At 39.5% G+C, this 72,089-nt stretch overlaps 4 protein-coding genes across 4 annotated transcripts; all 4 read right to left on the bottom strand.

The window, feature by feature from the left end:
* Window positions 1-4,504: 4,504 nt before the first annotated feature.
* Window positions 4,505-5,512, bottom strand: LOC132403402 (hydroxycarboxylic acid receptor 2-like). The gene has a single exon (XM_059986811.1). The coding sequence runs from the start codon at window positions 5,510-5,512 to the stop codon at window positions 4,505-4,507; it is 1,008 nt and encodes a 335-aa protein (XP_059842794.1).
* A 9,531-nt stretch (window positions 5,513-15,043) lies between these two features.
* On the bottom strand, window positions 15,044-15,919 carry LOC132403401 (hydroxycarboxylic acid receptor 2-like). The gene has a single exon (XM_059986810.1). The coding sequence runs from the start codon at window positions 15,917-15,919 to the stop codon at window positions 15,044-15,046; it is 876 nt and encodes a 291-aa protein (XP_059842793.1).
* Window positions 15,920-36,778: 20,859 nt separating this feature from the next.
* On the bottom strand, window positions 36,779-37,786 carry LOC132403400 (hydroxycarboxylic acid receptor 2-like). Its single transcript, XM_059986808.1, has one exon. The coding sequence runs from the start codon at window positions 37,784-37,786 to the stop codon at window positions 36,779-36,781; it is 1,008 nt and encodes a 335-aa protein (XP_059842791.1).
* A 9,544-nt stretch (window positions 37,787-47,330) lies between these two features.
* Window positions 47,331-48,338, bottom strand: LOC132403399 (hydroxycarboxylic acid receptor 2-like). The gene has a single exon (XM_059986807.1). It carries the CDS (start codon window positions 48,336-48,338, stop codon window positions 47,331-47,333), a length of 1,008 nt encoding a protein of 335 aa, XP_059842790.1.
* Between the last annotated feature and the right edge of the window lie 23,751 nt (window positions 48,339-72,089).

The raw sequence follows: 72,089 nt of genomic DNA, 5'->3' as shown, positions 1-72,089 counted from the left end.
TTCCATAAATATCGATAAAATAGAAGGAATAGATTTCTTAGGATTTGAAATGTAAACTAATAAATCATTCGTGTATCAGGAGACTTTATGTAATTTGCCCCCTCTCCTAATACCCTGCACAGAATTAGAATCCCTAAGAGCAATAGCAAGTGGTTCGAAAGCCAAATTAAATAATAGAGGGCTAAGGGGACTGCCCTGACGGGTACCTATATATAATCTAAAGCAAGGATACTTTTGGTTATTAGTGAGAACCACAGCTACCGGGGCATGATAAATCAATTTAATCCAGGAGATAAATCCTGGACCAAAATTGAACCTCTTCAAAACCTGAAATAGATAAGGCCACTCCACCCTATCAAAGGCTTTCTCTGCATCCAAAGATACAATACATTCAGATTCTTTGGTTGAAGGGGAATAAATGATATTTAATAATCTTCGAATATTAAAATGTCAGTACCTATTTTTAATAAATCCTGTTTGATCGTTTGTGATAACATTAGGCAAGATACTCTCAAGCCCATTTACTAGAATCTTACAAAGGATTTTAAAATCTACATTCGGTAAAGAAATATGTCTATAGGATACTCATTCCAGTGGGTCATTCCCTTTTTATGGAATCAATGAAATTAGTGCTTCATAAAAAGTTTTAGGAAGGTTCCCAGAAGATGTAGAATCAGTGAACGTTTGATGAACATGTGGTATCAGCGTTTCGTGGAAGGACTTATAAAATTCTACCGTATAACCTTCAGGTCCCGGAGCTTTACCTAATTGCATAGAGGATATAGCCTTGGCTATCTCCTTCTGTTTAATAGGTGAATCTAATATATCAGCATCTTGAATCGAAATTTGAGGTATGTTTAACCTTTGCAAAAATCCATTCATAGTGATATTACTATCAGAGAATTCAGATTTATAAAGATTAGAATAAAAGTCCATAAATATCTTATTAATTTCATAAGGATCTAACGTTTCTTTTCTATCTGGTCGGCGAATTTTTAAAATCTGTCTTCTGATCATCCCAGCCTTTAACTGACCCGCTAAAAGTTTAGCAGATTTTTCCCCATGTATATAAAATAAACTTTTAGATTTAAAAAATTTGCTGTTCAATGGGAAAGGTCAGAAGTAAATCAAACTGTGATTGAAGTTCGACCCTTTCTTTACATAGGTCTTCAGTAGGTTTAACTGAATACGCTTTATCTATCTGTTTAATTTTATTAATAAGCACTGACAATTCCGCTTTCGTTTTCTTTCTCAAGGCTGCTGAATATGAGATTATCTGTCCCCTCAAAAAGATTTCAAGCTGTCCCATATAAACAGATTTGACATTCCTTCCGTTGTATAAAATTCAAAAAATATAGATATTTGCTCCTTAATAAAATTAACAAAATTAATAAAACGTGGAATAATAAAACGGGGTTCAATCTCCACTGTGAGATTTTCAAAAATCTATCCGGGAGCTTAAAGGTTAACTTTAAAAGCGCGTGATCTGAAAGCTCAATGATGTCATACGCACATTCAACAACGGAGTTCAACAGACGTGTATCTAAAAAAAAGTAATCAGTTCGAGAATATTTGTGATGGACGTGTGAAAAGAAGGAGAAAGCTTTTTCATTCGGGTGTTTATATCTCCAAATATCGACAAGGCCATATTCTAATAAAAAAGAGTTAATATAAGCTGCCTCTTTATTAGGACGCGACGGATTGGTTGATGACCTGTCAATCTCAGGATTTAAGCAACAGTTAAAGTCACCACCCATAATCAGTTTATATTCATTGAGATTCGGGAACTCTGAAAAAAGTTTCTTTAAAAAATCAGAATTATCTACATTAGGTGCCTATACACACACCAGAGTTACGTTTTGCTCGCATAATAAATATCTTCCAATCAAATCAGTAATAGCATTAAGGTGTGTAAAAGGGGTTTTGGGACTAAGAAATATAGAAACGCCTCTTGTTTTACTATCCGACAGTGAGTGAAAAAGAGAACCTTTCGAAAAGCGAAAAAAATCTATCCCCATCCTGTTTTCGTAGATGATTTTCTTGCGCAAAAATAGTATCAGCATTAAGTGTTTTTAATTTCTTAAAAATCTTTTTAAGCTTAATGGGATGATTGACACTGTTCCAATTCCAAGATATAATATTAATTTTATTAACATCCATGTTTAAAATTGAGTTTAATATTATATAAAAGAAATGTTACTTAAGTACAGATTAAACCAAAAGGCGCGGGTACAAACGGAAGGGGTGACACATTTACGATAGAGAAATCCATCAAAAGAACTGCCCAATCAAGAAAAACACCGACTGTAATAGACCCCGGCCCCCTCCCCCCGCCCAATAGATAGAAAGGAAGAAGCCAATAGGCTGCTCACATGCTAACTAATCACCTTTGACCCTGTTCTCCAACTTGCAGCTCCATATATAAAAAAAACAGAAATCCCACGGAAAATAGCTATAATAAAAGGCACAAACAGAATTCAACTACTATAATGTTGTGTCTAACATTAATAAAAACATAATCAACCACGGCCATCTTAGAATCAGCTAAAGTAGCTTAAACACATATTCAAAAGAAAGAATAAATCCGAGTAAATAATGTTACAACGTATATTCTTTCTCTCGAAAAAGAAAAATAAATGAATATATGTACATAACAGACCTAAAACTATAAGTATTGAAACAAATAAAAAAATAACAAGATTAATACACAACAGGTTCTACACGGATCACTAAAGTACAATACTATAAAGGTTCCCTACAAAACAGTTATATATGTATTAATTATTAATAAGGTAAAAAACAAAATTAAATCTACCACCAGAGAGACTACCAGAGAGTGAAAAGGTATAACATGTACTTAACTCAAAAGCTCCATAAACAACTCATACAACAGATACTTCAAAATTGGCTATTGAATAATCGTTGTATCTTTAATATTTTATTCAGTAGGCTTAACTTTAAACTTTTTAATATACTCTCATCCCTCGTGGGGAGAGTAGATTCTCAATGGTTGAGATTTTTCACGCAAAATTATCAGCTTTGCTGGAAAGCGAAGGGAGGGATTTAAATCTAATTTATACATTTCACTCATAACTTCTCGATATTTCTTTCTTTCAGCAAAAATTTCGGGGGGATAATCTTCAACTATACGAATGTGTGTTGAATTAAAGAGTAATTTCCGTTTCTCTCTGGCTAATTTCACTAATTTCTAATTTCTCTCGACAACTGCTCGAGGACGTAATTCGGCTGAAAGGCGAGAGAATTGAATCCTGAGGGCTGTGTCGATTCAGGGGCTAGTTTCCAGGGTCCCATTGAAAAGTGAATACAGCATATCTGAAAAGAATTTTAACAGATCGCCAACTTCAGTATTTACAGGCAGTCCCAGAATACGCAGATTCCACCGACGCCCTCTACAGTCATCCGTGGCAAAGAATTCCGTTTGCTTGGTTTGTTCCGTTTGCTCCATTTCGGGAAAACTCTTGCCGCTTCTTAATTCCATACCAGAACGACTTTTTTCGGCCATTGTAATTAAGTCGTAAAATCCTTCAGTAGAAATAATAAATCTTTCAGTAGAAATAGTAAGGCATTAGAACTAAAAGGGATCTGTTAGTGGGATATAAAATATATTAAAAGGGAGAGAGCCGCTGAAAACGCGACCTACTCCACATGCTGCAAAGATGGAGAATCTCACCGCCACAGTCATCCGAGGCAAAGAATTCCACAGATTCGCCACCCTCTGGTTAAAGAAGTTCATAATCATCTCTGTTGCAAATCCTGATCATCCTTCTTCAAGACTGACATCCCTTCTTCATTCCAAATTTCAATTTTATCTACTGAAAATAAATACTCTAATTTCGAACCAGCACTTCGGTTCCTGTCTCCTGTTCACTAGAATAGGCTTTTTTCTAGAATCCGGTTCCAGTACCATCACGATATGGGTGCATGCAGCTTGGCACCATCCCAGCAACTCCTAACATCACTTCCCTTCTGACTGCAAGTCCATAGGTAGGGTTGTTCTTGGATGAATAGATTACTGCAGATACTGATGGGCAGTCAGTCAACCTGAGATTGGCCCTCTATAACGGGTAGAAGCTAGCTACAATGGAGACACGCAGGTTGAATTCATCTGAGGAAGCATTTGCTTCTAAGGAAAGAGGAAATCCTAAGTACCTGTACATAACATACAACCCTTCCCTATAAACGAGGAAATCCAACCTGTGGTCCACCGACCTCTCAGGTAATTGTAAGGCCAAAAGGCATAAGAAAAATTGGGGAAGCTGCTTTAAAGACAGGAAGAATTTCTTAACGAACAAGCTGTGAAATAAACTTAGTTTTGTAGATACGATGTCATCTCTTCTCTACATAAAGGGAAGTGTATTACGGAACTTGTTCGTTCAGATCAACTTATCCCTCACAAAAATATTACCATTTGATCATTTTCTGCTTTCGGGCGCATGAATCTGCATTGCTTTGAGGGCATCTAGTTCACGCGGACCCTGAGCGATCAGAAAGCTGTTACAGAGCTCGTTTGCTGACCCACAGTCTGCTCCTCCCTGGATGTTCCGGGTTCAGTGGCTGATCTGGAAGAGTTTAAATTAAGATCATGTAGAGCCTTCTCTAAAGCATGTTGAAACTGCGAAGTAGAAAAATAGTAAACAATGGGATCGACCACACTGTTCAGATACGTTATAAACAACGTATTGTAAAAGATATTCACTGCTGTGTGATACGACTTGCAGTCGAAGGGTTTTCTTAGCTTAGTGACCAAAACCGCGACTACAGCAACACTGGTGGGCAAGAAGCAAATGACAAAAACTGCAGCCACGGCTATCACAAGTTTCACAGTTCGCTTGTATTTAGCCCGCATTCCAGTTTCCATCTGCCGTAAGCTCCAGATGATGGAGGACGTAGAGAAGAGGATTACTGAAACTGGCAAAAGAAACTGAAAGAATATAAAAATAAAGTCAGTCCAAAATGCTGTGGGACTCAGAGCCTTGTTAATGCTGAAAGGCTCACAGTTTCTCACGTTGTGCTGTTTGAAGTCACGTTGGTCTATTAGCAAGTGCAAACAAATAGCCGCCGCTACAATCCACAGACCGCCGGCTATCATCACCGCACACCTTGTAGTGATCTTGTTTACTTTGTGGAGTGGATGGACCACCTTAAAGTAACGATCGATCGCAATAACCATGAGGAAAAAGACGCTGCCAATCCGGTTTAGGGAAATCATGTAAATGTTCAGACGACACAGTCCATCACCAAAAATCCAGTCCTTCCCTCGGAGAAAATAATCAGCTCGGAAGGGTAGACAGCACATTAACAGAGTGTCCGCAATCATCAGATTCAGTGAATACACAATACTCGGTTTCCGGGACTTCACATGAGCACAAAAGATCAACAAAGCAACCGTATTTCCAACAATCCCGAGGATGAATGTGACGATAATTACGGGCGGGTTGTAGGACGAGTTAACATCTTCACCAGGAGCACATTCCGGGGTCGAGTTCGCCATTGTACAAAAAAGCGGCCGCACAGTCAAGATGTTTCAGAGGGGAGCGAACTCATTCGATGTTGAACAAGCTGGACTTCGTCGAATGAGTTTGTTTGAAGTTGTTAGTTGCCATAAACCACACTGAACGTGCACTTTGTCACACAAATGGAACTGTGGCAAGCCTCACTATAAAGTACTGAGCTTCTTTCATCGTCAGCTCTTTGACCATATTAGGAGCAATTCCTCATTCCATTTCTTCACTCAGACTGACTCCCTCCCTTCCCTTCCAGGGCATGTGGTGTTAAACTAAAAGCAATCCCAAATGGTCAGAGTGGAAGTGTGCCCGTCCGTTCTCAGTAAGGCCCCGATTTCAGGTGCCCTGTTAGCTGCCAGATCCAGAATGAGCGTTTGCATCATTCACGTTCCCACTCACGAATAATAGCCTAGAAACAGCTACTCCACACACGTAAAGGATTTGATCACAGGTTACAATACACTCAGTGGCCACTTTATTAGGTAAACCCTCGACCTAATAAAGAGGCGACTGACTGTATGTTCGTTGTCCTCTGCAGCTGTAGCCAATCTATTTCAAGGCTCAGCATTCAGAGATGCTCATTTGCACCACGCTGTTGTAACACATGGTTATTGGAGTTCCTGTCAGCAAGAACCAATCTGGCCATTCTCCTCTGACCTCTCTCATTAACAAAACGTTTTCACCAACAGAGCTGCTTCTCACTGGATGTTTTTTTGGCTTCTTAGTCCATTCTCCAGACTGTTGCGAGTGAAAGTCCCAAAGATCAGCAGTTCCTGATATACTCAGTCCACCCCATCTGGAACCAACAATCATTCTATGGCCAAAGTCATTTAGATCACATTTCCTCCCATCTCTAATGTTTGGTTCAAACAACAATTGCACTGAGTTTCTGCAAGTTCAACAACAGTTGCTACCCCCAACCATCAAGCTCGGGAACAAAAACAAAACTCATTCTGTTTCAGCTGTTCCCACAACCAATGATCACACTTTATGAACACATAAACTTACTTGTTCATTGTTACTTCATGTTCATCTCATTTATTGCTATTGATTTATATTTGCATTTACGCAATAGTTCCCATGATTTTAGATGAAATTATAATACCTACAAAGAGTTGTTTTTCTGATTAGACTGAGGATAATTGTGGTACAATTACTGATGGGCTATGAGCAGAATTGACAGCCTCACTGGAGACCCATTCCTGGGATGATTTTTCCATTGCCCATAGCACAACAGTAGCACAGTCACAACACTTCACAGACAAATAAACTTGTTTAGAATATTCATATCTGACGTTCTGCATACAGCAAAATTCAAAGCATTGATCAATTGTATTCAAAGTTTGTTAACTTTGCTCGCAGAAAGAATAAGATTCAATGCAATACATGCAGAAAGACAATATTGCAACAGTCTTGGGGGAATTCAATAAGCAGGTAGATTGGGAAAATCAAGTTGGCGCTGGATTACTGGAGAGGGGGATTTCCAGAGTGCTTATGAGAGGACTTTCTGGAGCAGCTGCTGGTTGAGCCCAGTACAAGGCCAGCTATTCTGGATTAGGTGTTGTGCGATAAACCAGAATTGATTAGAGACCTTAAGGTAAAAGAAAACTCAGGGACAAGTGATAATAATTTGATTGAATTCACCCTGAAATCTGAGGAGAGCTAAAGTCAGATGTATCAGTATTACAGTGGAGTAAAGGGAATTACAGAAGCATGACAGAGGATTTGACCAGAATTATTGGAAACGAACACTGACAGGGCTGACAGTAGAGCAGCAATGGCTGGAATTTCTTGAAGCCATTCAGAAAACTGAGGATATATACATCCCAGAGAGGATGAAGCACTTTAAAGGAAAGATGACAAACCATGGCTATCAAGACACAGCCAACATAAAAGCCAAAGAGATGGCATATAATAGAGTGAAAATTAGTGGCAAGTTAGAGGATTGGGGAGCTTTTAAAAACAACAGAAGGCAATAAGAATGTCACTAGGAAGGTCAGGATGCAATACAGAAGTAAGCTAAGCAATAATATTAAAGAGTTTAATACCAACAGTTTCCTCAGATACATAAAATGTAAAACAGAAGTGAGAGTGGATATTGGACCATTGCAAAATCACGCTGGACTGGTAGTGATGGGAGGCTATGAAATAGCAAAGAAACAGACCAATCATTTGGCATCCATTTTCACTGTGGAAGACACTAGCAGGAAGGTGGAGGCTCCAGTGACAGGGGTCGTGAAGTGTGAGAAGCTGCCATGACTAGAGAGAAGACTCTTGGAAAGCTGGAAGGTCTGAAGGTAGATAAGTTACCTTGACCAGATAGTGTACGCTCCAGAGTTCTGAAGAGATTGTGGAGATCTCAGGCATGATCTTTCAAGAATCACTGGATTCTGGAATGGTTCCAGAAGATGTGAAAATTGCCAATGTCACTCCACTCTTCAAGAAAGGAGAGAGAAAGGAAAAGGAAACTATGGGCCAGTTCATCTCACCTCAGTGTTGGGAAGATGTCAGAGTTGATCATTAAGGATGAGGTCTCAGGGTACTGGTAAATTGGTCCTGCAGATGCCCTCAGTGAAATGAGCAAAATATTATTCAAATCCATTTAAATATATTTAATTGCAGTTCTGTGCATATTACTCACAGAGTACAGAGAGATAAGCACATTCCTAGAGTAGGTTTTGTGTTACCACAAATATCTGCAGAATGGAAGTTAAAAGTCAGTTCGGCTCTCCTTCATGCAGCCTGGCCACGATTTCCCATACTTCTGGGAGGAGAGGCAGCAACAGTCTCTCAGGCCACACTCCATCGTGATGTTTATAATGTGGTGAGGCAATTCAGTGCATATTAAAATCATTCACTGCTGCACAGCTGCCCTACTCATAGTTCTCCATAACTAGCGTACCTCTGCATACGAGCAAGTATGCAGTTAAATCACAAACATATATCTGAGCACACACGACCGTGCATCAAAACGTTCTTCCACATTCCAGCCTCCCCAATTCAACTATCTGCATGTGTGCAATCGTGCACGTATGCATATACGTACTGAAGCTCAGGCAGGCCTGTGTGAAATAAGGTGAAAAAAGAACGCTGGAAATATTTTAATTGGGTTCTGTGGGTACGTGGGGAGGGTTTGGCGGCAGGATGTAAAAAGCACCTGTTATCCCAGTATCCCACACGCCCTTGTTTGTAAAGACATTTTTCACAAAGGAGGTTCGGTGTTCATTCTTTTCAACACTGCCATCTTGTGTTGGAGTTCTTAGCTGCAAACAGTGATCCACAACAGTCATTTCCAAAGAATTCGAGCAAGTAAATCGCGGTTGGTTGACATTCCTAGATGGAGCCGACCAGGTTAGCAAAATTATTTTAACATTAGTATAGCAGAGAGGCTCTTGCAACACTCTGGCACCTTCATTGCTACCCATAAGACATAGGAGCAGAATTGGGCCATTCAGCCCATCGATTCTGCTCCATCATTCCATCATGATTGATTTTTTATTCTTCACGATCCTGTTCTCCTGTCTCATCCCCTCTGATGCCCTGATTAATCAAGAACTCATCAACCTCCACTTTAAATATACCCAATGATTTCACCGCCACAGTCATTTCATTTCATTTTTAAATCTTTTTTATTGATTTTCAAATAAAGAATATACAAATACAAATCGAAAGAGGAGTTGAACAAGTAGATAATATAAAAGACATATAAACAGCAATATTAAAGACAAATGCATATAATATCAAACTCAAACAGGTAATATATTATGCTGTTATATATACAATGGGCAGAGAGAAATTACAAATCCTCACAGCAATCGTAAAAAAAGATTGGAAATTTTATTGATACAGAAAGAAAAACCCCACTAACTAAAATAAAACAAAACAGAGAGAAAGAATAAAAATAAAGAAAAGGAAAGATTGGGCAGTCCAAATGAGGATAAACTTTAAAAAGAAAGAGAGAGAGAGAAAAAAGCACATCCCTCCAGTCATCTCTGAACCTTTATGGACAAGGATATTCTCCAATGAGAATAAAGAAAAAATAAGTAAATAAATAAATAGATAGATAAATGGATAAATAAATAAATAAACATTAAGTAAATCATGTGAAAGTAATGAATAAAGGGTCGTCAGACTTGTTCAAAATCAAAAGATGTATCAAATGTCCGTCTTCTAATTTTCTCCAAGCTTAAACATGACATGATGGAGGACAGCCAATAGCAAATAGTGGGTGAGTTAGATTCTTTCCAGTGTAGCAAAATAGCTCTCCGAGCCAGTAAAGTTGAAAAAGCTGTCACATGTTGGGTGGAGGCAGACACTTTGCTTGCTTCCTCTGGGAAAATCTCAAAAACTGCTGTAAGTGGATTAGGTTGAACATCCATATCTATAACTTCAGATAATATTCCAAACTCATCTCTACAAAAATTATTTAAACTTACTCATGACCAAAACATATGGGTTAGAGTAGCCACTTCTGCATTACATCTATCACAAATAGGGCATATATTAGGAAAAATATGCACCAATTTATCTTTGGACATATGGGCCCTGTGTACTATCTTAAACTGAATTAAAATATGGTGTGCACAGATAGATGAATTATTAACTAAATAATAAATTTTACTCCATTGGTTATCTGAGAGTGAATGTTGAAGTTCTACTTCCCAAGAGCATTGAACCCTATCATTAGGTGATGTCATTAACTGTTTAAAAATGGCAGTTATTAATCATTTTTGAAAAGGTTTAAACTGAAAAATAACATGAGCCAAATTTAAAGAGCAGATCAAGGGGTAATTTGGTAGAAAATCACGTAAGAAATTCCTAACCTGTAAATACCTGAAAAAATGTGTATTCGAGATATCATATTTATTTATTAACTCTGAAAAAGACATTAAACAGTCTTGTAAAACAAATCTAAAAAAGTTTTTATTCCCTTAATTTTCCATGTTAGAAAAGCCTTATCCAAGGTTGATGGTTTAAAAAAGAAATAAGAATAAATATTGCTAGAAAGTAAAAAGTCATTTAATTCAAAAAATCTACGAAATTGAAACCAAATTTTTAAAGTATGTTTAACAATAGGGTTAAGAGCTTGTTTACCTATTCTGGAGAATGAAAAGGGAAGATGAGCTCCTGATAAAGAAGCTAACGAAAACCCCAGTACTGAATTTTCCTCCAGCTGTAACCATGAAGGGTGATCTTGATCATCTATATCATAAATCCAAAAAGTAATATAGCGAATATTAATTCCCCAAAAATAAAATCTAAAGTTTGGTAAAGCCAGCTCTCCATCTTTTTTTGATTTTTGCAATAAAATTTTATTCACTCTAGAGCTTTTATTATTCCAAACATAAGACAAAATCAGAGAGTCTCTTTTATCAAACAATGTTTTTGGAACAAAAGAGGGAAATGATTGAAATATATATTAAAATTTCAGTAGAATAACCATTTTTATAGCATTCATTCGACCTATCAATGACATTGACATAGGTTACCATTTGGAAAGTGACAGTTGAGCATATTCAACTAAAGGAAAGAAATTATACCTATATAGGTCTTTAAACTTTTTTTGTAATTTTGATACCAAAGAAAGTAAAATGGCTTTTGGCGATATTAAAAGGTATTTGATCAAAATAATTATTAATAGGAAATATTCCACTGTTATGTAAATTAAGTTTATATCCAGAAAAAGTACCAAATTCCATCAATATAGATAACATAGAAGGAATAGATTTCTTAGAATTTGAAATGTAAACTAATAAATCATCCGTGTATAAGGAGACTTTATGAAATTTACCCCCTCTCCTAATACCCTGCACAGAATTAGAATCCCTAAGAGCAATAGCAAGTGGTTCGAAAGCCAAATTAAATAATAGAGGGCTAAGGGGACTGCCCTGACGGGTACCTCCATATAATCAAAAGCAAGGATACTTTTGGTTATTAGTGAGAACCGCAGCTACCGGGGCATGATAAATCAATTTAATCCAGGAGATAAATCCTGGGCCAAAATTGAACTTCTTCAAAACCTGAAACAGATACGGCCACTCCACCCTATCAAAGGCTTTCTCTGCATCCAAAGATACAATACATTCAGATTCTTTGGTTGAAGGGGAATAAATGATATTTAATAATCTTCGAATATTAAAATGTCAGTACCTATTTTTAATAAATCCTATTTGATCGTTTGAGATAACATTAGGCAAGATACTCTCAAGACCGTTTGCTAGAATATTACAGAGGATTTTAAAATCTACATTCGGTAAAGAACTATGTCTATTGGGTACACATTCCAGTGGGTCTTTCCCTTTTTATGGAATCAATGAAATTAGTGCTTCATAAAACGTTTTAGGAAGGTTCCCAGAAGATGTAGAATCAGTGAACATTTGATGAAGATGTGGTATAAGCGTTTCGTGAAAGGTCTTATAAAATTCTACCCTAGGTGCATCTAACATACCAGCATCTTGAATCGAAATTTGAGGTATGTTTAACCTTTGCAAAAATCTATTCATAGTGATATTACTATCAGAGAATTCAGATTTATAAACATTAGAATAAAAGTCCATAAATATCTTATTAATTTCATAAGGCTCTAAAGTTTCTTTTCTATCTGGTCGGCGAATTTTTTAAATCTATCTTCTGACCATCCCAGCCTTTAACTGACCCGCTAAAAGTTTAGCAGATTTTTCCCCATGTATATAAAATAAACTTTTAGATTTAAAAATTTGCTGTTCAATGGGAACGGTCAGAACTAAATCATACTGTGATTGAAGTTCGACCCTTTCTTTATATAGGTCTTCAGTAGGTTTAACTGAATACGCTTTATCTATCTGTTTAATTTTATTAATAAGCACTGACAATTCCGCTTTCGTTTTCTTTCTCAAGGCTGCTGAATATGAGATTATCTGTCCCCTCAAAAAGATTTCAAGGTGTCCCATATAAGCAGATTTGACATTCCTTCCGTTGTATTAAATCCAAACAATATAGAAATTTGCTCCTTAATAAAATTAACAAATGCTGGATCCCGTAACAAAACGGACTTCAATCTCCACTGTGAGATTTTCAAAACTCTATCCGGGAGCTTAAAGGTTAACTTTAAAGGCGCGTGATCTGAAAGCTCAATGCTGTCATACGCACATTCAGCAACGGAGTACAACAGACGTGTATCTAAAAAAAAGTAATCAATTCGAGAATATTTGTGATGGACGTGTGAAAAAAAGGAGAAATCTTTATCATTCGGGTGTTTATATCTCCAAATATCAACAAGGCCATATTCTAATAAAAAAGAGTTAATATAAGCTGCCGCTTTATTAGGACGCGACGGATTGGTTGATGACCTGTCAATCGCAGGATTTAAGCAACAGTTAAAGTCACCACCCATGATCAGTTTATATTCATTGAGATTCGGGATCTCTGAAAAAAGTCTCTTTAAAAAAATCAGAATTATCTACATTAGGTGCGTATACACACACCAGAGTTACCTTTTGCTCGCATAATAAACCAGTAACAATTAAATATCTTCCAATCAAATCAGTAGTAGAATTAAGGTGTACAAAAAGGGTTTTGAGACTAAGAAATATAGAAACGCCTCTTGTTTTACTATCCGACAGTGAGGGAAAAAGAGAACCTTTCCAAAAGCGAAAAAATCTATCCCCATCCTGTTTTCGTATATGATTTTCTTACGCAAAAATAGTATCAGCATTGTGTGTTTAATTTCTTAAAAATCTTTTTAAGCTTAATGGGATAATTGACACTGTTCCAATTCCAAGATATTATATTAATTTTATTAACATCCATGTTTAAAATTGAGTTTAATATTATATAAAAGAAATGTTACTTAAGTACAGATTAAACCAAAGTCGCGGGTACAAACGGAAGGGGTGACATATTTACGATAGAGAAATCCATCAAAAGAACTGCCCAATCAAGAAAAAAACACCGACTGTAATAGACCCCTGCCCCCTCCCCCCGCCCAATAGATAGAAAGGAAGAAGCCAATAGGCTGGTCACATGCTAACTAATCAACTTTGACCCTGTTCTCCAACTTACAGCTCCATATATAAAAAAAACAGAAATCCCACGGAAAATAGCTATAATAAAAGGCACAAACAGAATTCAACTACTATAATGTTGTGTCTAACATTAATAAAAACATAATCAACCACAGCCACCTTAGAATCAGCTAAAGTAGCTTAAACACATATTCAAAAGAAAGAATAAATCCGAGTAAATATTGTTACAAAGTATATTCTTTCTCTCGAAAAAGAAAAATAAATGAATATATGTACATAACAGACCTAAAACTATACGTATTGAAACAAATAAAAAAAATACAAAGATTAATACACAACAGCTCCTACACGGACCACTAAAGTACAATACCATAAACGTTCCCTACAAAACAGTTATATATGTATTAATTAAGGTAAAAAACAGAATTACATCTACCACCAGAGAGACTACCAGAGAGTGAAAAGGTATAACATGTACTTAACTCAAAAGCCCCATAAACAACTCATATAACAGATACTTCAAAATTGGCTATTGAATAAATGATATATCTTTAATATTTTATTCAGTAGGCTTAACTTTAAACTTTTTAATATACTCTCATCCCTTGTGAGGAGAGTAGATTCTCAATGGTTGAGATTTTTCACGGAAAATTATCAGCTTTGCTGGAAAGCGAAGGGAGGGATTTAAATCTAATTTATACATTTCACTCATAACTTCTCAATATTTCTTTCTTTCGGCAAAGATTTCGGGGGGGGGGAGAGATAATCTTCAACTATACGAATGTGTGTTTAATTAAAGAGTAATTTCCGTTCCTCTCTGGCTCCTCGAAGAATAGCTTCTTTAGTCGTGTAGTAATGCAAAGAAAATACAACTGATCGAGGACGTAATTCGGCTGACGCCCTCTACAGTCATCCGTGGCAAAGAATTCCACAGATTAGCCACCCTCTGGGTGCATGCAGTTTGGCACCATCCCAGCAACTCCTAACATCACTTTCCTTCTGACTGAAAGTCCATAGGTAGGGTTGTTCTTGGATGAATAGATTACTGCAGATACTGATGGGCAGTCAGTCAACCTGAGATTGGCCCTCTATAACGAGTAGAAGCTAGCTACAATGGAGACACGCAGGTTGAATTCATCTGAGGGAGCAGTTGCTTCTATGGAAAGAGGAAATCCTAAATACCCATACATAACATATAACCCTTCCATTAAAACCAGGATTTCCAACCTGTGGTCCACCGACCCCTCAGATAATTGTAAGGCCCCAAGGCATAAAAAAATTGGGGTAACTGCTTTAAAGAAAGGAAGAATTTCTTAACGAACAAGCTCTGAAATAAACGTAGTTTTGTAGATGAGATGCAATCTCTCCTTTACATAAAGGGAAGTGTATTACGGAACTTGTTCGTTCAGATCAACTTACCCTCCAGAAAAATATTACCATGTGATCATTTTCTGCTTTCGGGCGCATGAATCAGCTTTGCTTTGAGGGCATCTAGTTCACGCGGACCCGGAGCGATCAGAAAGCTGTTACAGAGCTCGTTTGCTGATCCACAGTCTGCTCCTCCCTGGATGTTCCGGGTTCAGTGGCTGATCTGGAAGAGCTTAAATTGAGATCAAATAGAGCCTTCTCTAAAGCATGTTGAAACTGCGAAGTAGAAAAATAGTAAACAATCGGATCGACCACACTGTTCAGATACGTTATAAACAGCGTATTGTAAAAGATATTCACTGCTGTGTGATACGACTTGCAGTCGAAGGGTCTTCTTAGCTTAGTGACCAAAACCGCGACCACAGCAACACTGGTGGGCAAGAAGCAAATGACAAAAACTGCAGCCACGACTGTCACAAGTTTCACAGTTCGCTTATATTTACCCCGCATTCCAGTTTCCATCTGCCGTAACCTCCAGATGATGGAGGACGTAGAGAAGAGGATTACTGAAACTGGCAAAAGAAACTGAAAGAATATAAAAATAAAGTCAGTCCAAACTGCTGTGGGACACAGAGCCTTGTTAATGCTGAAAGGCTCACAGTTTCTCACGTTGTGTTGTTTGAAATCATGTTTGTCTATCAGCAAGTGCAAACAAATAGCCACCTCTACAATCCACAGACCGCCGGCTATCATCACCGCACACCTTGTAGTGATCTTGTTTACCTTGTGGAGTGGATGAACCACCATAAGGTAACGATCGATCGCAATAACCATGAGGAAAAAGACGCTGCCAATCCGGTTCAGGGAAATCATGAATATGTTCAGTCGACACAGTCCTTCACCAAAACTCCAGTCCTTCTGTCGGAGAAAATAATCAGCTCGGAAGGGGAGACAGCACATTAACAGAGTGTCCGCAATCATCAGATTCAGTGAACACACAATACTCGGTTTCCGGGACTTCATATGAGCACAAAAGATCCACAAGGCAACCGTATTTCCAACAATCCCGAGGATGAATGTGACGATAATTACGGGCGGGTTGTAGGACGAGTTAACATCTTCACCAGGAGCACATTCCGGGGTCGAGTTCGCCGTTGTACAAAAAAGCGGCCGCGCAGTCAAGATGTTTCAGAGCGGAGCGAACTCATTCGAAGTTGAACAAGCTGGTCTTCGTCGAATGAGTTTGTTTGAAGTTGTTAGTTGCCATAAACCACACTGAACTTGCACTTTGTCACACAAATGGAACTGTGGCAAGCCTCACTATAAAGTACGCACCTTCTTTCATCATCAGCTCTTTACCCTTATTAGGAGCAATTCCTCATTCCATTTCTTCACTCAGACTGACTCCCTCCCTTCCCATCCAGAGTATGTGGTGTTAAACTAAAAGCAATCCCAAATGGTCCGAGTGGAAGTGTGCCCTTACGTTCTCAGTAAGGCCCCGATTTCAGGTGCCCTGTTAGCTGCCAGATCCAGAATGAACGTTGGCATCATTCACGTTCCCACTCACGAATAATAGCCTAGAAACAGCTGCTGCACACACGTTGAGGATTTGATCACAGGTTACAGTACACTCAGTGGCCCCTTTATTAGGTAAACCCTCGACCTAATAAAGAGGCGACCGACTGTATGTTCGTAGTCCCCTGCAGCTGTAGCCAATCTATTTCAAGGCTCAGCTTTCAGAGATGCTCATTTGCACCACGCTGTTGTAACACATGGTTATTGGAGTACCTGTCAGCAAGAACCCATCTGGCCATTCGCCTCTGACCTCTCATTAACAAAACGTTTTCACCAACAGAACTGCTTCTCACTGGATGTTTTTATTTTGTTTGCTTTTTGGTCCATTCTCTATACTGTTGTGAGTGAAAGTCCCAAAGATCAGCACTTCCTGATATATTCAGTCCACCCCATCTGGAACCAACAATCATTCTATGGCCAATGTCATTTAGATCACATTTCCTCCCATCTCTAATGTTTGGTTCAAACAACAATTGCACTGAGTTTCTTCAAGTTCAACAACAGTTCTGGTATCAAGCTCTGGAACAAAAACAACACTCATTCTGTTTCAGCTGTCCCCACAACCAATGATCTCACGTTATGAACACATAAACTTACTTGTTTATTGTTACTTCATGTTCTCCTCATTTATTGCTCTTCATTTATATTTGCATTTGCACAATAGTTCCCATGATTTTAGATAATATTATAATACCTACAAAGAGTTGTTTTTCTGATTAGACTGAGGATGATTGAGGTACAATTACTGGTGGGCTATGAGCAGAATTGCCAGCCTCACTGGAGACCCATTCCTGGGCTGATTTCTACATTGTCCAAAGCACAACAGTAACACAGACACAACATTTCACAGACAAATAAACTTGTTTAGAATATTCATATCTGACGTTCTGCATACAGCAAAATTCAAAGCATTGATCAATTGTATTCAAAGTTTGTTAACTTTGCTCACAGAAAGAATAAGATTCAATGCAATACATGCAGAAAGGCAATATTGCAACAGTCTTGGGGGAATTCAATAAGCAGGTAGATTGGGAAAATCAAGTTGGTGCTGGATTACTGGAGAGGGGGATTTCCAAAGTGCCTATGAGAGGGCTTTCTAGAGCAGCAGCTGGTTGAGCCCACTAGAAGGCCAGATATTCTGGATTGGGTGTTGTGCGATAAACCAGAATTGATTAGAGACCTTAAGGTAAAAGAAACCTCAGGGGCAAGTGATCATAACTTGATTGAATTCACCCTGAAATCTGAGAAGGAGAAGCTAAAGTCAGATGTATCAGTATTACAGTGGAGTAAAGGGAATTACAGAAGCATGAGAGAGGATTTGACCAGAATTATTGGAAAAGAACACTGACAGGGCTGACAGTAGTGCAGGAATAGCTAGAATTTCTGGAAGATATTCAGAAAACTCAGTATACATCCATCCCAGAGAGGATGAAGCACATTAAAGGAAAGATGACAAACCATGGCTAACACATGGCCAACATAAAAGCCAAAGAGATGGCATATAATAGAGTGAAAATTAGTGGCAAGTTAGAGGATTGGGGAGCTTTTAAAAACAACAGAAGGCAATAAGAATGTCACTAGGAATGTCAGGATGCAATACAGAAGTAAGCTAAGCAATAATATTAAAGAGTTTAATACCAACAGTTTCCTCAGATACATGAAGTGTAAATGAGAGGTGAGAGTGGATATTGGATCATTGCAAAATCACGCTGGACTGGTAGTGATGGGAGGCTATGAAATAGCAAAGAAACAGAGCAATCATTTGGCATCCATTTTCACTGTGGAAGACTCTAGCAGGAAGGTGGAGGCTCCAGTGACAGGGGACGTGAAGTGTGAGAAGCTGCCATGACTAGAGAGAAGACTCTTGGAAAGCTGGAAGGTCTGAAGGTAGATAAGATACCTCGACCAGATAGTGTACGCTCCAGAGTTCTGAAGAGATTGTGGAGATCTCAGGCATGATCTTTCAAGAATCACTGGATTCTGGAATGGTTCCAGAAGATGGGAAAATTGCCAATGTCACTCCACTCTTCAAGAAAGGAGAGAGAAAGGAAAAGGAAACTGTAGGCCAGTTCATCTCACCTCAGTGTTGGGAAGATGTCAGAGTTGATCATTAAGGACGATGTCTCAGGGTACTGGTAAATTGGTCCTGCAGATGCCTTCAGTGAAATGAGCAAAATATTATTCAAATCCATCTAAATATATTTAATTGCAGTTCTGTGCATATTACTCACAGAGTACAGAGAGATAAGCACATTCCTAGAGTAGATTTCGTAATACCACAAATATCTGCAGAATGGAAGTTAAATGTCAGTTCGGCTCTCCTTCATGCAGCCTGGACACGATTCCCCATGCTTCTGGGAGGAGAGGCAGCAACAGTCTCTCAGGCCACACTCCATCGTGATGTTTATAATGTGGTGAGGCAGTTCAGTGCATATTAAAATCATTCACTGCTGCACAGCTGCCCTACTCATAGTTGTCAATAACTAGCATACCTCTGCATACGAGCATGCATGCATTTAAAACACAAGCATATGTCTGAGCACACACGACCGTGCATCACAACGTTCTTCCACATTCTAGCCTCCCCAATTCAACAATCTGCATGTGTGCAATCGTGCACGTATGCATATACGTACTGAAGCTCAGGCAGGCCTGTGTGAAATAAGGTGAAAAAAGAACGCTGGAAATATTTTAATTGGGTTCAGTGGGTGCGTGGGGAGGGTTTGGGGGCAGGATGTGGAAAGCACCTGCTATCCCGGTATCCCACACGCCCTTGTTTGTAAAGACATTCTTCACTTGGGATGTTCGGTGTTCAACACTGCCATCTTGTGTTGGAGTTCTATGCTGCAACAACGATGCACGAAAAACATTTTAAATGAATTCAAGAGCCATTCAGCCCATCGATTCTGCTCCATTATTCCATCATGATTGATCTATTATTCTTCTCAAACCCGTTCTCTTGCCTCATCCCCATACCTTTCATACCCTGATTAATCAAGAACCCATCAACCTCCACTTTAACTATACCCAATGATTTCACCACCACAGTCATTTCATTTCATTTTTCAATCTTTTTTATTGATTTTCAAATAAAAGAATATACAAATACAATTTGAAAGAGGAGTTTAACAAGTAGATAATATAAAAGACATAAAAACAGCAATTTGAAAGACAAAAAGCATATAATATCAAACTCAAACAGGTAATGTATTATGCTGCTATATATACAATGGGCAGAGAGAAATTACAACTCCTCATAGCAATCGTAAACAAAAGATTGGAAATTTTATTGATAGAGAAAGAAAACCCCCACTAACTAAACTAAATCAAAAAAGAGAGAAAGAAAATAAAGATAGAAAAGGAAAGATCGGGCAGTCCAAATGAGGATAAAATTAAAAAAGAAAGAGAGAGAAAAAAAAAGCACATCCTTCCAGTCATCTCCAACCCTTCATGGACAAGGATTATCTCCAAAGAGAATAAAGAAAAATAAATAAATAAAGATAAATTAAATCATGTGAAAATATTGAATAAAGCGTCGCCAGACTTGATCAAAATCAAAAGACGTCTCAAATGTCCGGCTTCTAATTTTCTCCAAGCTTAAACATGACATGATGGAGGACAGCCAATAGCAAGCAGTGGGTGAGTTAGATTCTTTCCAGTGTAGCAAAATAGCTCTCCGAGCCAGTAAAGTTGAAAAAGCTATCACATGTTGGGCGGAGGCAGACACTTTGCTTGCTTCCTCTGGGAAAATCCCAAAAATTGCTGTAAGTGGATTAGGTTGAACATCCATATCTATAGCTTTAGATAATATTCCAAACACATCCCTACAAAAATTATTTAAACTTACACATGACCAAAACATATGGGTTTGAGTAGCCACTTCTGCATTACATCTATCACAAATAGGGCATATATTAGGAAAAATATGCACCAATTTGTCTTTGGACATATGGGCCCTATGTACTATCTTAAACTGAATTAAAATATGGCGTGCGCAGATAGATGAATTATTAACTAAATAATAAATTTTATTCCATTGCTTACCTGAGGGTGCATTTTGAAATTCTACTTCCCAGGAGCATTGAACCCTATCATTAGGTGATGTCATTAACTGTTTAAAAATGGCAGTTATTAATCATTTTTGAAAAGGTTTAAACTGAAAAATAACATGAGCCAAATTTGAAGAGCAGATCAAGGGGTAATTTGGTAAAAAAAATAATAATTAATATTATAAATTAATTAATTATTGCTCTTAATTGGAGAATGGACCAAAAAACAAAAAAAGAAAACATCCAGTGAGAAGCAATTCTGTTGGTGAAAACGTTTTGTTAATGAGAGAGGCCAGAGGAGAATGGCCAGGTGGGTTCTTGCTGACAGGAACTCCGATAACTATTTGTTACAACAGCATGATGCAAATGAGCATCTCAGAATGCTGAGCCTTGAAATAGATTGGCTACAGCAGCAGAGGAATATGAACATACACTCAGTCACCTCTTTATTAGGTTGACGATTTACCTAATAAAGTAGCCACTGAGTGTATTGTAACGTGTGGTCAAATCCTTAACGTATATGCAGTAGCTGTTTCTAGGCTATTATTCGTGAGTAGGAACGTGAATGATGCCAACGTTCCTTCTGGATCTGGCAGCTAACAGGGCACCTGAAATCGGGGGCCTTATTGAGAACGTAAGCGCACACTTCCACTCTGACCATTTGGGATTGCTTTTAGTTTAACACCACATACCCTGGATGGGAAGGGAGGGAGTCAGTCTGAGTGAAGAAATAGAATGAGAAATTGCTCCTAATATGGTTAAAGAGCTGATGGTGAAAGAAGCTGTTTACTATAGAGTGAGGCTTGTCACAGATCCATTTGTGTGACAAAGTTCATGTTCCATTTGTGTTTCAAAGTGCATGTTCAGTGTGGTTCATGGCAACTAAAAATCTTAAAATTGTTGGTTTTTGGGTGCACATATTGTTCATTCTCTTTGCAAAGCACAACGTCACAGTGAGAAATGAATGATTTACCCCATTATGTTTCTGGTGACTGTCAAACCTCCTTTTACCCAAATACTAAGTTAATATAACATTTTAAAAATTCTCTCCACATCCTCTTTTCTTCCTGCCGCATTCTACCACCTACCAGATTTGTATGTGGAGAGGATGTTTCCTCTGGTGGGGTCATGTAAGGCCAGAAGGCACAGTTTCAGAATAGAAGGACGCCTTTTAAACGGAGATGAGGAACAATTTCTTTATCCAGCGAAAGGTCACTCTGTCCAATCCATTCCCACAGGTGGCTGTGGATGCCAGGCCATTGGGAGTATTAAAGTCAGAGGTTGATAGGTTCTCAATTAGTCAGGGCATGCAGAGATATGGAAACAAGGCAGGTGATTGGGGCTGAGAGGGAAAGTAGGTCAGCCATGATGAAATGGCAGATCAGAGTCAATGGGCCAAATGGACTAACTCTGCACCTATATCTTATGGCCTTATGGTGTAACACTAGGAGCAGTTTACTGCAGGCTATTCATCTACTGCTATTCCCATGAGAATTTTGAGTGATGCTGATTCCAGACTCTCTTGAGAAGTGCTTAAAAATCTGAGTTCCCATGGTCAGGTGCCCTCAACACTGAGGTTCCCCATTTCCAGAATCCTCCACAAGACTGGGTCCCTTTTCAAAGACCTTTCCTTCTCCAGATCCATTCATCACTCTCTGCCAACTCAGCACTAATTGTTTCAATTTGCTCACTCTGACCGAGTGAACCTGAATTTGCAACTCTCCCTTCAATAAGAATGACTCCTGCAATGTCATCAGACCTGCTGACAATGTTAGTGTGTCAGTGCTCATGCAAATTACTCTCTCCTGGACACTTGCTGATATTTCCAACAGGATCACGACCCACCACTGAGCATCAGGTTTTCATCCCTCATAGGAATCCCTAATATATTTCCCTCGAAGACTCTATTTACCCTCCAGCATTAGTTTTATAACTCACAGTTTGATTCTAATATTTCCCTACAAGCCAAAGGATCACAGATGGTTGTGATACCTCTGAAGCCCTCTGCTGTTTTGACAGTTTCCTCTTTCCTGGTCCCATCATGTCTCTCTGCATCTCCATTGCACACCAGGTTAGATTTTCATCCACTCAGATATTTTTAAACCATTCTGTTCAGGAACCTTGCCACTCAAGCTGAATCATTTCCCCGAACCAGAGGAAGTAGATGAACTTCTTTTATTACAATTCCTTAAATAAAAAAAGAACAGTTGCTTAAGTACAGCAGCTTCAATGATATCATTTTGTGCTCCATTGCTTGCATGATTACGAGGAAGCAAAATTGTTTGATGACTCTGTGTTATGTTTTGAAACTTCAAAATATTAAACTAATTCAAAAGCGAACAAGAGCTGAGAGATATGTCTTAAGTTAGTTCTTTTACTTCAAAGGAGTCGCACACATACCATGTGATGACGTATGCAATGTATGTAATTTACACAGAAATTAAAATTAATTATAACAAGAATCCTTAATCAATCAATCAATATATATATATATATATACAAGAGTTCTCAACTATTACAGAGTATTAAATACACATGAGGTCTGCAAAATGTTCACCACTTGAGATCAGGAGCATTCTCAACCCCTGTCCAACCCTACAGATATTTTTTTTACATTCTGTGATAATTAGACAGCTGAATATACAGAACCACAAACCTGGACGATGTGCAAGTGGAGAGGATGTTTCCATCAGTAGGAGAGAATCAAATGATCTTGTATCCACGGGCACAGTTTCAGAATAAGTGGGCATCTCACTAGAACTGGAATGAGGAATTTGCTCAGGCAGAGTGTGGGGAATCTGTGGAATTCATTGTCATCCAGGGCGGTGAAGGTCAAATCATTGAGTGTATTTCAGATAACGATTTGTAGGTGTTTGTTTGGGGTTAAGGGTTATAGAATGAAGTTGGGAGAATGGAGTTGAAAAGAGAAATTCAGACATGCTTAGTGAGTGGAGCAGACTCACTGGTCTGACTAGCCTAATTCCAGTTGAATACTTGATGTTTTTCTGGTCCTCCACGGAAAGGCAGATGCCTCCTGATGGAGTGTCGGGTGGGTGTAGGTGAGGTGTGTGCAGCCCATTGAGTTTCTGAAGTATGGGCATGAGCTTCTCAGTTCCATCCCGAAAGCTCTTTCTGTACTCTGAGCAGCTGTAGGCCAGGGGTTCCCAAAGTCAGATGGCACCTTGTATTTGTTGAATGAGGCAGTCATGTGCGCAGTTACCGCACAACAGTGGGCGAAGGCACCCCAAAGACTACTCGTTCGTCCGGTATTCGACATACCACAGGCTCTCAGTCTCTCCCCCCCCCCCATCTCACTCTCTCTCTCCCTCTCTCTCCCTCTCTCTCTCTCTCTCTCTCTCTCTCTCCCCCTCTCTCCCTCTCCCTCTCCCCCTAATAAGGGAGAAAGCGATATCTCCGTTTCGTAGCGAGAGGGGAGACATAACAAACGACTCTCTGCTCTGTGATGTTAGAAGTCCGTTGCGTCGCTTTTTCCGAGCTCTGCGCCCCGAGAACTGGGGTCTCCGGGCACACAGCCGGCAGCCAGCTCGCTGCTTTCGATCTTCCGTCTCCCGCGACACCGGATTCCTGCAGAGGCACCGACCTTCGGTCCGCCCGTCTCCAGGGCCACGAGATCCCGGAACTCCGGAGGCGAGCTAACTCTCTCAGGCTGCATCCCTGACATATCGAATAGCGGGCAGTCGTGACACCCCGGGAGCGGTTCCCGAGGTCACCGTGTAACTCCAGGTCAGGATCGTGAAAAGGACCCCGAAAGGGGAAAATGGAGATATTAAAGATGGAAATAGAGCTGTTCCGAAGATGCCAGCAAAAGCGCCATTGTCTCCTCTTCGGGATAAATCACAGGCGATGTGAGGGAACGACAGAGGTGCAAGTGGTGCCGCTGGTCTTCAACAGGCTCGTGCTTCCATTGCTTAAATAATCTGCCTGCAGGGCTGCTCTGATACTCTGGGAGATCCTGTAGAATCTGAAGTATTTCCCAGATTGAGATCAGCAGGACTGCCCGGAATTCTGGTCAGCAGGTACCGTACCTGCAGTATCCCTGCGCTCACAGTGGCCAGTGGCCATTATGGACTTTTGCCTAAATCCCAGTACACACTCAGTGGCCACTTTATTAGATACACCTATCCCCCGCTCATTAATGCAGATATCTAATCAGACAATCATGTTGACATTTCAAAGTAAAATCTAATATCAGAGCTCATACGTGTCACCACACACACACAACCCTGAGATTCTTTTTCCTGCGGACATACTGAACAAATCTATAGATCACGTAACTGTTAACAGGACCGATGAACACCAGACTGTGCAAACTGAGGTATAAGTACAGTAAACAGCAATGTCTAACGAGAACATGCAGTAACAAGATAAAGCGTCCTTAACGTGAAATCAGTGGTTGTGGGAACACCAGAAACCTGCCGATAAGGGCAGAGTGGCTGTTCTTGAGAAATTTACTCTCCACTGAGTTTTTTTGATCATGAATTCTTTTGAAATGAAATTCGTGCATCATTTGTTTGCAGCATAGAACTCAAACCCGAGATGGCAGTGTTGAACTCAACAGTCCTTGTGAAGAATGCCTTTGCAAACAGGAACGTGTGCGGTTCTGGGACTGCAGGTTCTTTTATTACAGCCCCACCCCCCACCCCCAGAATCCAATCAAAATACTTCTGTTGACCTTAGTACCATTATTTTCCACTTACGCATGCAGACAGTTGCATTGGGGTGAGGTGAATGTGGACGAACGTTGTGATGCAAGGTTGGTTGTGCGTGTGCATGCGCGCATGTGCGTGCTCACATATATATTTGTGCCTTAAGTGCGTGCATGCATACGTATGCCTGGTATTTATCACTATGAGTAGGGCAGCAGTGAATGACTTGAATACAGACTGAATTGCCTCAGCACATCCCAAACACCATGAATGGAGAGTGGCCCGAGGAACTATTGCTGCCTCCCCTCCTACAACCATGATAAACCATGCGCAGGCTGCATGAAAGAGAGCAGAAATCACTTCTAACCTTCATTCAGTAGATCCTTGTGGAAACAGAAAATCTACTCTGGGAATACGGTTGTCTCTCTCTGTACTGTGTGAATAAAGTGTACGGAAAAGCAATTCTGTATAATCAATGAGATGGATTTGAATAATATTCTGCTCAGCTCACTGGGGGCACCTGTTGGACCAAATTATCAGTTTATGAGAGGAACTGGAGTAGGGTGGGCTTCCAAAGGGGCAACTTTAGTTTAGGTAGAGAAGGTGCATTTCAACTGAATTGGCACTGCACTCTGAATAATAAAGAAAGTTTCAGAGCTTTGATAGGGCTATAAAATGGTTTATGTACCTAATATCGAGTAGCTATTACATTCTGTTAATCACGCTGGATATATTTCATTGAGTTAAATCATTACAGCACTGCTAATAAACTTTGGACACGACTTACTGATGTTCTGAGTTTTGCTGTATGAAGATATTTTCATCTTTGATTAAGTTTTCTTGTCTCGGAGACGGTGACTGTGTTTACTGTGGCGTTTTGAACAATGGACAATTCAGCCCAGCAACGTGTCTCCATCGAGGTAGTCGATTCTACTCACAGCCCACCAGTAATTATTATAACAATCGTCCTAGGACTAGTCAGAAATACAACTGCTTTGTAGATATTTTATTGTCATGTAAAATCAGAAACATAGAAACGTACAGCACAGAAACATGCCCTTTGGCCTATGTATTGCGTACTAAACCATTTAATCTGCCTGTTAGCATTGATCTGCACCGGTACCAAAGCTTTCCACAGCTCTACCATCCATGTACCTATGGTAACTTCTATTATACGTTTAAATTGAACTTTCATGCCCCACTTGTGCTGGCAGCTGGTTCCACCCTCTCGCAACCCTCCGAGTGAAGAAATCCCCAGCCCCCGTTCCCCTTAATCTTTTCACTCCCCCACCTTAACCCAGGACATCTAGTTGCCGTCCCACCCAATTTCAGTGAAAACCGTTCTTGCATTTACTCTATCTATATCCCTGGTGTTCAGAAATAATGGAATTCGAATACAATGCTGTGTTCTCGCCGAATCTAGTATCTGGTTAATGCGCTGTCAGATCCCATTCGGGGTGATCACTTCCCCAAACAAGAGGACGTCTCTATCACATTTCCTGAAAATACAAAAAGTGTTTGTTAAACAGAGCACCTTCACTGATATCAGGTGATGTTCAGAGAGGCATCTCTACGTCCAAAGACAATCAAAAACTGCTGAAATTGAAAATAAAAAGAGACCTACATGCTGAAGCATAAGCTCTTCTGTCATTAGTTGACATGCTGGGAGTTTCATTCGTTTTCTGGTTTTAATTCCTATTCAAATGCATTTTGATATAAATTGTCGTGAGGAGATTTTGTAAAAATAACTTCAATTACAGAGTGATATAATTTTTGGGGTTGATTTCTATTACAGAACAGCACCCCCCCCCCCCTTATAAAGAGCATATCATATTACAGTACAATGTTGGCGACATTTTAATCGACTTTAAGATCAGTCTAATCCTTCCGTCCTACATAGTCCTCCATTTTTCTGTCATCCATGTGCCTGAAATGCCCCTGATGTATCTGCCTCCACCGCCAAACCTGGCAGCCAGTTCCTCGCACCCAACCTCGCTGCTTAAAAAACTCTGCCCCTGATATCCCCTTATACCTCCCTCCAATCAGATTAAAATTATGCCCCATGATTAGTTAATTGTTAATGTAAACTTGTTCAAGCACTCAACAAGAAAACGAAGTACTGCAGAATTTCAAGCCTGGCAATACAAACTAAATGTATTTTATTGTTACTTCATTTGAATGATTCTGCTTCTAGTTTTTCCGGAACGTTGTCAATGATTTGATCGCACAACTTATTGGTGCTCTTGACTATTTCACCCCGCCCATATACCCCACCCACAGGAGAACAAACTCATACGACGAAGACCAGCTTCTTCAACTTCGAAAGAGTTCGCTCCGCTCTGAAACATCTTGACTGTGCGGCCGCTTTTTAGTACAATGGCGAACTCGACCCCGGAATGTGCTCCTGGTGAAGATGTTAACTCGTCCTACAACCCGCCCGTAATTATCGTTACATTCATCCTCGGGATTGTTGGAAATACGGTTGCTTTGTGGATCTTTTGTGCTCATGTGAAGTCCCGGAAACCGAGTATTGTGTATTCACTGAATCTGATGATTGCGGACACTCTGTTATTGTGCTGTCTACCCTTCCGAGCTGATTATTTTCTCCGAGGGAAGGACTGGATTTTTGGTGATGGACTGTGTCGACTGAACATTTTTATGATTTGCCTGAACCGGATTGGCAGCGTCTTCTTTCCTCATGGTTATTGCGATCGATCGTTACTTTAAGGTGGTCCATCCACTCCACAAAGTAAACAAGATCACTACAAGGTGTGCGGTGGTGATAGCCGGCGGTCTGTGGATTGTAGCAGCGGCTATTTGTTTGCACTTGCTGATAGACAAACATGATTTCAAACAGCACAACGTGAGAAACTGTGAGCCTTTCAGCATTAACAAGGCTCTGAGTCCCACAGCAGTTTGGACTGACTTTATTTTTATATTCTTTCAGTTTCTTTTGTCAGTTTCAGTAATCCTCTTCTCTACGTCCTCCATCATCTGGAGGTTACGGCAGATGGAAACTGGAATGCGGGGTAAATATAAGCGAACTGTGAAACTTGTGACAGTCGTGGCTGCAGTTTTTGTCATTTGCTTCTTGCCCACCAGTGTTGCTGTGGTCGCGGTTTTGGTCACTAAACTAAGAAGACCCTTCGACTGCAAGTCGTATCACACAGCAGTGAATATCTTTTACAATACGCTGTTTATAACGTATCTGAACAGTGTGGTCGATCCCATTGTTTACGATTTTTCTACTTCGTAGTTTCAACATGCTTTCGAGAAGGCTCTATTTGATCTCATTTTAAGCTCTTCCAGATCAGCCACTGAACCCGGAACATCCAGGGAGGAGCAGACTGTGGATCAGCAAACGAGCTCTGTAACAGCTTTCTGATCGCTCAGGGTCCGCGTGTACTAGATGCCCTCAAAGCAAAGGTGATTAATGCGCTCGAAAGCAGAAAATGATCAAATGGTAATATTTTTTCTGAAGGGTAAGTTGATCTGACCGAACAAGTTCCCTAATACACTTCCCTTTATGTAGAGAAGAGATTGCATCGTATCTACAAAACTCAGTTTATTTCAGAGCTTGTTCGTTAAGAAACTCTTCCTTTCTTTAAAGCAGCTTCCCCAATTTTTTTAATGCCTTGGGGTCTTACAATTACCTGAAGGGTCGGTGGAACACAGATTGGATTTCCTGGTTTAATGGGAAGGGTTGTATGCTATGTATGGGTATTTAGGATTTCTCTTTCCGTAGAAGCAACTGCTTCCTCACATGAATTCAACCTGCGTGTCTCCATTGTCGCTAGCTTCTACCCGTTATAGTGGGCCAATCTCAGGTTGACTGACTGCCCATCAGTATCTGCAGTAATCTTTTCCTTCTTTTTTAATCTTCTTCTTCTTATTATTAATATCAACATGATAAGATTAATACATAGATAGTGGGATTACAAACTTCAAATTTTAAACTGAACATGAAAGGATACACAATCAATAGTTACAATATAGTCAAGTCTTCCGAAATCATGAATGATACAATTATCATATAAACAAAGCAAAACTTGGTATATCATATATATGTAAAAAAAAGAAAAGAGAAAAACAAAAAAAAAATAACCCTAAGAAAAAGTAATCTAAAGCCTAATAACTAATAAAGAGAAAAAAGGAAGAAAATATATAATGAATAAGGGGCTGTTTATAGTATCTTTAATAAAAAAAAATACAAAATCATCAGTGTTGCCAAATCCGATTGTCTCAACATATGTATAATCAAAAGCGGAAAAACGAATAGGTTTGGAGCAGGGTCAAATTACATCATATGAAAATATTGAATAAATGGTCTCCATGTCTTTTCAAATTTAATAGAAGGGTGAAATACAACACTTCTAATTTTCTCCAAATTTAGACATAACATAGTTTGAGAAAGCCAATGAAATACAGTAGGGGGATTAATTTATTTCCAATTCAACAAAATAGATCTTCTAGCCATTAATGTAAGAAATACAATCATTCGACAAGCAGAAGAAGATAAATGGATTGAGTCCATTATTGGTAAACCAAAAATTGCAGTAATAGGATGAGGTTGTAAATCAATGTTCAATACCGTGGAAAAATATCGAAAATGTCTTTCCAATATTTTTTCAAAAGCGGACCTGACCAAAACATTTGAGATAAAGACGCTATCTCAGAATGACATCTGTCACATATAGGATTTATATAGGAATAAAAACGAGCCAACTTATCCTTGGACATATGAGCCCTGTGCTCAACTTTAAACTATATTAATGAATGTTTAGCACATATAGATGATAAATTGACTAATTGAAGAATTTTATCCCAATTCTCAATAGGGATAGTAAGGTTAAGTTCTGTTTCCCAAGGATGATCAGGATTTGCAACAGAGATGACTATGCACTTCTTAAACCAGAGGGTGGCAAATCTGGGGAATTCTTTGCCACGGATGACTTTGGTGGTGAAATCATTTGGTGCATTTAAAGTGGAGGTTGATGGGTTCTTGATTAATCAGGGCATGAAAGGTATGGGAATGAGGCAGGAGAACGAGATTGAGAAGAATAATGAATCAATCATGATGGAATGATGGAGTAGAATCGATGGGCTGAATGGCCCAATTCTGCTCCTATGTCTTATGGGTGCCAATGAAGTTACCAGAGTGTTGTAAGAGCCTCTCTGCTATACTAATGTTAAAATAATTATGCTAACCTGGTCGGCTCCATCTAGGAATGTCAACCAACAGCAATTTACTTGCTCTAATTCTTTGGAAATGACTGTTGTGGATCACTTGTTTGCAGCTAAGAACTCCAACACAAGATGGCAGTGTTGAAAAGAATGAACACCGAACATCCCTTGTGAAGAATGTCTTTACAAACAAGGGCGTGTGGGATACTGGGATAGCAGGTGCTTTCCACATCCTGCCCCCAAACCCTCCCGCCGCACCCACAGAATCAAATTAAAATATCTCCAGCGTTGTTTATTCCATTATTTCACACAGGCCAGCCTGAGCTTCAGTACGTCTATGCATACGTGCACGATTGCACACATGCAGATAGTTGAATTGGGGAAGCTAGAATGTGGAAGAACGTTGTGATGCACGGTCGTGTGTGCTCAGATATATGCTTGTGATTTAACTGCATGCATGCTCGTATGCAGAGGTACGCTAGTTATTGAGAACTATGAGTAGGGCAGCTGTGCAGCAGTGAATGATTTTAATACGCACTGAACTGCTTCACCACATTCTAAACATCACGATGCAGTGTGGCCCGAGAGACCGTTGCAGCCTCTCCTCCCAGAAGCATGGGGAATCGTGGCCAGGCTGCATGAAGGAGAGCAGAACTGACTTTTAACTTCCATTCTGCAGATATTTGTGGTAACACGAAATCTACTCTAGGAATGTGCTTATCTCGCTGTACTCTGTGAGTAATATGCACAGAACTGCAATTAAATATATTTAGATGGATTTGAATAATGTTTTGCTCATTTCACTGAGGGCATCTGCAGGACCAATTTACCAGTACCCTGAGACCTCATCCTTAATGATCAACTCTGACATCTTCCCAACACCGAGGTGAGATGAACTGGCCTACAGTTTCCTTTTCCTTTCTCTCCTTTTTTGAAGAGTGTGGTGACTTTGGCAATTTTCCCATCTTCCGGAACCATTCCAGAATCCAGTGATTCTTGAAAGATATTGCCTGATATCTCCACAATCTCTTCAGAAATCTGGAGCATACAGTATCTGGTCGAGGTAACTTATCTACCTTCAGACCTTCCAGCTTTCCAAGAGTCTTCTCTCCAGTCATGGCAGCTTCTCACACTTCACGACCCCTGTCACTGGAGCCTCCACCTTCCTGCTAGTGTCTTCCACAGTGAAAATGGATGCCAAATAATTGGTCTGTTTCTTTGCTATTTCATAGCCTCCCATTACTACCAGTCCAGCGTGATTTTGCAATGGTCCAATATCCACTCTCACTTCTCTTTTATTGTTTATGTATCTGAGGAAGCTGTTTGTATTAAACTCTTTAATATTATTGCTTAGCTCACTTCTGTATTGCATCCTTACCTTCCAAGTGATATTCTTAATGCCTTCTGTTGCTTTTTAAAAGCTCCCCAATCCTCTAACTTCCCACTAATTTTCACTCTATTATATGCCGTCTGTTTGGCTTTTATGTTGGCTTTGACTTCTCTTGTTAGCCATGGTTTGTCATCTTTCCTTTAAAGTGCTTCATCCTCTCTGGGATGTATATATCCTCAGTTTTCCGAATAGCTTCCAGAAATTCTAGGTATTGCTGTTCTACTATCAGCCCTGCCAGTTATTCTGGTCAAATCCTCCCTCATGCTTCTGTAATTCCCTTTACTCCACTGTAATACTGATACATCTGACTTTAACTTCCCTTCTCAGATTTCAGGGTGAATGCAATCAAATTATGATCAATTTCCCCTGAGGTTTCTTTTACCTTAAGCTCTCTAATCAACTCTGGTTTATCGCACAACACCTAATCCAGAATAGCTGGCCGTCTAGTGGGCTCAACCAGCAGCTGCTCTAGAAAGCCCTCTCATAGGCACTCTGGAAATCCCCCTCTCCAGTAATCCAGCACCAACTTGATTTTCCCAATTTACCTGCATATTGAATTCCACCGTGACTGTTGTAATATTGCTTTTCTGCATGCATTGCATTGAATCTTATGCTTTCTGGGAGCAAAGTTAACAAACTTTGAATACAACTTAGCAATGCGTTGAATTTTGCTGTATGTAGAACGTCATATATGATCATTCTGAATAAGCTTACTTGTCTCTGAAATGTTGTGACTGTGTTACTGTTCTGCTTTGCACAATGGAAAAATCAGCCCAGGAATGGGTCTCCAGTGAGGCTGTCAATTCTGCTCATAGCCCGCCAGTAATTGTAGCACAATCTTCCTCAGTCTAATCAGAAAAACAACTCTTTGTAGGTATTATAATTTCATCTAAAATCATAGAGAAGTTCAGCATGGGAACCATTGTGCAAATGCAAATATAAATAAATAGCAATAAATGAGGTGAGCATGAAGTAACAATGTAAAGTGTTCATAAAGTGTGATCATTGGTTGTGGGAACAGCTGAAACAGAATGAGTGTCGTTTTTGTTCTAGAGCTTGATGGTTGAGGTTATTAATTATTATTGCAATAGCAAGTGGTTCGAAAGCCAAATTAAATAATAGAGAGCTAAGGGGACAGCCCTGACGGGTACCTCTATATAATCTAAAGCAAGGATACTTTTGGTTGTTAGTGAGAACTGCAGCTACCGTGGCATGATAAATCAATTTAATCCAGGAGATAAATCCTGGACCAGAATTGAACCTCTTCAAAACCTGAAATAGATAAGGCCACTCCACCCTATCAAAGGCTTTCTCTGCCTCCAAAGAAACAACACATTCAGATTCTTAGGTTGAAGGGGAATAAATGATATTGAATAATCTTCGAATATTAAAATGTGAGTACCTATTTTTAATAAAACCTGCTTGATCGTTTGAGATAACATTAGGCAATATACTCTCAAGGCCATTTGCTAGAATCTTACAGAGGATTTTAAAATCTACATTCGGTAAAGAAATATGTCCATAGGATACACATTCCAGTGGGTCTTTCCCTTTTTATAGAATCAATGAAATTAGTACTTCATAAAAAGTTTTAGGAAGGTTCCCAGAAGATGTAGAATCAGTGAACGTTTGATAAAGATGTGGTATAAGCGTTTCGTGAAAGGTCTTATAAAATTCTACCGTATAACCATCAGATCCCGGAGCTTTACCTAATTGCATAGAGGATATAGCCTTGGCTATCTCCTCTTGTTTAATAGGTGCATCTAACATATCAGCATCTTGAATCGAAATTTGAGGTATGTTTAGACTTTGCAAAAATCTATTCATAGTGATATTACTATCAGAGAATTCAGATTTATAAAGATTAGAATAAAAGTCCATAAATATCTTTTGAATTTCATAAGGATCTAAAGTTTCTGTTCTATCTGGCCGGCGAATTTTTAAAATCTGTCTTCTGACCATCCCAGCCTTTAAATGACCCGCTAAAAGTTCAGCAGATTTTTCCCCATGTATATAAAATGAACTTTTAGATTTAAAAATTTGCTGTTCAGTGGGAAAGGTCCGAAGTAAATCATACTGTGATTGAAGTTCGACCCTTTCTTCATAAAGGTTTTCAGTAGGTTTAACTGTATACGCTTTATCTATCTGTTTAATTTTATTAATAAGCACTGACAATTCCGCTTTAATTTTGTTTCTCAAGGCTGCTGAATATGAGATTATCTCTCCCGTCAAAAAGATTTCAAGGTGTCCCATATAAGCAGATTTGACATTCCTTCCTTTGTATTAAATTCAAAAAATATAGAAATTTGCTCCTTAAAATTAACAAAAGCTGGACCCCGTAACAAAACGGGGTTCAATCTCCATTGTGAGATTTTCAAAACTCTATCCGGGAGCTTAAAAGTTAACTTTAAAGGCGCGTGATCTGAAAGCTCAATGATGTCATACGCACATTCAACAACGGAGTTCAACAGACGTGTATCTAAAAAAAAGTAATCAATTCGAGAATATTTGTGATGGACGTGTGAAAAGAAGGAGAAAGCTTTATCATTCGGGTGTCTATATCTCCAAATATCGACAAGGCCATATTCTAATAAAAAAGAGTTAATACAAGATGCCGCTTTTTTAGGACGCGACGGATTGGTTGATGACCTGTCAATCGCAGGATTTAAGCAACAGTTAAAGTCACCACCCATGATCAGTTTATATTCATTGAGATTCGGGAACACTGAAAAAAGTTTCTTTAAAACATCAGAATTATCTACATTAGGTGCGTATACACACACCAGAGTTACCTTTTGCTCGCATAATAAACCAGTAACAATTAAATATCTTCCAATCAAATCAGTAGTAGAATTAAGGTGTACAAAAAGGGTTTTGAGACTAAGGAATATAGAAACGCCTCTTGTTTTACTATCCGACAGTGAGTGAAAAAGAGAACCTTTCCAAAAGCGAAAAAATCTATCCCCATCCTGTTTTCGTATATGATTTTCTTGCGCAAAAATAGTACCAGCATTGTGTGTTTAATTTCTTAACAACCTTTTTACGTTTAATGGGATGATTGACACCGTTCCAATTCCAAGATATTATGTTCATTTTAATAACATCCATGTTTAAAATTGAGTTTAATATTATATAAAAGAAATGTTACTTAAGTACAGATTAAACCAAACGCGGGTACAAACGGAAGGGGTGACACATTTACGATAGAGAAATCCATCAAAAGAACTGCCCAATCAAGAAAAACACCGACTGTAATAGACCCCTGCCCCCTCCCCCCGCCCAATAGATAGAAAGGAAGAAACCAATAGGCTGGTCCCATGCTAACTAATCAACTTTGACCCTGTTCTCCAACTTGCAGCTCCATATATATAAAAAAATTCCCACGGAAAATAGCTATAATAAAAGGCACAAACAGAATTCAACTACTATAATGTTGTGTCTAACATTAATAAAAACATAATCAACCTCGGCCATCTTAGAATCAGCTAAAGTAGCTTAAACACATATTCAAAAGAAAGAATAAATCCGAGTAAATATTGTTACAAAGTATATTCTTTCTCTCGAAAAAGAAAAATAAATGAATATATGTACATAACAGACCTAAAACTATAAGTACAGAAACAAATAAAAAATACAAAGATTAATACACAACAGCTCCTACACGGATCACTAAAGTACAATACCATAAACGTTCCCTACAAAACAGTTATATATGTATTAATTAAGGTAAAAAACAAAATTAAATCGACCACGTCCCATACCAGAGAGTGAAAAGGTATAACATGTACTTAACTCAAAAGCTCCATCAACAACTCATACAACAGATACTTCAAAATTGGCTATTGAATAATCGATGTAACTTTAATATTTTATTCAGAAGGCTTAACTTTAAACTTTTTAATATACTCCCATCCCTCGTGAGGAGAGTAGATTCTCAATGGTTGAGATTTTTCACGGAAAATTATCAGCTTTGCTGGAAAGCGAAGAGAGGGATTTAAATCTAATTTATACATTTCACTCATAACTTCTCGATATTTCTTTCTTTCGGTCAAGATTTCGGGGGGATAATCTTCAACTATACGAATGTCTGTTTAATTAAAGAGTAATTTCCGTTTCTCTCTGGCTCCTCGAAGAATAGCTTCTTTAGTCGTGTAACAATGCAAAGAAAGTACAACCGCTCGAGGACGTAATTCGGCTGACGCCCTCTGCAGTCATCCGTGGCAAAGAATTCCACAGATTCGCCACCCTCTAGTTAAAGAAGTTCATAGTCATCTCTGTTGCAAATCCTGATAATCCTTCTTCAAGACTGACATCCCTTCTTCATTCCAGATTTCAATTTTATCTACTGAAAATAAATTCTCTAATTTCGAACCAGCACTTCGGTTCCTGTCTCCAGTTCACTAGAATAGGCTTTTTTCTAGAATCCGGTTCCAGTACCATCACGATATGGGTGCATGCAGCTTGGCACCATCCCAGCAACTCCTAACATCACTTCCCTTCTGACTGAAAGTCCATAGGTAGGGTTGTACTTGGATGAATAGATTACCGCAGATACTGATGGGCAGTCAGTCAACCTGAGATTGGCCCACTATAACGGGTAGAAGCTAGCTACAATGGAGACACGCAGGTTGAATTCATCTGAGGAAGCAGTTGCTTCTATGGAAAGAGGAAATCCTAAATACCCATACATAACACAGAACCCTTTCACTTAAAACAGGATTTCCAACCTGTGGTCCACCGACCCCTCAGATAACTGTAAGGCCCCCAAGGCATAAAAAAAATTGGGGAAACTGCTTTAAAGAAAGGAAGAATTTCTTAACGAACAAGCTCTGAAATAAAGTTAGTTTTGTAGATAAGATGCAATCTCTCCTTTACAGAAAGGGAAGTGTATTACGGAACTTGTTCGTTCAGATCAACTTACCCTTCAGAAAATTATTACCATTTGATAAATTTCTGATTTCGGGCGCATTAATCACCTTTGCTTTGAGGGCATCTAGTTCACGCGGACCCTGAGCGATCAGAAAGCTGTTACAGAGCTCGTTTGCTGATCCACAGTCTGCTCCTCCCTGGATGTTCCGGGTTCAGTGACTGATTTGGAAGAGCTTAAATTAAGATCAAATAGAGCCTTCTCGAAAGCATGTTGAAACTGCGAAGTAGAAAAATAGTAAACAATGGGATCGACCACACTGTTCAGATACGTTATAAACAGCGTATTGTAAAAGATATTCACTGCTGTGTGATACGACTTGCAGTCGAAGGGACTTCTTAGCTTAGTGACCAAAACCGCGACCACAGCAACACTGGTGGGCAAGAAGCAAATGACAAAAACTGCAGCCACGGCTGTCACAAGTTTCACAGTTCGCTTATATTTACCCCGCATTCCAGCTTCCATCTGCCGTAACCTCCAGATGATGGAGGACGTAGAGAAGAGGATTACTGAAACTGGCAAAAGAAACTTAAAGAATATAAAAATAAAGTCTGTCCAAATTGCTGGGGCACTCAGACCCTTGTTAATACTGAAAGGCTCACAGTTTGTCACGTTGTGCTGTTTGAAGTCATGTTTGGCGAACAGCAAGTGCAAACAAATAGCCACCGCTACAATCCACAGACCGCCGGCTATCATCACCGCACACCTTGTAGGGATCTTGTTTACTTTGTGGAGTGGATGAACCACCTTAAGGTAACGATCGATCGCAATAACCATGAGGAAAAAGACGCTGCCAATCCGGTTCAGGGAAATCATGAACACGTTCAGTCGACACAGTCCTTCACCAAAAATCCAGTCCTTCCCTCGGAGAAAATAATCAGCTCGGAAGGGTAGACAGCACATTAACAGAGTGTCCGCAATCATCAGATTCAGTGAATACACAATACTCGGTTTCCGGGACTTCACATGAATACAAAAGATCCACAAAGCAACCGTATTTCCAACAATCCCGGGGATGAATGTGACGATAATTACGGGCGGGTTGTAGGACGAGTTAACATCTTCACCAGGAGCACATTCCGGGGTCGAGTTCGCCATTGTACAAAAAAGCGGCCGCACAGTCAAGATGTTTCAGAGCGGAGCGAACTCATTCGAAGTTGAACAAGCTGGACTTCGTCGAATGAGTTTGTTTGAAGTTGTTAGTTGCCATAAGCCACACTGAACGTGCACTTTGTCACATAAGTGGAACTGTGGCAAGCCTCACTATGAAGTACGCAGCTTCTTTCACCGTCAGCTCTTTAACCATATTAGAAGCAATTCCTCATTCCATTTCTTCACTCAGACTGACTCCCTCCCTTCCCTTCCAGGGTATGTGGTGTTAAACTAAAAGCAATCTCAAATGGTCAGAGTGGAAGTGTGCCCTTCCGTTCTCAGTAAGGCCCCGATTTCAGGTGCCCTGTTAGCTGCCAGATCCAGAATGAACGTTGGCATCATTCACGTTCCCACTCACGAATAATAGCCTAGAAACAGCTGCTGCACACACGTTGAGGATTTGATCACAGGTTACAATACACTCAGTGGCCCCTTTATTAGGTAAACCCTCGACCTAATAAAGAGGCGACCGACTGTATGTTCGTAGTCCTCTGCAGCTGTAGCCAATCTATTTCAAGGCTCAGCATTCAGAGATGCTCATTTGCACCACGCTGTTGCAACACATGGTTATTGGAGTTCCTGTCAGCAAGAACCCATCTGGCCATTCGCCTCTGACCTCTCATTAACAAAACGTTTTCACCAACAGAACTGCTTCTCACTGGATGTTTTTTTTTTTTGTTTGTTTGTTTTTTGGTCCACTCTCTATACTGTTGTGAGTGAAAGTCCCAAAGATCAGCACTTCCTGATATATTCAGTCCACCCCATCTGGAACCAACAATCATTCTATGGCCAAAGTCATTTAGATCACATTTCCTCCCATCTCTAATGTTTGGTTCAAACAACAATTGCACTGAGTTTCTTCAAGTTCAACAACAGTTGCTACCCCCAACCATCAAGCTCTGGAACAAAAACAACACTCATTCTGTTTCAGCTGTTCCCACAACCAATCATCACACTTTATGAACACATAAATTTACTTGTTCATTGTTACTTCATTTTCACCTCATTTATTGCTATTCATTTATATTTGCATTTGCACAATAGTTCCCATGATTTTAGATGAAACTATAATACCTACAAAGAGTTGTTTTTCTGATTAGACTGAGTATGATTGTGGTACAATTTACTGGTGGGCTATGAGCAGAATAGACAGCCTCACTGGAGACCCATTCCTGGGCTGATTTCTCCATTGTCCAAAGCATAACAGTAACACAGTCACAACATTTCACAGACAAATAAACTTACTCAGAATATTCATATCTGACGTTCTGCGTACAGCAAAATTCAAAGAATTGATAAGTTATATTCAAAGTTTGTTAACTTTGCTCCCAGAAAGCATAAGATTCAATGCAAGACATGCAGAAAGGCAATATTACAACAGTCTTGGGGGAATTCAATAAGCAGGTAGATTGGGAAAATCAAGTTGGTGCTGGATTACTGGAGAGGGGGATTTCCAAAGTGCCTATGAGAGGGCTTTCTAGAGCAGCTGCTGGTTGAGCCCACTAGAAGGCCAGCTATTCTGGATTGGGTGTTGTGCGATAAAGCAGAATTGACTAGAGACCTTAAGGTAAAAGAAACCTCAGGGGAAAGTGATCATAATTTGATTGATTGCACCCTGAAATCTGAGAAGGAGATGCTAAAGTCAGATGTATCAGCATTACAGTGGAGTAAAGGGAATTACAGAAAAATAGAGAGGAGTTGGCCAGAATTGATTGGAAAAGAACACTGGCAGGGCAGACAGTAGAGCAGCAATGGCTGGAATTTCTGAAACCTATTCAGAAAACTGAGGATATATACATCCCAGAGAGGATGAAGCACTTTAAAGGAAAGATAACAAACCATGGCTAACTAGAGAAGTCAAAGCCAACATAAAAGCCAAAGAGACAGCATACAATAGAGTGAAAATTAGTGGGAAGTTAGAGGATTGGGGAGCTTTCAAAAAGCAACAGAAGGCAATAATAATATCACTAGGAAGGTCAGGATGCAATACAGAAGTAAGCTTAGCAATTATATTAAAGAGTTTAATACCATCAGTTTCGTCAGATACATGAAGTGTAAAAGAGAGGTGAGAGTGGATATTGGACCATTGCAAAATCACGCTGGACTGGTAGTAATGGGAGGCTATGAAATAGCAAAGAAACAGAGCAATCATTTGGCATCCATTTTCACTGTGGAAGACACTAGCAGGAAGGTGGCGGCTCCAGTGACAGGGTTTGTGAAGTGTGAGAAGCTGCCATGACTAGAGAGAAGACTCTTGGAAAGCTGGAAGGTCTGAAGGTAGATAAGTTACCTCTACCAGATAGTGTGCACTCCAGAGTTCTGAAGAGATTGTGGAGACATCAGGCATGATCTTTCAAGAATCACTGGATTCTGGAATGGTTCCGGAAGATGGGAAAATTGCCAAAGTCACCACACTCTTCAAAAAAGGAGAGAGAAAGGAAAAGGAAACTGTAGGCCAGTTCATCTCACCTCAGTGTTGGGAAGATGTCAGAGTTGATCATTAAGGATGAGGTCTCAGGGTACTGGTAAATTGGTCCTGCAGATGCCCTCAGTGAAATGAGCAAACTATTATTCAAATCCATCTAAATATATTTAATTGCAGTTCTGTGCATATTACTCACAGAGTACAGAGAGATAAACACATTCCTAGAGTAGATTTCGTATTACCACAAATATCTGCAGAATGGAAGTTAAAAGTCAGTTCGGCTCTCCTTCATGCAGCCTGGACACGTTTCCCCATGCTTCTGGGAGGAGAGGCAGCAACAGTCTCTCAGGCCACACTCCATCGTGATGCTTATAATGTGGTGAGGCAGTTCAGTGCATATTAAAATCATTCACTGCTGCACAGCTGCCCTACTCATAGTTCTCAATAACTAGCGTACCTCTACATACGAGCAAGCATGCAGTTAAATCACAAGCATATATCTGAGCACACACGACCGTGCATCACAACGTTCTTCCACATTCTAGCCTCCCCAATTCAACTATCTGCATGTGTGCAATCGTGCACGTATGCATAGACGTACTGAAGCTCAGGCTGGCCTGTGTGAAATAATGTGAAAAAAGAACGCTGGAAATATTTTAATTGGGTTCTGTGGGTGCGTGGGGAGGGTTTGGGGGCAGGATGTGGCAAGCACCTGCTATCCCAGTATCCCACACGCCCTTGTTTGTAAAGACATTTTTCACAAAGGAGGTTCGGTGTTCATTCTTTTCAACACTGCCATCTTGTGTTGGAGTTCTTAGCTGCAAACAAGTGATCCACAACAGTCATTTCCAAAGAATTAGAGCAAGTAAATTGCTGTTGGTTGACATTCCTAGATGGAGCCGACCAGGTTAGCATAATTATTTTAACATTAGTATAGCAGACAGGCTCTTACAGCACTCTGGCACCTTCATTGCCACCCATAAGACATAGGAGCAGAATTGGGCCATTCAGCCCATCGATTCTGCTCCATCATTCCATCATGATTGATTTTTTATTCTTCACGATCCTGTTCTCCTGTCTCATCCCCATACCTCTGATGCCCTGATTAATCAATGACTCATCGACCTCCACTTTAATTATACCCAATGATTTCACCGCCACAGTCATTTCATTTCATTTTTCAATCTTTTATATAGATTTTCAAATAATGAATATACAAATACAAATCGAAAGAGGAGTTAAACAAGTAGATAATATAAAAGACATATAAACAGCAATATTAAAGACAAAAAGCATATAATATCAAACACAAATAGGTAATATATTATGCTGTTATATATACAAAGGGCAGAGAGACATTACAACTCCTCATGGCAATCGTAAAAAAAAGATTCGTAATTTTATTGATAGAGAAAGAAAAACCCCACTAAGTAAACTAAATCAAAAAAGAGAAAAAGAAAGATTGGGCAGTCCAAATGAGGATACACTTTAAAAAGAAAGAGAGAGAGAGAAAAAAAACTCATCCTTCCGAACCTTCATGGACAAGGATATTCTCCAAAGAGAATAAAGATTAAATAAATAAACAAATAGATAGATAGATAAAGATAAATTAAATCATGTGAAAATAATGAATAAAGGGTTGTCAGACTTGTTCAAAATCAAAAGATGTATCAAATGTCCGGCTTCTAATTTTCTCCAAGCTTAAACATGACATGATGGAGGACAGCCAATAGCTAACAGTGGGTGAGTTAGATTCTTTCCAGTGTAGCAACATAGCTCTCCTACCCAGTAAAGTTGAAAAAGCTATCACATGTTTGGCGGAGGCAGACACTTTGCTTGCTTCCTCTGGGAAATCCCAAAAATTGCTGTGTGGATTAGGTTGAACATCCATATCTATAACTTTAGATAATATTCCAAACACATCTCTACAAAAATTATTTAAACTTACACATGATGAAAACAAATGGGTTAGAGTAGCCGCTTCTGCATTACATCTATCACAAACAGGGCATATATTAGGAAAAATATGCGCCAATTTATCTTTGGACATCTATGTACTATCTTAAACTGAATTAAAATATGGTGTACGCAGAGAGATGAATTATTAACTAAATAATAAATTTTACTCCATTGCTTATCTGAGAGTGAATGCTGAAGTTCTACTTCCCAGGGGGCGTTGAATCCTATCATTAGGTGATGTGCGAGCATTCATTAACTGTTTATAAATGATAGCTATTAATAACATGAGCCAAATTTGAAGAGCAGATCAAGGGGTAATTTGGTAAAAAATCACGTAAGAAATTTCCAACCTGTAAATACCTGAAAAAATGTGTATTCGAGATATCATATTTATCCATTAACTGTGAAAAAGACATTAAACAGTCTTGCAAAAACAAATCTAAAAACGTTTTTATTCCCTTAATTTTCCATGTTAGAAAAGCCTTATCCAAAGTTGGTTTAAAAAAGAAATTTCAAATAAATATTACTAGAAAGTAAAAAATCATTTAATTCAAAAAATCTACGAAATTGAAACCAGATTTTTAAAGTATGTTTAACAATAGGGTTAAGAGCTTGTTTACCTATTCTGGAGAACAAAAAGGGAAGATGAGCTCCTGATAAAGAAGCTAACGAAAACCCCAGTACTGAATTTTCCTCCAGCTGTAACCATGAAGGGTGATCTTGATCGCCTATACCATAAATCCAAAATGTAATATAGCGAATATTAATTCCCCAATAATAAAATCTAAAGTTTGGTAAAGCCAGCTCTCCCATCTTTTTTTGATTTTTGCAATTAAAGTTTATTCACTCTAGAGCTTTTATTCTTCCAAACATAAGACAAAATCAGAGAGTCTCTTTTATCAAACAATGTTTTTGGAACAAAAGAGGAAACTGCTTGAAATATATATTAAAATTTCGGTAGAATAAACATTTTATACCATTTATTCGACCTATCAATGACATTGACATAGGTGACCATTTGGAAAGCGACTGTTGAGTATATTCAACTAAAAGGAAGAAATTATACCTATACAGGTCTTTAAACTTTCTTGTAATTTTGATACCAAGGTCAGTAAAATGGCTTTTGGCAATATTAAAAGGTATTTGATCAAAATAATTATTAATAGGAAATAATTCATTATTATGTAAATTAAGTTTATATCCAGAAAAAGTACAAAATTCCATAAATATAGATAACATAGAAGGAATAGATTTCTTAGGATTTGAAATGTCAACTAATAAATCATCTGCGCATAAGGAAACTTTATGAAATTTACCCCCTCTCCTAATACCCTGCACAGAATTAGAATCCCTAAGAGCAATAGCAAGTGGTTCGAAAGCCAAATTAAATAATAGAGGGCTAAGGGGACTGCCCTGACGGGTACCTCTATATAATCTAAAGCAAGGATACTTTTGGTTATTAGTGAGAACCACAGCTACCGGGGCATGATAAATCAATTTAATCCAGGAGATAAATCCTGGACCAAAATGGAACCTCTTCAAAACCTGAAATAGATAAGGCCACTCCACCCTATCAAAGGCTTTCTCTGCCTCCAAAGATACAACACATTCAGATTCTTTGGTTGAAGGGGAATAAATGATATTTAATAATATTCGAATATTAAAATGTGATTACCTATTTTTAATAAATCCTGTTTGATCGTTTGAGATAACATTAGGCAAGATACTCTCAAGACCATTTGCTAGAATCTTACAGAGGATTTTAAAATCTACATTCGGTAAAGAACTATGTCTATTGGATACTCATTCCAGTGGGTCTTTCCCTTTTTATGGAATCAATGAAATTAGTGCTTCATAAAAAGTTTTAGGAAGGTTCCCGGAAGATGTCGAATCAGTGAACGTTTGATGAAGATGCGTTATAAGCGTTTCGTGAAAGATCTTATAAAATTCTACCGTATAACCATCAGATCCCGGAGCTTTACCTAATTGCATAGAGGATATAGCCTTGGCTATCTCCTCTTATTTAATAGGTGCATCTAACATATCAGCATCTGGAATCAAAATTTGAGGTATGTTTAACCTTTGCAAAAATCTATTCATAGTAATATTAATATCAGAGAATTCAGATTTATAAACATTAGAATAAAAGTCCATAAATATCTTATTAATTTCATAAGGATCTAAAGATTCTTTTCTATCTGGTCGGCGAATTTTTAAAATCTGTCTTCTGATCATCCCAGCCTTTAACTGACCCGCTAAAAGTTTAGCAGATTTTTCCCCATGTATATAAAATAAACTTTTAGATTTAAAAATTTGCTGTTCAATGGGAACGGTCAGAACTAAATCATACTGTGATTGAAGTTCGACCCTTTCTTTATATAGGTCTTCAGTAGGTTTAACTGAATACGCTTTATCTATCTGTTTAATTTTATTAATAAGCACTGACAATTCCGCTTTCGTTTTCTTTCTCAAGGCTGCTGAATATGAGATTATCTGTCCCCTCAAAAAGATTTCAAGGTGTCCCATATAAGCAGATTTGACATTCCTTCCGTTGTATTAAATTCAAACAATATAGAAATTTGCTCCTTAATAAAATTAACAAATGCTGGATCCCGTAACAAAACGGACTTCAGTCTCCACTGTGAGATTTTCAAAACTCTATCCGGGAGCTTAAAGGTTAACTTTAAAGGCGCGTGATCTGAAAGCGCAATGCTGTCATACGCACATTCAGCAACGGAGTACAACAGACGTGTATCTAAAAAAAAGTAATCAATTCGAGAATATTTGTGATGGACGTGTGAAAAAAAGGAGAAATCTTTATCATTCGGGTGTTTATATCTCCAAATATCAACAAGGCCATATTCTAATAAAAAAGAGTTAATATAAGCTGCCGCCTTATTAGGACGCGACGGATTGGTTGATGACCTGTCAATCGCAGGATTTAAGCAACAGTTAAAGTCACCACCCATGATCAGTTTATATTCATTGAGATTCGGGAACACTGAAAAAAGTTTCGTTAAAAAATCAGAATTATCTACATTAGGTGCGTATACACTCACCAGAGTTACCTTTTACTCGCATAATAAACCAGTAACAATTAAATATCTTCCAATCAAATCAGTAGTAGTATTAAGGTGTACAAAAAGGGTTTTGAGACTAAGTAATATAGAAACGCCTCTTGTTTTACTATCCGACAGTGAGGGAAAAAGAGAACCTTTCCAAAAGCGAAAAAATCTATCCCCATCCTGTTTTCGTATATGATTTTCTTGCGCAAAAATAGTATCAGCATTGTGTGTTTAATTTCTTAAAAATCTTTTTAAGCTTAATGGGATGATTGACACTGTTCCAATTCCAAGATATTATATTAATTTTATTAACATCCATGTTTAAAATTGAGTTTAATATTATATAAAAGAAATGTTACTTAAGTACAGATTAAACCAAAGTCGCGGGTACAAACGGAAGGGGTGACACATTTACGATAGAGAAATCCATCAAAAGAACTGCCCAATCAAGAAAAAAACACCGACTGTAATAGACCCCTGCCCCCTCCCCCCGTCCAATAGATAGAAAGGAAGAAGCCAATAGGCTGGTCACATGCTAACTAATCACCTTTGACCCTGTTCTCCAACTTGCAGCTCCATATATAAAAAAAACAGAAATCCCACGGAAAATAGCTATAATAAAAGGCACAAACAGAATTCAACTACTATAATGTTGTGTCTAACATTAATAAAAACATAATCAACCACGGCCATCTTAGAATCAGCTAAAGTAGCTTAAACACATATTCAAAAGAAAGAATAAATCCGAGTAAATATTGTTACAAAGTATATTCTTTCTCTCGAAAAAGAAAAATAAATGAATATATGTACATAACAGACCTAAAACTATACGTATTGAAACAAATAAAAAAATACAAAGATTAATACACAACAGCTCCTACACGGACCACTAAAGTACAATACTATAAACGTTCCCTACAAAACAGTTATATATGTATTAATTAAGGTAAAAAAACAGAATTACATCTACCACCAGAGAGACTACCAGAGAGTGAAAAGGTATAACATGTACTTAACTCAAAAGCCCCATAAACAACTCATATAACAGATACTTCAAAATTGGCTATTGAATAATCGATATATCTTTAATATTTTATTCAGTATGCTTAACTTTAAACTTTTTAATATACTCTCATCCCTTGTGAGGAGAGTAGATTCTCAATGGTTGAGATTTTTCACGGAAAATTATCAGCTTTGCTGGAAAGCGAAGGGAGGGATTTAAATCTAATTTATACATTTCACTCATAACTTCTCAATATTTCTTTCTTTCGGCAAAGATTTCGGGGGGATAATCTTCAACTATACGAATGTCTGTTGAATTAAAGAGTAATTTCCGTTCCTCTCTGGCTCCTCGAAGAATAGCTTCTTTAGTCGTGTAGTAATGCTAAGAAAGTACAACTGATCGAGGACGTAATTCGGCTGACGCCCTCTACAGTCATCCGTGGCAAAGAATTCCACAGATTAGCCACCCTCTGGGTGCATGCAGTTTGGCACCATCCCAGCAACTCCTAACATCACTTTCCTTCTGACTGAAAGTCCATAGGTAGGGTTGTTCTTGGATGAATAGATTACTGCAGATACTGATGGGCAGTCAGTCAACCTGAGATTGGCCCACTATAACGGGTAGAAGCTAGCTACAATGGAGACACGCAGGTTGAATTCATCTGAGGAAGCGGTTGCTTCTATGGAAAGAGGAAATCCTAAATACCCATACATAACATACAACCCTTCCATTAAAACCAGGATTTCCAACCTGTGGTCCACCGACCCCTCAGATAATTGTAACGCCCCAAGGCATAAAAAAATTGGGGTAACTGCTTTAAAGAAAGGCAGAATTTCTTAACGAACAAGCTCTGAAATAAACGTAGATTTGTAGATGAGATGCAATCTCTCCTTTACAGAAAGGGAAGTGTATTACGGAACTTGTTCGTTCAGATCAACTTACCCTCCAGAAAAATATTAGCATTTGATCATTTTCTGCTTTCGGGCGCATGAATCAGCTTTGCTTTGAGGGCATCTAGTTCACGCGGACCCGGAGCGATCAGAAAGCTGTTACAGAGCTCGTTTGCCGACCCACAGTCTGCTCCTCCCTGGATGTTCCGGGTTCAGTGGCTGATCTGGAAGAGCTTAAAATGAGATCATGTAGAGCCTTCTCTAAAGCATGTTGAAACTGCGAAGTAGAAAAATAGTAAACAATGGGATCGACCACACTGTTCAGATACGTTATGAACAGCGTATTGTAAAAGATATTCACTGCTGTGTGATACGACTTGCAGTCGAAGGGTCTTCTTAGTTTCGTGACCAAAACCGCGACCACAGCAACACTGGTGGGCAAGAAGCAAATGACAAAAACTGCAGCCACGACTGTCACAAGTTTCACAGTTCGCTTATATTTACCCCGCATTCCAGTTTCCATCTGCCGTAACCTCCAGATGATGGAGGACGTAGAGAAGTGGATAACTGAAACTGGAAAAAGAAACTGATAGAATATAAAAATAAAGTCAGTCCAAACTGCTGTGGGACTCAGAGCCTTGTTAATGCTGAAAGGCTCACAGTTTCTCACGTTGTGTTGTTTGAAATCATGTTTGTCTATCAGCAAGTGCAAACAAATAGCCACCTCTACAATCCACAGACCGCCGGCTATCATCACCGCACACCTTGTAGTGATCTTGTTTACCTTGTGGAGTGGATGGACCACCTTAAAGTAACGATCGATCGCAATAACCATGAGGAAAAAGACGCTGCCAATCCGGTTCAGGGAAATCATGAATATGTTCAGTCGACACAGTCCTTCACCAAAACTCCAGTCCTTCTGTCGGAGAAAATAATCAGCTCGGAAGGGGAGACAGCACATTAACAGAGTGTCCGCAATCATCAGATTCAGTGAATACACAATACTCGGATTCCGGGACTTCATATGAGCACAAAAGATCCACAAGGCAACCGTATTTCCAACAATCCCGAGGATGAATGTGACGATAATTACGGGCGGGTTGTAGGACGAGTTAACATCTTCACCAGGAGCACATTCCGGGGTCGAGTTCGCCATTGTACAAAAAAGCGGCCGCGCAGTCAAGATGTTTCAGAGCGGAGCGAACTCATTCGAAGTTGAACAAGCTGGTCTTCGTCGAATGAGTTTGTTTGAAGTTGTTAGTTGCCATAAACCACACTGAACTTGCACTTTGTCACATAAGTGGAACTGTGGCAAGCCTCACTATAAAGTACTCACCTTCTTTCATCATCAGCTCTTTACCCTTATTAGGAGCAATTCCTCATTCCATTTCTTCACTCAGACTGACTCCCTCCCTTCCCATCCAGAGTATGTGGTGTTAAACTAAAAGCAATCCCAAATGGTCCGAGTGGAAGTGTGCCCTTACGTTCTCAGTAAGGCCCCGATTTCAGCTGCCCTGTTAGCTGCCAGATCCAGAATGCGCTTTGGCATCATTCACGATCCCACTCACGAATAATAGCCTAGAAACAGCTGCTGCACACACGTTAAGGATTTGATCACAGGTTACAGTACACTCAGTGGCACATTAATTAGGTAAACCCTCGACCTAATAAAGAGGCGACCGACTGTATGTTCGTAGTCCTCTGCAGCTGTCGCCAATCTATTTCAAGGCTCAGCCTTCAGAGATGCTCATTTGCACCACGCTGTTGTAACACATGGTTATTGGAGTTCCTGTCAGCAAGAACCCATCTGGCCATTCGCCTCTGACCTCTCATTAACAAAACGTTTTCACCAACAGAACTGCTTCTCACTGGATGTTTTTATTTTGTTTGTTTTTTGGTCCATTCTCTATACTGTTGTGAGTGAAAGTCCCAAAGATCAGCACTTCCTGATATATTCAGTCCACCCCATCTGGAACCAACAATCATTCTATGGCCAATGTCATTTAGATCACATTTCCTCCCATCTCTAATGTTTGGTTCAAACAACAATTGCACTGAGTTTCTTCAAGTTCAACAACAGTTCTGGTATCAAGCTCTGGAACAAAAACAACACTCATTCTGTTTCAGCTGTTCCCACAACCAATGATCTCACGTTATGAACACATAAACTTACTTGTTTATTGTTACTTCATGTTCTCCTCATTTATTGCTCTTCATTTATATTTGCATTTGCACAATAGTTCCCATGATTTTAGATAATATTATAATACCTACAAAGAGTTGTTTTTCTGATTAGACTGAGGATGATTGAGGTACAATTACTGGTGGGCTATGAGCAGAATTGCCAGCCTCACTGGAGACCCATTCCTGGGCTGATTTCTACATTGTCCAAAGCACAACAGTAACACAGACACAACATTTCACAGACAAATAAACTTGTTTAGAATATTCATATCTGACGTTCTGCATACAGCAAAATTCAAAGCATTGATCAATTGTATTCAAAGTTTGTTAACTTTGCTCACAGAAAGAATAAGATTCAATGCAATACATGCAGAAAGGCAATATTGCAACAGTCTTGGGGGAATTCAATAAGCAGGTAGATTGGGAAAATCAAGTTGGTGCTGGATTACTGGAGAGGGGGATTTCCAGAGTGCCTATGAGAGGGCTTTCTAGAGCAGCAGCTGGTTGAGCCCACTAGAAGGCCAGCTATTCTGGATTGGGTGCTGTGCGATAAAGCAGAATTGATTAGAGACCTTAAGGTAAAAGAAACCTCAGGGGCAAGTGATCATAACTTGATTGAATTCACCCTGAAATCTGAGAAGGAGAAGCTAAAGTCAGATGTATCAGTATCACAGTGGAGTAAAGGGAATTACAGAAGCATGAGAGAGGATTTGACCAGAATTATTGGAAAAGAACACTGACAGGGCTGACAGTAGTGCAGCAATAGCTAGAATTTCTGGAAGATATTCAGAAAACTCAGTATACATCCATCCCAGAGAGGATGAAGCACATTAAAGGAAAGATGACAAACCATGGCTAACACATGGCCAACATAAAAGCCAAAGAGATGGCATATAATAGAGTGAAAATTAGTGGCAAGTTAGAGGATTGGGGAGCTTTTAAAAACAACAGAAGGCAATAAGAATGTCACTAGGAATGTCAGGATGCAATACAGAAGTAAGCTAAGCAATAACATTAAAGAGTTTAATACCAACAGTTTCCTCAGATACATGAAGTGTAAATGAGAGGTGAGAGTGGATATTGGATCATTGCAAAATCACGCTGGACTGGTAGTGATGGGAGGCTATGAAATAGCAAAGAAACAGACCAATCATTTGGCATCCATTTTCACTGTGGAAGACTCTAGCAGGAAGGTGGAGGCTCCAGTGACAGGGTTTGTGAAGTGTGAGAAGCTGCCATGACTAGAGAGAAGACTCTTGGAAAGCTGGAAGGTCTGAAGGTAGATAAGATACCTCGACCAGATAGTGTACGCTCCAGAGTTCTGAAGAGATTGTGGAGATCTCAGGCATGATCTTTCAAGAATCACTGGATTCTGGAATGGTTCCAGAAGATGGGAAAATTGCCAATGTCACTCCACTCTTCAAGAAAGGAGAGAGAAAGGAAAAGGAAACTGTAGGCCAGTTCATCTCACCTCAGTGTTGGGAAGATATCAGAGTTGATTATTAAGGACGATGTCTCAGGGTACTGGTAAATTGGTCCTGCAGATGCCTTCAGTGAAATGAGCAAAATATTATTCAAATCCATCTAAATATATTTAATTGCAGTTCTGTGCATATTACTCACAGAGTACAGAGAGATAAGCACATTCCTAGAGTAGATTTCGTATTACCACAAATATCTGCAGAATGGAAGTTAAATGTCAGTTCGGCTCTGCTTCATGCAGCCTGGACACGATTCCCCATGCTTCTGGGAGGAGAGGCAGCAACAGTCTCTCAGGCCACACTCCATCGTGATGTTTATAATGTGGTGAGGCAGTTCAGTGCATATTAAAATCATTCACTGCTGCACAGCTGCCCTACTCATAGTTGTCAATAACTAGCATACCTCTGCATACGAGCATGCATGCAGTTAAATCACAAGCATATATCTGAACACACACGACCGTGCATCACAACGTTCTTCCACATTCTAGCCTCCCCAATTCAACAATCTGCATGTGTGCAATCGTGCACGTATGCATATACGTACTGAAGCTCAGGCAGGCCTGTGTGAAATAAGGTGAAAAAAGAACGCTGGAAATATTTTAATTGGGTTCAGTGGGTGCGTGGGGAGGGTTTGGGGGCAGGATGTGGAAAGCACCTGTTATCCCAGTATCCCACACGCCCTTGTTTGGAAAGACATTCTTCACTAGGGATGTTCGGTGTTCAACACTGCCATCTTGTGTTGGAGTTCTATGCTGCAACAACGATGCATGAAAAACATTTTAAATGAATTCAAGAGCCATTCAGCCCATCGATTCTGCTCCATTATTCCATCATGATTGATCTATTATTCTTCTCAAACCCGTTCTCTTGCCTCATCCCCATACCTTTCATACCCTGATTAATCAAGAACCCATCAACCTCCACTTTAACTATACCCAATGATTTCACCACCACAGTCATTTCATTTCATTTTTCAATCTTTTTTATTGATTTTCAAATAAAAGAATATACAAATACAATTTGAAAGAGGAGTTTAACAAGTAGATAATATAAAAGACATAAAAACAGCAATTTGAAAGACAAAAAGCATATAATATCAAACTCAAACAGGTAATATATTATGCTGCTATATATACAATGGGCAGAGAGAAATTACAACTCCTCATAGCAATCGTAAACAAAAGATTGGAAATTTTATTGATAGAGAAAGAAAACCCCCACTAACTAAACTAAATCAAAAAAGAGAGAAAGAAAATAAAGATAGAAAAGGAAAGATCGGGCAGTCCAAATGAGGATAAAATTAAAAAAGAAAGAGAGAGAAAAAAAAGCACATCCTTCCAGTCATCTCCAACCCTTCATGGACAAGGATTATCTCCAAAGAGAATAAAGAAAAATAAATAAATAAAGATAAATTAAATCATGTGAAAATATTGAATAAAGCGTCGCCAGACTTGATCAAAATCAAAAGACGTCTCAAATGTCCGGCTTCTAATTTTCTCCAAGCTTAAACATGACATGATGGAGGACAGCCAATAGCAAGCAGTGGGTGAGTTAGATTCTTTCCAGTGTAGCAAAATAGCTCCCCTAGCCAGTAAAGTTGAAAAAGCTATCACATGTTGGGCGGAGGCAGACACTTTGCTTGCTTCCTCTGGGAAAATCCCAAAAATTGCTGTAAGTGGATTAGGTTGAACATCCATATCTATAGCTTTAGATAATATTCCAAACACATCCCTACAAAAATTATTTAAACTTACACATGACCAAAACATATGGGTTTGAGTAGCCACTTCTGCATTACATCTATCACAAATAGGGCATATATTAGGAAAAATATGCACCAATTTGTCTTTGGACATATGGGCCCTATGTACTATCTTAAACTGAATTAAAATATGGCGTGCGCAGATAGATGAATTATTAACTAAATAATAAATTTTATTCCATTGCTTACCTGAGGGTGCATTTTGAAATTCTACTTCCCAGGAGCATTGAACCCTATCATTAGGTGATGTCATTAACTGTTTAAAAATGGCAGTTATTAATCATTTTTGAAAAGGTTTAAACTGAAAAATAACATGAGCCAAATTTGAAGAGCAGATCAAGGGGTAATTTGGTAAAAAAATAATAATTAATATTATAAATTAATTAATTATTGCTCTTAATTGGAGAATGGACCAAAAAACAAAAAAAGAAAACATCCAGTGAGAAGCAATTCTGTTGGTGAAAACGTTTTGTTAATGAGAGAGGCCAGAGGAGAATGGCCAGGTGGGTTCTTGCTGACAGGAACTCCGATAACCATTTGTTACAACAGCATGATGCAAATGAGCATCTCAGAATGCTGAGCCTTGAAATAGATTGGCTACAGCAGCAGAGGAATATGAACGTACACTCAGTCACCTCTTTATTAGGTTGACGATTTACCTAATAAAGTAGCCACTGAGTGTATTGTAACGTGTGGTCAAATCCTTAACGTATATGCAGTAGCTGTTTCTAGGCTATTATTCGTGAGTAGGAACATGAATGATGCCAACGTTCCTTCTGGATCTGGCAGCTAACAGTGCACCTGAAATCGGGGGCCTTACTGAGAACGTAAGGGCACACTTCCACTCTGACCATTTGGGATTGCTTTTAGTTTAACACCACATACCCTGGATGGGAAGGCAGGGAGTCAGACTGAGTGAAGAAATAGAATGAGAAATTGCTCCTAACATGGTTAAAGAGCTGATGGTGAAAGAAGCTGTTTACTATAGAGTGAGGCTTGTCACAGATCCATTTGTGTGACAAAGTTCATGTTCCATTTGTGTTTCAAAGTGCATGTTCAGTGTGGTTCATGACAACTAAAAATCTTAAAATTGTTGGTTTTTGGGTGCACATATTGTTCATTCTCTTTGCAAAGCACAACGTCACAGTGAGAAATGAATGATTTACCCCCATTATGTTTCTGGTGACTGTCAAACCTCCTTTTACCCAAATACTAAGTTAATATAACATTTTAAAAATTCTCTCCACATCCTCTTTTCTTCCTGCCGCATTCTACCACCTACCAGATTTGTATGTGGAGAGGATGTTTCCTCTGGTGGGGTCATGTAAGGCCAGAAGGCACAGTTTCAGAATAGAAGGACGCCTTTTAAACGGAGATGAGGAACAATTTCTTTATCCAGCGAAAGGTCACTCTGTCCAATCCGTTCCCACAGGTGGCTGTGGATGCCAGGCCATTGGGAGTATTAAAGTCAGAGGTTGATAGGTTCTCAATTAGTCAGGGCATGCAGAGATATGGAAACAAGGCAGGTGATTGGGGCTGAGAGGGAAAGTAGGTCAGCCATGATGAAATGGCAGATCAGAGTCAATGGGCCAAATGGACTAACTCTGCACCTATATCTTATGGCCTTATGGTGTAACACTAGGAGCAGTTTACTGCAGGCTATTCATCTACTGCTATTCCCATGAGAATTTTGAGTGACTCTCTTGAGAAGTGCTTAAAAATCTGACTTCCCATGTTCAGGTGCCCTCAACACTGAGGTTCCCCATTTCCAGAATCCTCCACAAGACTGGGTCCCTTTTCAAAGACCTTTCCTTCTCCAGATCCATTCATCACTCTCTGCCAACTCAGCACTAATTGTTTCAATTTGTTCACTCTGACCGAGTGAACCTGAATTTGCAACTCTCCCTTCAATAAGAATGACTCCTGCAATGTCATCAGACCTGCTGACAATGATAGTGTGTCAGTGCTCATGCAAATTACTCTCTCCTGGACACTTGAGAATATTTCCAACAGGATCACGACCCACCACTGAGCATCAGGTTTTCATCCCTCATAGGAATCCCTGATATATTTCCCTCGAAGACTCTATTTACCCTCCAGCATTAGTTTTATAACTCACAGTTTGATTCTAATATTTCCCTACAAGCCAAAGGATCACAGATGGTTGTGATACCTCTGAAGCCCTGCTGCTTTGACAGTTTCCTCTTTCCTGGTCCCATCATGTCTCTCTGCATCTCTATTGCACACCAGGATAGATTTTCATTCACTCAGATATTTTTAAACCATTCTGTTCAGGAACCTTGCCACTCAAGCTGAATCATTTCCCCGAACCAGAGGAAGTAGATGAACTTCTTTTATTACAATTCCTTAAATAAAAAAAGAACAGTTGCTTAAGTACAGCAGCTTCAATGATATCATTTTGTGCTCCATTGCTTGCATGATTACGAGGAAGCAAAATTGTTTGATGACTCTGTGTTATGTTTTGAAACTTCAAAATATTAAACTAATTCAAAAGCGAACAAGAGCTGAGAGATATGTCTTAAGTTAGTTCTTTTACTTCAAAGGAGTCGCACACATACCATGTGATGACGTATGCAATGTATGTAATTTACACAGAAATTAAAATTAATTATAACAAGAATCCTTAATCAATCAATCAATCAATATATATATATACAAGAGTTCTCAACTATTACAGAGTATTAAATACACATGAGGTCTGCAATATGTCCACCACTTGAGATCAGGAGCATTCTCAACCCCTGTCCACCCCCTACAGATTTTTTTTTTACATTCTGAGATAATTAGACAGCTGAATATACAGAACCACAAACCTGGACAATGTGCAAGTGGAGAGGATGTTTCCATCAGTAGGAGAGAATCAAATGATCTTGTATCCACGGGCACAGTTTCAGAATAAGTGGGCATCTCACTAGAACTGGGATGAGGAATTTGCTCAGGCAGAGTGTGGGGAATCTGTGGAATTCATTGTCATCCAGGGCGGTGAAGGTCAAATCATTGAGTGTATTTCAGATAACGATTTGTAGGTGTTTGTTTGGGGTTAAGGGTTATAGAATGAAGTTGGGAGAATGGAGTTGAAAAGAGAAATTCAGACATGCTTAGGGAGTGGAGCAGACTCACTGGTCTGAGTAGCCTAATTCCAGTCGAATACTTGATGTTTTTCTGGTCCTCCACGGAAAGGCAGATGCCTCCTGATGGAGTGTCGGGTGGGTGTAGGTGAGGTGTGTGCTGCCCATTGAGTTTCTGAAGTATGGGCATGAGCTTCTCAGTTCCATCCCGAAAGCTCTTTCTGTACTCTGAGCAGCTGTAGGCCAGGGGTTCCCAAAGTCAGATGGCACCTTGCATTTGTTGAATGAGGCAGTCATGTGCGCAGTTACCGCACAATAGTGGGCGAAGGCACCCCAAAGACTACTCGTTCGTCCGGTATTCGACATACCACAGGCTCTCAGTCTCTCCCCCCCCCCCATCTCACTCTCTCTCTCCCTCTCTCTCTCTCTCTCTCTCTCTCTCCCTCTCTCTCTCTCCCCCACTCTCTGTTTCTCCCTCACTCTCCGCCTCTCTCTCTCTCCTTCTCTCTCTCCCTCTCTCCGCCCCCTGCCTCTCCCTCTCCCTCTCCCCCTAATAAGGGAGAAAGCGATATCTCCGTTTCGTAGCGAGAGGGGAGACATAACAAACGACTCTCTGCTCTGTGATGTTAGAAGTCCGTTGCGTCGCTTTTTCCGAGCTCTGCGCCCCGAGAACTGGGGTCTCCGGGCACACAGCCGGCAGCCAGCTCGCTGCTTTCGATCTTCCGTCTCCCGCGACACCGGATTCCTGCAGAGGCACCGACCTTCGGTCCGCCCGTCTCCAGGGCCACGAGATCCCGGAACTCCGGAGGCGAGCTAACTCTCTCAGGCTGCATCCCTGACATATCGAATAGCGGGCAGTCGTGACACCCCGAGAGCGGTTCCCGAGGTCACCGTGTAACTCCAGGTCAGGATCGTGAAAAGGACCCCGAAAGGGGAAAATAGAGATATTAGAGATGGAAATAGAGCTGTTCCGAAGATGCCAGCAAAAGCGCCATTGTCTCCTCTTCGGGATAAATCACAGGCGATGTGAGGGAACGACAGAGGTGCAAGTGGTGCCGCTGGTCTTCAACAGGCTCGTGCTTCCATTGCTTAAATAATCTGCCTGCAGGGCTGCTCTGATACTCTGGGAGATCCTGTAGAATCTGAAGTATTTCCCAGATTGAGATCAGCAGGACTGCCCGGAATTCTGGTCAGCAGGTACCGTACCTGCAGTATCCCTGCGCTCACAGTGGCCAGTGGCCATTATGGACTTTTGCCTAAATCCCAGTACACACTCAGTGGCCACTTTATTAGATACACCTATCCCCCGCTCATTAATGCAGATATCTAATCAGACAATCATGTTGACATTTCAAAGTAAAATCTAATATCAGAGCTCATACGTGTCACCACACACACACAACCCTGAGATTCTTTTTCCTGCGGACATACTGAACAAATCTATAGATCACGTAACTGTTAACGGGACCGATGAACACCAGACTGTGCAAACTGAGATATAAGTACAGTAAACAGCAATGTCTAACGAGAACATGCAGTAACAAGATAAAGCGTCCTTAACGTGAAATCAGTGGTTGTGGGAACACCAGAAACCTGCCGATAAGGGCAGAGTGGCTGTTCTTGAGAAATTTACTCTCCACTGAGTTTTTTTGATCATGAATTCTTTTGAAATGAAATTCGTGCATCATTTGTTTGCAGCATAGAACTCAAACCCGAGATGGCAGTGTTGAACTCAACAGTCCTTGTGAAGAATGCCTTTGCAAACAGGAACGTGTGCGGTTCTGGGACTGCAGGTTCTTTTATTACAGCCCCACCCCCCACCCCCAGAATCCAATCAAAATACTTCTGTTGACCTTAGTACCATTATTTTCCACTTACGCATGCAGACAGTTGCATTGGGGTGAGGTGAATGTGGACGAACGTTGTGATGCAAGGTTGGTTGTGCGTGTGCATGCGCGCATGTGCGTGCTCACATATATATTTGTGCCTTAAGTGCGTGCATGCATACGTATGCCTGGTATTTATCACTATGAGTAGAGCAGCAGTGAATGACTTGAATACAGACTGAATTGCCTCAGCACATCCCAAACACCATGAATGGAGAGTGGCCCGAGGAACTATTGCTGCCTCCCCTCCTACAACCATGATAAACCATGCGCAGGCTGCATGAAAGAGAGCAGAAATCACTTCTAACCTTCATTCAGTAGATCCTTGTGGAAACAGAAAATCTACTCTGGGAATACGGTTGTCTCTCTCTGTACTGTGTGAATAAAGTGTACGGAAAAGCAATTCTGTATAATCAATGAGATGGATTTGAATAATATTCTGCTCAGCTCACTGGGGGCACCTGTTGGACCAAATTATCAGTTTATGAGAGGAACTGGAGTAGGGTGGGCTTCCAAAGGGGCAACTTTAGTTTAGGTAGAGAAGGTGCATTTCAACTGAATTGGCACTGCACTCTGAATAATAAAGAAAGTTTCAGAGCTTTGATAGGGCTATAAAATGGTTTATGTACCTAATATCGAGTAGCTATTACATTCTGTTAATCACGCTGGATATATTTCATTGAGTTAAATCATTACAGCACTGCTAATAAACTTTGGACACGACTTACTGATGTTCTGAGTTTTGCTGTATGAAGATATTTTCATCTTTGATTAAGTTTTCTTGTCTCGGAGACGGTGACTGTGTTTACTGTGGCGTTTTGAACAATGGACAATTCAGCCCAGCAACGTGTCTCCATCGAGGTAGTCGATTCTACTCACAGCCCACCAGTAATTATTATAACAATCGTCCTAGGACTAGTCAGAAATACAACTGCTTTGTAGATATTTTATTGTCATGTAAAATCAGAAACATAGAAACGTACAGCACAGAAACATGCCCTTTGGCCTATGTATTGCGTACTAAACCATTTAATCTGCCTGTTAGCATTGATCTGCACCGGTACCAAAGCTTTCCACAGCTCTACCATCCATGTACCTATGGTAACTTCTATTATACGTTTAAATTGAACTTTCATGCCCCACTTGTGCTGGCAGCTGGTTCCACCCTCTCGCAACCCTCCGAGTGAAGAAATCCCCAGCCCCCGTTCCCCTTAATCTTTTCACTCCCCCACCTTAACCCAGGACATCTAGTTGCCGTCCCACCCAATTTCAGTGAAAACCGTTCTTGCATTTACTCTATCTATATCCCTGGTGTTCAGAAATAATGGAATTCGAATACAATGCTGTGTTCTCGCCGAATCTAGTATCTGGTTAATGCGCTGTCAGATCCCATTCGGGGTGATCACTTCCCCAAACAAGAGGACGTCTCTATCACATTTCCTGAAAATACAAAAAGTGTTTGTTAAACAGAGCACCTTCACTGATATCAGGTAATGTTCAGAGAGGCATCTCTACGTCCAAAGACAATCAAAAACTGCTGAAATTGAAAATAAAAAGAGACCTACATGCTGAAGCATAAGCTCTTCTGTCATTAGTTGACATGCTGGGAGTTTCATTCGTTTTCTGGTTTTAATTCCTATTCAAATGCATTTTGATATAAATTGTCGTGAGGAGATTTTGTAAAAATAACTTCAATTACAGAGTGATATAATTTTTGGGGTTGATTTCTATTACAGAACAGCACCCCCCCCCCCCCTTATAAAGAGCATATCATATCATATTACAGTACAATGTTGGCGACATTTTAATCGACTTTAAGATCAGTCTAATCCTTCCGTCCTACATAGTCCTCCATTTTTCTGTCATCCATGTGCCTGAAATGCCCCTGATGTATCTGCCTCCACCGCCAAACCTGGCAGCCAGTTCCTCGCACCCAACCTCGCTGCTTAAAAAACTCTGCCCCTGATATCCCCTTATACCTCCCTCCAATCAGATTAAAATTATGCCCCATGATTAGTTAATTGTTAATGTAAACTTGTTCAAGCACTCAACAAGAAAACGAAGTACTGCAGAATTTCAAGCCTGGCAATACAAACTAAATGTATTTTATTGTTACTTCATTTGAATGATTCTGCTTCTAGTTTTTCCGGAACGTTGTCAATGATTTGATCGCACAACTTATTGGTGCTCTTGACTATTTCACCCCGCCCATATACCCCACCCACAGGAGAACAAACTCATACGACGAAGACCAGCTTCTTCAACTTCGAAAGAGTTCGCTCCGCTCTGAAACATCTTGACTGTGCGGCCGCTTTTTAGTACAATGGCGAACTCGACCCCGGAATGTGCTCCTGGTGAAGATGTTAACTCGTCCTACAACCCGCCCGTAATTATCGTTACATTCATCCTCGGGATTGTTGGAAATACGGTTGCTTTGTGGATCTTTTGTGCTCATGTGAAGTCCCGGAAACCGAGTATTGTGTATTCACTGAATCTGATGATTGCGGACACTCTGTTATTGTGCTGTCTACCCTTCCGAGCTGATTATTTTCTCCGAGGGAAGGACTGGATTTTTGGTGATGGACTGTGTCGACTGAACATTTTTATGATTTGCCTGAACCGGATTGGCAGCGTCTTCTTTCCTCATGGTTATTGCGATCGATCGTTACTTTAAGGTGGTCCATCCACTCCACAAAGTAAACAAGATCACTACAAGGTGTGCGGTGGTGATAGCCGGCGGTCTGTGGATTGTAGCAGCGGCTATTTGTTTGCACTTGCTGATAGACAAACATGATTTCAAACAGCACAACGTGAGAAACTGTGAGCCTTTCAGCATTAACAAGGCTCTGAGTCCCACAGCAGTTTGGACTGACTTTATTTTTATATTCTTTCAGTTTCTTTTGCCAGTTTCAGTAATCCTCTTCTCTACGTCCTCCATCATCTGGAGGTTACGGCAGATGGAAACTGGAATGCGGGGTAAATATAAGCGAACTGTGAAACTTGTGACAGTCGTGGCTGCAGTTTTTGTCATTTGCTTCTTGCCCACCAGTGTTGCTGTGGTCGCGGTTTTGGTCACTAAACTAAGAAGACCCTTCGACTGCAAGTCGTATCACACAGCAGTGAATATCTTTTACAATACGCTGTTTATAACGTATCTGAACAGTGTGGTCGATCCCATTGTTTACTATTTTTCTACTTCGTAGTTTCAACATGCTTTCGAGAAGGCTCTATTTGATCTCATTTTAAGCTCTTCCAGATCAGCCACTGAACCCGGAACATCCAGGGAGGAGCAGACTGTGGATCAGCAAACGAGCTCTGTAACAGCTTTCTGATCGCTCAGGGTCCGCGTGTACTAGATGCCCTCAAAGCAAAGGTGATTAATGCGCTCGAAAGCAGAAAATGATCAAATGGTAATATTTTTTCGGAAGGGTAAGTTGATCTGAACGAACAAGTTCCCTAATACACTTCCCTTTATGTAGAGAAGAGATTGCATCGTATCTACAAAACTCAGTTTATTTCAGAGCTTGTTCGTTAAGAAACTCTTATTTTCTTTAAAGCAGCTTCCCCAATTTTTTTAATGCCTTGGGGTCTTACAATTACCTGAAGGGTCGGTGGAACACAGATTGGATTTCCTGGTTTAATGGGAAGGGTTGTATGTTATGTATGGGTATTTAGGATTTCTCTTTCCGTAGAAGCAACTGCTTCCTCAGATGAATTCAACCTGCGTGTCTCCATTGTCGCTAGCTTCTACCCGTTATAGTGGGCCAATCTCAGGTTGACTGACTGCCCATCAGTATCTGCAGTAATCTTTTCCTTCTTTTTTAATCTTCTTCTTCTTATTATTAATATCAACATGATAAGATTAATACATAGATAGTGGGATTACAAACTTCAAATTTTAAACTGAACATGAAAGGATACACAATCAATAGTTACAATATAGTCAAGTCTTCCGAAATCATGAATGATACAATTATCATATAAACAAAGCAAAACTTGGTATATCATATATATGTAAAAAAAAGAAAAGAGAAAAACAAAAAAAAAATAACCCTAAGAAAAAGTAATCTAAAGCCTAATAACTAATAAAGGGAAAAAAGGAAGAAAAAATATAATGAATAAGGGGCTGTTTATAGTATCTTTAATAAAAAAAAATACAAAATCATCGGTGTTGCCAAATCCGATTGTCTCAACATTGGTATAATCAAAAGCGGAAAAACGAATAGGTTTGGAGCAGGGTCAAATTACATCATATGAAAATATTGAATAAATGGTCTCCATGTCTTTTCAAATTTAATAGAAGGGTGAAATACAACACTTCTAATTTTCTCCAAATTTAGACATAACATAGTTTGAGAAAGCCAATGAAATACAGTAGGGGGATTAATTTATTTCCAATTCAACAAAATAGATCTTCTAGCCATTAATGTAAGAAATACAATCATTCGACAAGCAGAAGAAGATAAATGGATTGAGTCCATTATTGGTAAACCAAAAATTGCAGTAATAGGATGAGGTTGTAAATCAATGTTCAATACCGTGGAAAAATATCGAAAATGTCTTTCCAATATTTTTTCAAAAGCGGACCTGACCAAAACATTTGAGATAAAGACGCTATCTCAGAATGACATCTGTCACATATAGGATTTATATAGGAATAAAAACGAGCCAACTTATCCTTGGACATATGAGCCCTGTGCTCAACTTTAAACTATATTAATGAATGTTTAGCACATATAGATGATAAATTGACTAATTGAAGAATTTTATCCCAATTCTCAATAGGGATAGTAAGGTTAAGTTCTGTTTCCCAAGGATGATCAGGATTTGCAACAGAGATGACTATGCACTTCTTAAACCAGAGGGTGGCAAATCTGGGGAATTCTTTGCCACGGATGACTTTGGTGGTGAAATCATTTGGTGCATTTAAAGTGGAGGTTGATGGGTTCTTGATTAATCAGGGCATGAAAGGTATGGGAATGAGGCAGGAGAACGAGATTGAGAAGAATAATGAATCAATCATGATGGAATGATGGAGTAGAATCGATGGGCTGAATGGCCCAATTCTGCTCCTATGTCTTATGGGTGCCAATGAAGTTACCAGAGTGTTGTAAGAGCCTCTCTGCTATACTAATGTTAAAATAATTATGCTAACCTGGTCGGCTCCATCTAGGAATGTCAACCAACAGCAATTTACTTGCTCTAATTCTTTGGAAATGACTGTTGTGGATCACTTGTTTGCAGCTAAGAACTCCAACACAAGATGGCAGTGTTGAAAAGAATGAACACCGAACATCCCTTGTGAAGAATGTCTTTACAAACAAGGGCGTGTGGGATACTGGGATAGCAGGTGCTTTCCACATCCTGCCCCCAAACCCTCCCGCCGCACCCACAGAATCAAATTAAAATATCTCCAGCGTTGTTTATTCCATTATTTCACACAGGCCAGCCTGAGCTTCAGTACGTCTATGCATACGTGCACGATTGCACACATGCAGATAGTTGAATTGGGGAAGCTAGAATGTGGAAGAACGTTGTGATGCACGGTCGTGTGTGCTCAGATATATGCTTGTGATTTAACTGCATGCATGCTCGTATGCAGAGGTACGCTAGTTATTGAGAACTATGAGTAGGGCAGCTGTGCAGCAGTGAATGATTTTAATACGCACTGAACTGCTTCACCACATTCTAAACATCACGATGCAGTGTGGCCCGAGAGACCGTTGCAGCCTCTCCTCCCAGAAGCATGGGGAATCGTGGCCAGGCTGCATGAAGGAGAGCAGAACTGACTTTTAACTTCCATTCTGCAGATATTTGTGGTAACACGAAATCTACTCTAGGAATGTGCTTATCTCGCTGTACTCTGTGAGTAATATGCACAGAACTGCAATTAAATATATTTAGATGGATTTGAATAATGTTTTGCTCATTTCACTGAGGGCATCTGCAGGACCAATTTACCAGTACCCTGAGACCTCATCCTTAATGATCAACTCTGACATCTTCCCAACACCGAGGTGAGATGAACTGGCCTACAGTTTCCTTTTCCTTTCTCTCCTTTTTTGAAGAGTGTGGTGACTTTGGCAATTTTCCCATCTTCCGGAACCATTCCAGAATCCAGTGATTCTTGAAAGATATTGCCTGATATCTCCACAATCTCTTCAGAAATCTGGAGCATACAGTATCTGGTCGAGGTAACTTATCTACCTTCAGACCTTCCAGCTTTCCAAGAATCTTCTCTCCAGTCATGGCAGCTTCTCACACTTCACGACCCCTGTCACTGGAGCCTCCACCTTCCTGCTAGTGTCTTCCACAGTGAAAATGGATGCCAAATAATTGGTCTGTTTCTTTGCTATTTCATAGCCTCCCATTACTACCAGTCCAGCGTGATTTTGCAATGGTCCAATATCCACTCTCACTTCTCTTTTACTGTTTATGTATCTGAGGAAACTGTTTGTATTAAACTCTTTAATATTATTGCTTAGCTCACTTCTGTATTGCATCCTTACCTTCCAAGTGATATTCTTAATGCCTTCTGTTGCTTTTTAAAAGCTCCCCAATCCTCTAACTTCCCACTAATTTTCACTCTATTATATGCCGTCTGCTTGGCTTTTATGTTGGCTTTGACTTCTCTAGTTAGCCATGGTTTGTCATCTTTCCTTTAAAGTGCTTCATCCTCTCTGGGATGTATATATCCTCAGTTTTCTGAATAGCTTCCAGAAATTCTAGGTATTGCTGTTCTACTATCAGCCCTGCCAGTGTTCTTTTCTAATTATTCTGGTCAAATCCTCCCTCATGCTTCTGTAATTCCCTTTACTCCACTGTAATACTGATACATCTGACTTTAACTTCCCTTCTCAGATTTCAGGGTGAATGCAATCAAATTATGATCAATTTCCCCTGAGGTTTCTTTTACCTTAAGCTCTCTAATCAACTCTGGTTTATCGCACAACACCTAATCCAGAATAGCTGGCCGTCTAGTGGGCTCAACCAGCAGCTGCTCTAGAAAGCCCTCTCATAGGCACTCTGGAAATCCCCCTCTCCAGTAATCCAGCACCAACTTGATTTTCCCAATTTACCTGCATATTGAATTCCACCGTGACTGTTGTAATATTGCTTTTCTGCATGCATTGCATTGAATCTTATGCTTTCTGGGAGCAAAGTTAACAAACTTTGAATACAACTTAGCAATGCGTTGAATTTTGCTGTATGTAGAACGTCATATATGATCATTCTGAATAAGCTTACTTGTCTCTGAAATGTTGTGACTGTGTTACTGTTCTGCTTTGCACAATGGAAAAATCAGCCCAGGAATGGGTCTCCAGTGAGGCTGTCAATTCTGCTCATAGCCCGCCAGTAATTGTAGCACAATCTTCCTCAGTCTAATCAGAAAAACAACTCTTTGTAGGTATTATAATTTCATCTAAAATCATAGAGAAGTTCAGCATGGGAACCATTGTGCAAATGCAAATATAAATAAATAGCAATAAATGAGGTGAGCATGAAGTAACAATGTAAAGTGTTCATAAAGTGTGATCATTGGTTGTGGGAACAGCTGAAACAGAATGAGTGTCGTTTTTGTTCTAGAGCTTGATGGTTGAGGTTATTAATTATTATTGCAATAGCAAGTGGTTCGAAAGCCAAATTAAATAATAGAGAGCTAAGGGGACAGCCCTGACGGGTACCTCTATATAATCTAAAGCAAGGATACTTTTGGTTGTTAGTGAGAACTGCAGCTACCGTGGCATGATAAATCAATTTAATCCAGGAGATAAATCCTGGACCAGAATTGAACCTCTTCAAAACCTGAAATAGATAAGGCCACTCCACCCTATCAAAGGCTTTCTCTGCCTCCAAAGAAACAACACATTCAGATTCTTAGGTTGAAGGGGAATAAATGATATTGAATAATCTTCGAATATTAAAATGTGAGTACCTATTTTTAATAAAACCTGCTTGATCGTTTGAGATAACATTAGGCAATATACTCTCAAGGCCATTTGCTAGAATCTTACAGAGGATTTTAAAATCTACATTCGGTAAAGAAATATGTCCATAGGATACACATTCCAGTGGGTCTTTCCCTTTTTATAGAATCAATGAAATTAGTACTTCATAAAAAGTTTTAGGAAGGTTCCCAGAAGATGTAGAATCAGTGAACGTTTGATAAAGATGTGGTATAAGCGTTTCGTGAAAGGTCTTATAAAATTCTACCGTATAACCATCAGATCCCGGAGCTTTACCTAATTGCATAGAGGATATAGCCTTGGCTATCTCCTCTTGTTTAATAGGTGCATCTAACATATCAGCATCTTGAATCGAAATTTGAGGTATGTTTAGACTTTGCAAAAATCTATTCATAGTGATATTACTATCAGAGAATTCAGATTTATAAAGATTAGAATAAAAGTCCATAAATATCTTTTGAATTTCATAAGGATCTAAAGTTTCTGTTCTATCTGGCCGGCGAATTTTTAAAATCTGTCTTCTGACCATCCCAGCCTTTAAATGACCCGCTAAAAGTTCAGCAGATTTTTCCCCATGTATATAAAATGAACTTTTAGATTTAAAAATTTGCTGTTCAGTGGGAAAGGTCCGAAGTAAATCATACTGTGATTGAAGTTCGACCCTTTCTTCATAAAGGTCTTCAGTAGGTTTAACTGTATACGCTTTATCTATCTGTTTAATTTTATTAATAAGCACTGACAATTCCGCTTTAATTTTGTTTCTCAAGGCTGCTGAATATGAGATTATCTCTCCCGTCAAAAAGATTTCAAGGTGTCCCATATAAGCAGATTTGACATTCCTTCCTTTGTATTAAATTCAAAAAATATAGAAATTTGCTCCTTAAAATTAACAAAAGCTGGACCCCGTAACAAAACGGGGTTCAATCTCCATTGTGAGATTTTCAAAACTCTATCCGGGAGCTTAAAAGTTAACTTTAAAGGCGCGTGATCTGAAAGCTCAATGATGTCATACGCACATTCAACAACGGAGTTCAACAGACGTGTATCTAAAAAAAAGTAATCAATTCGAGAATATTTGTGATGGACGTGTGAAAAGAAGGAGAAAGCTTTATCATTCGGGTGTCTATATCTCCAAATATCGACAAGGCCATATTCTAATAAAAAAGAGTTAATACAAGATGCCGCTTTATTAGGACGCGACGGATTGGTTGATGACCTGTCAATCGCAGGATTTAAGCAACAGTTAAAGTCACCACCCATGATCAGTTTATATTCATTGAGATTCGGGAACACTGAAAAAAGTTTCTTTAAAACATCAGAATTATCTACATTAGGTGCGTATACACACACCAGAGTTACCTTTTGCTCGCATAATAAACCAGTAACAATTAAATATCTTCCAATCAAATCAGTAGTAGAATTAAGGTGTACAAAAAGGGTTTTGAGACTAAGGAATATAGAAACGCCTCTTGTTTTACTATCCGACAGTGAGTGAAAAAGAGAACCTTTCCAAAAGCGAAAAAATCTATCCCCATCCTGTTTTCGTATATGATTTTCTTGCGCAAAAATAGTACCAGCATTGTGTGTTTAATTTCTTAACAACCTTTTTACGTTTAATGGGATGATTGACACCGTTCCAATTCCAAGATATTATGTTCATTTTAATAACATCCATGTTTAAAATTGAGTTTAATATTATATAAAAGAAATGTTACTTAAGTACAGATTAAACCAAACGCGGGTACAAACGGAAGGGGTGACACATTTACGATAGAGAAATCCATCAAAAGAACTGCCCAATCAAGAAAAACACCGACTGTAATAGACCCCTGCCCCCTCCCCCCGCCCAATAGATAGAAAGGAAGAAACCAATAGGCTGGTCCCATGCTAACTAATCAACTTTGACCCTGTTCTCCAACTTGCAGCTCCATATATATAAAAAAATTCCCACGGAAAATAGCTATAATAAAAGGCACAAACAGAATTCAACTACTATAATGTTGTGTCTAACATTAATAAAAACATAATCAACCTCGGCCATCTTAGAATCAGCTAAAGTAGCTTAAACACATATTCAAAAGAAAGAATAAATCCGAGTAAATATTGTTACAAAGTATATTCTTTCTCTCGAAAAAGAAAAATAAATGAATATATGTACATAACAGACCTAAAACTATAAGTACAGAAACAAATAAAAAATACAAAGATTAATACACAACAGCTCCTACACGGATCACTAAAGTACAATACCATAAACGTTCCCTACAAAACAGTTATATATGTATTAATTAAGGTAAAAAACAAAATTAAATCGACCACGTCCCATACCAGAGAGTGAAAAGGTATAACATGTACTTAACTCAAAAGCTCCATCAACAACTCATACAACAGATACTTCAAAATTGGCTATTGAATAATCGATGTAACTTTAATATTTTATTCAGAAGGCTTAACTTTAAACTTTTTAATATACTCCCATCCCTCGTGAGGAGAGTAGATTCTCAATGGTTGAGATTTTTCACGGAAAATTATCAGCTTTGCTGGAAAGCGAAGAGAGGGATTTAAATCTAATTTATACATTTCACTCATAACTTCTCGATATTTCTTTCTTTCGGTCAAGATTTCGGGGGGATAATCTTCAACTATACGAATGTCTGTTTAATTAAAGAGTAATTTCCGTTTCTCTCTGGCTCCTCGAAGAATAGCTTCTTTAGTCGTGTAACAAAGTACAACCGCTCGAGGACGTAATTCGGCTGACGCCCTCTGCAGTCATCCGTGGCAAAGAATTCCACAGATTCGCCACCCTCTAGTTAAAGAAGTTCATAGTCATCTCTGTTGCAAATCCTGATAATCCTTCTTCAAGACTGACATCCCTTCTTCATTCCAGATTTCAATTTTATCTACTGAAAATAAATTCTCTAATTTCGAACCAGCACTTCGGTTCCTGTCTCCAGTTCACTAGAATAGGCTTTTTTCTAGAATCCGGTTCCAGTACCATCACGATATGGGTGCATGCAGCTTGGCACCATCCCAGCAACTCCTAACATCACTTCCCTTCTGACTGAAAGTCCATAGGTAGGGTTGTACTTGGATGAATAGATTACCGCAGATACTGATGGGCAGTCAGTCAACCTGAGATTGGCCCACTATAACGGGTAGAAGCTAGCTACAATGGAGACACGCAGGTTGAATTCATCTGAGGAAGCAGTTGCTTCTATGGAAAGAGGAAATCCTAAATACCCATACATAACACAGAACCCTTTCACTTAAAACAGGATTTCCAACCTGTGGTCCACCGACCCCTCAGATAACTGTAAGGCCCCCAAGGCATAAAAAAAATTGGGGAAACTGCTTTAAAGAAAGGAAGAATTTCTTAACGAACAAGCTCTGAAATAAAGTTAGTTTTGTAGATAAGATGCAATCTCTCCTTTACAGAAAGGGAAGTGGATTACGGAACTTGTTCGTTCAGATCAACTTACCCTTCAGAAAATTATTACCATTTGATAAATTTCTGATTTCGGGCGCATTAATCACCTTTGCTTTGACGGCATCTAGTTCACGCGGACCCTGAGCGATCAGAAAGCTGTTACAGAGCTCGTTTGCTGATCCACAGTCTGCTCCTCCCTGGATGTTCCGGGTTCAGTGGCTGATTTGGAAGAGCTTAAATTAAGATCATGTAGAGCCTTCTCTAAAGCATGTTGAAACTGCGAAGTAGAAAAATAGTAAACAATGGGATCGACCACACTGTTCAGATACGTTATAAACAGCGTATTGTAAAAGATATTCACTGCTGTGTGATACGACTTGCAGTCGAAGGGACTTCTTAGCTTAGTGACCAAAACCGCGACCACAGCAACACTGGTGGGCAAGAAGCAAATGACAAAAACTGCAGCCACGGCTGTCACAAGTTTCACAGTTCGCTTATATTTACCCCGCATTCCAGCTTCCATCTGCCGTAACCTCCAGATGATGGAGGACGTAGAGAAGAGGATAACTGAAACTGGCAAAAGAAACTTAAAGAATATAAAAATAAAGTCTGTCCAAATTGCTGGGGCACTCAGACCCTTGTTAATACTGAAAGGCTCACAGTTTGTCACGTTGTGCTGTTTGAAGTCATGTTTGGCGAACAGCAAGTGCAAACAAAAAGCCACCGCTACAATCCACAGACCGCCGGCTATCATCACCGCACACCTTGTAGGGATCTTGTTTACTTTGTGGAGTGGATGAACCACCTTAAGGTAACGATCGATCGCAATAACCATGAGGAAAAAGACGCTGCCAATCCGGTTCAGGGAAATCATGAACACGTTCAGTCGACACAGTCCTTCACCAAAAATCCATTCCTTCCCTCGGAGAAAATAATCAGCTCGGAAGGGTAGACAGCACAATAACAGAGTGTCCGCAATCATCAGATTCAGTGAATATACAATACTCGGTTTCCGGGACTTCACATGAATACAAAAGATCCACAAAGCAACCGTATTTCCAACAATCCCGAGGATGAATGTGACGATAATTACGGGCGGGTTGTAGGACGAGTTAACATCTTCACCAGGAGCACATTCCGGGGTCGAGTTCGCCATTGTACAAAAAAGCGGCCGCACAGTCAAGATGTTTCAGAGCGGAGCGAACTCATTCGAAGTTGAACAAGCTGGTCTTCGTCGAATGAGTTTGTTTGAAGTTGTTAGTTGCCATAAACCACACTGAACGTGCACTTTGTCACACAAATGGAACTGTGGCAAGCCTCACTATGAAGTACGCAGCTTCTTTCACCGTCAGCTCTTTAACCATATTAGGAGCAATTCCTCATTCCATTTCTTCACTCAGACTGACTCCCTCCCTTCCCTTCCAGGGTATGTGGTGTTAAACTAAAAGCAATCTCAAATGGTCAGAGTGGAAGTGTGCCCTTCCGTTCTCAGTAAGGCCCCGATTTCAGGTGCCCTGTTAGCTGCCAGATCCAGAATGAACGTTGGCATCATTCACGTTCCCACTCACGAATAATAGCCTAGAAACAGCTGCTGCACACACGTTGAGGATTTGATCACAGGTTACAATACACTCAGTGGCCCCTTTATTAGGTAAACCCTCGACCTAATAAAGAGGCGACCGACTGTATGTTCGTAGTGCTCTGCAGCTGTAGCCAATCTATTTCAAGGCTCAGCATTCAGAGATGCTCATTTGCACCACGCTGTTGCAACACATGGTTATTGGAGTTCCTGTCAGCAAGAACCCATCTGGCCATTCGCCTCTGACCTCTCATTAACAAAACGTTTTCACCAACAGAACTGCTTCTCACTGGATGTTTTTTTTTTTTGTTTGTTTTTTGGTCCACTCTCTATACTGTTGTGAGTGAAAGTCCCAAAGATCAGCACTTCCTGATATATTCAGTCCACCCCATCTGGAACCAACAATCATTCTATGGCCAAAGTCATTTAGATCACATTTCCTCCCATCTCTAATGTTTGGTTCAAACAACAATTGCACTGAGTTTCTTCAAGTTCAACAACAGTTGCTACCCCCAACCATCAAGCTCTGGAACAAAAACAACACTCATTCTGTTTCAGCTGTTCCCACAACCAATCATCACACTTTATGAACACATAAATTTACTTGTTCATTGTTACTTCATTTTCACCTCATTTATTGCTATTCATTTATATTTGCATTTGCACAATAGTTCCCATGATTTTAGATGAAACTATAATACCTACAAAAAGTTGTTTTTCTGATTAGACTGAGTATGATTGTGGTACAATTTACTGGTGGGCTATGAGCAGAATAGACAGCCTCACTGGAGACCCATTCCTGGGCTGATTTCTCCATTGTCCAAAGCATAACAGTAACACAGTCACAACATTTCACAGACAAATAAACTTACTCAGAATATTCATATCTGACGTTCTGCGTACAGCAAAATTCAAAGAATTGATAAGTTATATTCAAAGTTTGTTAACTTTGCTCCCAGAAAGCATAAGATTCAATGCAAGACATGCAGAAAGGCAATATTACAACAGTCTTGGGGGAATTCAATAAGCAGGTAGATTGGGAAAATCAAGTTGGTGCTGGATTACTGGAGAGGGGGATTTCCAGAGTGCCTATGAGAGGGCTTTCTAGAGCAGCTGCTGGTTGAGCCCACTAGAAGGCCAGCTATTCTGGATTGGGTGTTGTGCGATAAAGCAGAATTGACTAGAGACCTAAGGTAAAAGAAACCTCAGGGGAAAGTGATCATAATTTGATTGATTGCACCCTGAAATCTGAGAAGGAGATGCTAAAGTCAGATGTATCAGCATTACAGTGGAGTAAAGGGAATTACAGAAAAATGGAGAGGAGTTGGCCAGAATTGATTGGAAAAGAACACTGGCAGGGCAGACAGTAGAGCAGCAATGGCTGGAATTTCTGAAACCTATTCAGAAAACTGAGGATATATACATCCCAGAGAGGATGAAGCACTTTAAAGGAAAGATAACAAACCATGGCTAACTAGAGAAGTCAAAGCCAACATAAAAGCCAAAGAGACAGCATACAATAGAGTGAA

This window comes from Hypanus sabinus, chromosome 13 (assembly GCF_030144855.1).
Source record: "Hypanus sabinus isolate sHypSab1 chromosome 13, sHypSab1.hap1, whole genome shotgun sequence".
Lineage (NCBI taxonomy): Eukaryota > Metazoa > Chordata > Chondrichthyes > Myliobatiformes > Dasyatidae > Hypanus > Hypanus sabinus.
The sequence above is the reverse complement of the archived record's forward strand: the minus strand, read 5'-3'. Positions and strand labels throughout refer to the sequence as shown.

What these genes read in the sequence shown, in the direction of transcription:
- LOC132403399 (XM_059986807.1), bottom strand. Translation starts at nt 48,338, where the DNA reads ATGGCGAACTCGACCCCGGAATGTGCTCCTGGTGAAGATGTTAACTCG.
- LOC132403401 (XM_059986810.1), bottom strand. Translation starts at nt 15,919, where the DNA reads ATGAAGTCCCGGAAACCGAGTATTGTGTGTTCACTGAATCTGATGATT.
- LOC132403402 (XM_059986811.1), bottom strand. Translation starts at nt 5,512, where the DNA reads ATGGCGAACTCGACCCCGGAATGTGCTCCTGGTGAAGATGTTAACTCG.
- LOC132403400 (XM_059986808.1), bottom strand. Translation starts at nt 37,786, where the DNA reads ATGGCGAACTCGACCCCGGAATGTGCTCCTGGTGAAGATGTTAACTCG.